Consider the following 72,089-nt stretch of genomic DNA (forward strand, 5'->3'; position numbering starts at 1 on the left):
ATACTTTAGTTTTATCCACGGTGGTGACCAGATAAAACCCACAGCTGGCCCCTGAGCTCGGCTGCATACGTCAGTGGGGTGCTGAGACATCTCCCAGAATGGATGAAGGCCAGGGGCTGTGAGATGGAGCAGACCTCTTCTCTGCCTGCCTAGGAGTGAGGAAGGGTGAGACCGCAGCGACCGCATCCACTGCTGCTGTGGAACAGCCCCCACAGCCAGGTACCCAACTTGGTGATGGCCAGTACAAACTCCTAGCACTGAATCAGTGACCTGCAGACAGGTCATTTCCAAGCTTCTCACCCACTGGAGGCACCTTGCCGTGTTTTTTTTTACAGAAACCTGTCTCACCAAATACTATTAAAATACTGAACTAATTACTAGTTGCATACTTTGATACTGGTGCAGTTTTCATTATTGTGACAAGTGCCAAAGATCTTGCTTCCAAAGACCATAAAAGCAGCAGCTTTTTCCTGCCCATCTAGAGTAGCAGGAGGATTTCTCCTTCAATTTATTCAACATTAGCTCAATTTGAGAAGGGTCAGCAGCCTAGGGAGAGGACACCTTAATACAGCATTCCTGCACGTTTTGAAACCGATAAAGCCCGTAGCCCAGTTTCTCCCTGTGTTAAGGCGCAGCAGAACTGAAAAATCAGTTTTGAATAAAAGAGACAGGCAGGTAACAAGGGAGTAGGAGGGAATAGGAGTTTAATTCAGTAATTTCCTAAGATGGAAGGCAGTTACAAAATTATTTGTTCCACGAAAAACATGCTGGACCAGACTGACACTGTTGTCCTTGGGTCCCCATGGGTGCAAGTGTGCACTTTTGGCAAGGTAGTCACCTGAAGATGGAAAAGGTAACGTTCCCTTAGATCATTATCCAGATCTAAGTGACTATTGCCTCTCGACTCTAGATAATTATTGCAAGTGGCAGTTTGGGGGACCCAACAAAGCAGGATTTGGGACTTAATTTCCCTACAGTTAGCATTTTGAAAACCTGAAATTCCATTTTCTAGAGAAAGGCAATAGGGATTGGTCTTCTAGGTCTCAGTTACACTTGAAAATAGGCTTTTGCTTCCTAAGCAACATAAGAACTTGAGGTGCTTCCACATTCCTGATTCTGTGAATCTCGCATTACTTTTCTTTTTTAATTTTTTCTCAGACAAAGAGCTGTGACTGTGGTTTAGAACCATTCTTCCAGCCACAGGCTAAATACCTACAGAGACATTGCAGGACTTCCTAATGGCTCTTCAAGTGTGAGAAACTGTCCGATGGGATGAAGTCAGACTGTTGTAAATAGATGCTGAGTGCTGTAATGTGACAGATCAGGTCAAACATTTTTATTCTGTCAGTTTGGATGATATTACAGACCCGAAGGCTTCCAACTGGTTGAGTTTTAATCACTGGGGTAATTTTCTGTGCATGTTTCTTTGCAATGCTGCATTGGAAATTCCACAGCACTGAGCATGGGCTGTTACTGATTCAATTTATAAGAAAATCCTCTGCCTAATTTAAGAGCATAGTGGTTTACTGGAGACATAAGTTGTAAGTTTGACTTCTCTCTCACGCTGTGTACTGAAATCACTGACCCTTGAGAATTAGACAAAATCAATGGGTTTTAAGGACCCTGTTTGTGACTGACACTTGAAGGGACTGTATGAGCAGAGCTCTACTTTGTGTGGAATTTCTTCTTTAGCAAGGAGTATTGTGAAAGTTTCCTTGCTAAGAGGATGTGGGGTGGCCAGTAACTGCACTAATGTACTAGTCATCTCACATTAGGAAATGTGTAGGAGGAGTAATAGGAGCACAGCAACCATGAAAATACAAGCTGAAGTACCTAAGTACACTCCTGAGTCCAAAGCATGCACTACTTTGTGGCCCATGGCAGGATCAATCTTCTAATGATCACAGAAAAATAGCTTTAAATGAGTAGTAATATTCTTCAGAAAGGTCTTATTTTCAGATGGCTAAAACATACTGGTTTGTGTGGTCTTAATAGCTGGTTAGAAACAGTTCAGTTGCTATATTAATTTTATGACTCAGAACATTACCTCAGACATTGACATTATAGAAATAAGAGGAGGAAGTACCTTGACACATGGTATGGAATTGCAGTAAGATGCACAAGAGATCAATGGACTCAGAAGACTTGGGCTTTCTTGCTTGTTTTAAAATCCTTGTGAGATCTGAAGAGGAAAAATGCTTTGGTTATTATTCTTTATTTACACTCTTATCTATTTTGCTTTGAAAAAGGGTCTTAGGAGAAGAGTTGTGTAACTTCTGACTATGTTTGCAACCTCTCATCCTTTTGCCAGACAGGGTAGGCTATGTTACAAAATGGCTAATGGTCAAGCAGGTTGAGAGCCAGAGTCAAATAACCTAAGGTTCACTAAAGTCTCTACGCTGTCCTGTCAGCAAAGATTTTTGGGAAGGTGTGTCTGTGTCTCAGTGCACAGATGTAGGTCAAGTGACCACAGAAACACAAATCTGTGGTTTAAAGCTAGATCTCATGACTCATTACCAAATTCTACTCAGCATCATCCCACAAACTCAAGTGGATTGGACAGCTATTGATTTTTTCTTTCAAGCCTTCAGATGTCATGGTAAAATTAAAGCTTATATAATTTTGATGGGTGATAAGTGGTCCATGAAATGTCGGTGAATTGCAGGCCACCATGAACTGCTTTTACCAGTTATTTTCATTCTAATTTGCATCAATTGCTGTGAGCAGTGAGACTGCTATTACCAGGCTAATACAAGACCAGTGTTCTCAAACTTTGACAGGTCAAGTTCTACCTTAAAAGCACTCAGCATTTTTTCTTCTGTTTGTCCTTTTCTGCCAAAAAGGGATTTTAACTCCCCATGTGGACACTAGAATTTCTCAGAGATCTTTATTCTAAACTTCTAACCTCAATGCAAGAATAAGCTAAAATAACAGAAAATAATCTTAATGGTTTACAGACCCTGAAAGTCTCTGTGAGTGGACAGCTTGCTCACATTTCCAATGACTCCAAGATATGTAGCTTCAGTTAGAATATTGGATCATTTTTTAACATCAGAGTAATGCTTTCCCTTTTCTAATTGCAAGGTGTATAAATGCTGCTTACCATTTGCTGTCATTCAACAGTAGGTAAACAGTTTAAACCATGCAGCCAGCTCACAAGCTTATAGAGCACCTTTTCTTCTTTGGCAATCTGGACCAAGCCTATAGGGCTGCCAGCTGGCTGCATGGCTGTAGGACTGAAGGGGACTCACAAGAAGCTGTGGGAGCTGTGACATGCAACTTCGGTGAATCTGTGCCTTGACAATAAAAAAAAAAATTAAAAAAAAAAAAAAAAAGGGGAAAATATCATAACACAAAAAAATCCATCATGTGGGACATGTTCCAACACTGGAAAGATAGACACAAATCAAAGCGGTGGAAAAGACACAATAGTGGTGAGGAAATTGAATGCCTGGCACAAGGCAGCTCAGCCAAAGGAGAGGATTTACAGATGGTTACCCGGAGACTTTCATGCTGAAGTTTTCAAAAGAGATGTTCAACAGAGAACTGGCTGCCCAACTCGCTGCCTTCCCACCTAGGCAAGGTCTGGGCTTCTTTCGTAAGGGAAATTACATGCTCACTGGTAGTGTAGACAATATTTTTCCCCACAACTGGAAATACTAGGTGAAATCCCTGAGTGGCCCTATGAAGTGTTGTCAGAAAGGCCCCTTCTGACCCGCAGATCTGTGTTTACACTATAGTAGATGTCCTGATGAACCTAGATACTTTTTCCCTTTATTCTGTCTCATTCCACTGAATGAATGTTAGAGCCATCTAAACTCTGGCTGTTCTTGAAGGTCATACACAGGAATGTTACTTCAAAGAAGCATTCCCATAGCAGTCAGAGAAGGAATGGGTATAATTTCTGAAGCTCTCTCTGCTTAATCTCCTAAAACATGCCTTTTTTAATAAATGGTGAGATTTTCTCCCTGATTTTCCTAACCTGTTTTTTTGTTGTTTGACATACTTTAGATAACTTTTTTTTCTTTTTCTCCTTCAAGTAAAAATTTTAACAGTTCATTAAAAGAATACAGTAATGCCCACACATCTCTTAAGAATTTGCTGCTTTCTCAAAATAAGTCTTTAGACTTCAGAGAGCTCTGTTTATAAGCAAAATAGTTTTTTTTTAGTTTGGTTTGATTTTATGCCTTTTACACTCAAGTGTGCAGTGCAGTAACTTTATGATGGGTTTCTTCAACCTTTGTAAAGGCTACAAGGAGAAAAATATTGAGGAAAAAAAAACCACAAAAAACACAACCAAAAGTTGGAGGATATTTTCCAGATGACAGCTGACTAATTTTTTCCTTTTCCTTTTGTCAGAAAGAGGACAAAAGAAAAATTGAATATCATTGACAATCCAGACCAAATGTTCAGACACATTCTAAAAAGCCCAGCACAGCTCTTTTATGATGCTTTTACCTCTGTATTTTTCAGTCATTCCAGGTGTGTTCAGGCATCATATAAGCCCTAGGACCCCTTTGTTTCTTGTTCCAGTGTTATTGTATTCTGTCACTGGTATTAATATCATGAAACTGGCAGTGAGCACAGAGACACATTTGATGCTTTAGAAATAATGAAATGTCACTCCCATTACAGAACAATGTGGCATTTAATGATTTAATGGGACTATGCAAAGTTTATTTGCATTATTATTCCACTGTAATGATTTTTTCTGGCAGTCAAAGCTGACAAAAATATCACTGAATGTTAATTCAGATGAACTTTAAAGCCAGCCACACAGGGAGTGACCTGAAATCAAAGCTCTTGGTCCTAGCCTTCAAAGGAGGCTACCCTGGAGGGTGTCATTAGAATCTTCTTTTAACCTCACAGGCTTCAAATCTGAGAAGAGGACATGGCAAAAAAGACCCCACACACTGAACAGGAGCCGTATCACTCTCAGAAGCAAAAATTAGAGTGCCATAATTAGCTGGCAGAGGGAGAAATACCCCTGGATTTAGTTATCATTAACACAGCTAATTAAATATCAGAAAATGTTACATGAAAATATTTGGGGAAAAAACAAAGATCCCAATGATGGTGATTTTAGTAAATTTTACTCATCTTTCAGTGTTAGCTCTACTGAACATTAGCAATTCTAGCTGTGTTGACCCTTTAGTTATTTGAGTGAAAGTTGTCAGAGCACATTACTACTGAGCTCTACAGCTGGAATTGTTTCTCATATAAGAAATATAAATAAGCTTATTGGTATATATATGATGATTGTGACTGAAAGGAATAAACCAGTGACTTTTGAGGTTCCTGTTTCACCTGGCTCACCAAATACATGTACATTCCAGAGGAGGGGTTTAGACCAGGGACTTTTATTTAGTTTACACAATGCCTGCTTTAGAATTCAATGAATTTCCGTGGATTTTTTTCTCAGGTACCAGTTTATGGAATGAAAAATGACATTTCAAATAAAGCAAAGAAAGAATGGGTTCATTTGTGAGAAAGAGTGATTATTTTTGGATGTGGAAATTTTTTTTTCCTGTTATTTTATATACAGTTTGATAATTTTGTTAGGTACGACTATTTTATATTCAAACTCATCTAATGAAATTTTAATAAACATGAAGTTAAAAAAACCCTCCTTAAAAGAAAGATAGTTTAAGTCTTAAGTTTAAGTACTATAAGAAAGGAAAAATGGGAGAAAAGAGAAGAAAAGGAAAATGGTTTATTTTGAAAATTATTGTTTTTCTTTGGAAGAGAATAAACACACAGTTTTGTTCCGCCAACAACCACCAAAAAAATATGCTGCTATAGTTCTGTTCAAGTCCCATTTGTGATCCCTTGGCTCTGTAACACAGATGACACAACACAGTATTTAAATCATGTGTGAGGATGCCAATCAACATCAATCAACCCCAGTGTAACCAACCTTCAACTCTGTGGATTAATTGCCTTCTTTTTTCAATACAACATGTAGACAGAAGGCAAAAACAGATTTGCTAAAAGTTTCTTTTATTCCTTTAACTTAGAAGCCAGTTAGTACCAGACCTACCTAAAAACGAAACAAAATCAAAGCCACCCAGATAAACCAGTCAAACAAAACAAGACAAGGTTTTATATCTCCCTAGCACCTGGAAACTAAACAAGTATTAAGAATCTGAAAATGGCCTGCCAGCATTATTATAGAAACAGGACTAAAAAGAGAGAAGAGTGAAGGTGTGCATAAAAGTGAAAAATTAATGTACCCACTGCTGACAGATGTCCATGTTCTTTCTTTTTTTTTTTTTTTTTTTTTTTAAGCAACCTTTCAGTATCTTGGTTGGAAGGCTAATTAACCTAACAGCAGGACCGGGGCTGAAATCAGCTCTTTACCTACTGTAACCATTAGGATCACAGTTTTCTCAGGGCCTATGGAAAGCAGCCCATGCAACTTAATTCATCTCCCCTGTGCATATGCATAATGACAGAGTCTTTAATTACATGCTCGAACTGTATTTTTCCAATTGGAACCCCGGTGGACAAGTGTCTTTTAGGAGAAGGAATGGAAGAAATTCTTGGCAGCAGGGCCCCTACTTTGCTGGTTGCAATAGGGAAGACACAGCAAATGCATCAGGGGACATCAGCAGAAGCGGATTTTGTGAATGAGGAGCAGGATTCTCTCCTCCTGGCTCATGCTGTAGCAGCAGCTGCCCTCAGCCAATCCACCCCTAGGTGGCTGTAATTCTCTGCATCTTTACAGGCATCCACCTAAAATTATTGTTTGTCCTATGGGATTGTTTTGTCCAAAGCCCTAAAATTAAGGTGCATTTATTTGGTGTGCTGCTTTTGGCTGGGTTAGAGTTAATTTTCTTTATAATAGCTAGTGTGAGGCTGGTTTAGATTTGTGCTGAAAACAGTGTTGATATTTCAAGGATGTTTTCATTACTGCTGAGCAGTGCTTACACAGAGCCAAGGCCTTTTCTGCTCCTCATCCCACCCCTCCAGCGAGCAGGCTGGGGGTGGATGAGAATTTGGGAGGGGACACAGCTGGGACAGCTGCCCCCAACTGACCCAAGGGACATCCCACACCGTATGACGTCATGCTCAGCATATAAAGCTGGGGAAGAAGGAGGAAGGTAGGGGACATTCGGAGTGATGGTGTTTCTCTTCCCAACCAGCTGTTGTGCACGATGGAGCCTGGCTGTCCTGGGGATGGCTGAGCCCCTGCCTGGCCATGGGAAGGGGTGAAGGAATTCCTTGGTTTGCTTTGCTTGCATGCGTGGCTTCTGTTTCACCTATTAAACTGTCTAGCTCAATACACGAGTTTTCTTGCTTTCACTCTTCCGATTCTCTTCTCCATCCCAATCAGAGGGGCATGAGCAAGTGGATGTAGGGTGCTTAGTTGCCAGCTGGGGTTAAACTATGACATTTGGTCTTGCTACTGAAATAAGAAATATAGTATGTGCAGAGCCATGAGTCCCATCTAATCAGCAACTAAGTTCTCACCCCTTCATATGTTCCTGGGGTATCTACAGTCATGCTCTGTACTCATAAATTAGAGGGTTTGCACACAGAATTGAAATCAGAATTTGCAACTAAAAATGGGATTGAAAATATCTTTTAAAAATATGCTTTACAGTGCTGAGGATTTGAAATAGATTACTATTTTTCCATGGTATTTAGCACTGCAATAGATATTAAAGATCTGATTCTTAACCACATCACTCCTATTTTGTGCCTGTGAGACTGCTGTAATTAAAAAAAAAAAAAAAAAAAAGTAATAAATATATAAATAAATACATTTGTAAAAAATTTGTAGTGGTGTCAGTAGAGATCAGACCCAACTCCAATGTGTGCATGTTAGTATGTATAATATATGCAGTTAGCCATCATGCTACAGTAACTTGCCCTTGGATGTAACACTGTTATTATCAAAGCTATGTAATTTAGAGAAGCAATTTTTTGCTTAGAACAATCTGATCTTACTATGGAGACTAAGGTTTACTGGGTACGGAGTTATCAAAAGACATAGCAAGGAGTCAGATGAATTTCCAGACTCAAGACAGTCACTGAAGTCACTTCTCCTAACCTTAGCCATTTAAAAATTAGGTCTTTGTAGTAGGAGTCAAGGCAACTAGGCAATAGCAGGAGATCTGTACTGCCAAAGAGTGATTAATTCCAACTATTTTAGACACTTCTCTTGAGAGGGGATGTATTATGCTCTGTAAATGCACTTTTGTATGTCCTGACTATAGCTGGGCCTGGATGACTAGATTGTATTAATCACCTATGTTTTCATAGCTGAATTTAGATTAAATGGTGCCTAAGTGTGTGTATTCTCAGTGTACTGTAGGGCTCAGGCACTGCAGAGCCTCTAAGAGAATGTCACCTTCAAAAGAATGAGACCCATTTATTTTCCAAAATAGTTAGAACCTGAGTACCTCAAAAAACGTAAAGCAAAACTAACAGGAACTATGGCAAATCCGTAAGTGGTTTTCCAACCTGTGTTTTTGTAATTAACAACTCTTTCCCACAAGGCTGCTTGCAAATGAATATTGTTGTCTTTTATAGTTGGAAACACTGGAAACAATATAATTTTGATTTTGGAAAAAAAAAAAAATAAAAAGAGGAAAAGAAACTGTGAGAAAGTCACAGGTCTATTTAACTAAATGTTGTTATTAATTATTTATGAGGAATTATTACTTTAAATTGAAGAAGAGAGGCTATGAGAAATTGAGCAATCATGAAGAAGCCCTGAGCATTTTAGAAAACAAAAGTCCTCCATATGCAAAAATATTTTGACATGTCATATAAAATTCACTGCTATTTCTACTTCCAGAATATCTCACACTTATATCAAGAGTCTATTGAGATCAGTATTTTTTCCATTAACTGGTAAGAAACAAAACAAAAACAAAAAATGCAGGTTGGTTTACTTGTGTGCTGACATTTCTACCATGAAGACAGCTTTCTTATTCACAGAAACAAGGAAAACCAGACCATAAAGCACAGAAATTGATATCTTCTGTGCCAATGCTTTATGGTCTGTAAAACAAATTTAAAACTAACAAACAAAAATATACTCCAGCTACCGTTGCATTTGTGTCTCAGCTAACAAAGTGCATATCACAGACATCCTCAGCTGCTTTGTTTCTGAACACACTGACAGACAAATGAAAAGGCAGATTATCAGCAAATGGGACTCGGTAGAACTCCACTGAGGTCAGTAGTATATCTTAAATTTAACAGCAGAAAAATTGGCTTAGAGGTAACATCTTTTCTAACCTGCATGCAAAAGCTTTCATGAAATATTATGAATCCTTTTATCAACCTGCTGACTTATATGCTTATTATGCTCTGCAGTGGCATTAACTTCTGAAAGATGCCATAATGCAAACCATAATTAGAATTTGACATATAAAGTGAACTGTAATAGGACTGCTGATGTACTGTTCCCTGATATCTAACTTCCAAGAATTTCAAGAGAATGATCAAGTTCCAAGTTGCCTTGCTCCTCAAGGAACTGAAAACCACAGAGGGTGGTGTTTGCTGACAGTAAAACTCCTTTTTGCGCAGCCAAACACAAGGTTTGCATATGCCACAAGTACCGTGTTTGCCAAATTTTGAAGACTGAAGTGTGCTTAATGTGGCATGGGGGCTTATGCTCACCCCTTGCACAGGAGCAGGCTGCCTGGGTAGGCTCTGACATATTTTCCCCACATTTTTACTTTCACCATAATTTGGCGGGTGTTTTGGCAGTCAAAGCTGAAACATATCAAAGAACAAAGATGACTCTGTATTCTGACACAAAATGTAAATTACAACAGTGCTTCAGTTTTGTGCAGAAACCATTCATACCTATTTGAAATTGTACAAAAATGAGTTTAAAAAGGAAGAACTTACATTTCAAATCATTTAATCGAGCTACTTACTCAGACAGTCACCTTGCACTTACTAGTTTATCCTCAGATCACACGACTGAAAAACTCATAGATTATCACCTTCATTTCACACAAAGAGCCTGATCTATGGGGATAAAGGCTCAGTTCATCTGCTCAAATGTGGCCATTTAGTGCCATCTGAGACGCTGCCTGGTCTCCAGTTACTACTCCAGGCGGGTCTGTAGCCCTCATAGATACATGTTATATCAAACCAGCCTCACAGATATCCTTGCACAGCTCAAATGGAACTTGACACCAATATGCAAACAGCTGAATCAAATTGTCAGTGACTTTATAACAGATCTCTGTGGCAGAAGTGGGAAAAGAACTACGTTTCATGATGGATAAGATCAGTTCTTACAAATGTGCACGTGTTTTTTTCTGTAAGTATTCTAAAATCCTCAATCGCTTTCAAAACTGTTGTGCTGTCTTGCAATTACTGAAGGGTGGGACGGGATTATGCTCCAAACTCAAACCCTTCAAATTAGGTGTGTCTGCAGGCAAATTAGATGTCTACACTCTTCTCAAAGACAATGGGGAGCCAGTGAATACTGTCAGGGGTGTCTAAAGCACATTTCAGCTCACACTAAAACAGATATTTGGTCAGTTGATCGCTCACCTATCTTAGCGCAGCCAAGACTACCACCAACCTTCATATCTCACATCAGTTCTTTCTTCTTTGAGAACACTGGGTCCAGCAAAGACTTCCTTTTCTTTTTTATATCACAGATTGTCCATAACACACTGCAAAGATCTCCTAGTGAACAACCTTGGTCCTCTTGCCCTTCTCTCTACACTGCAGTGCCCGGTAGTAATTCATTATGTGTTAAAGGTTTCCTTGACCAGTATCACTGATGATGAGGGTTCATGGACTGGACAAGCCCTTGGCGTCTTCTCCACGACATCCTGGATCTGGATCCCAGGCAAGCAGCAAACCTTGGGCAGCAGCAGGTCTGGCCAGTGGATGGGTGCCTCTGTCCACTGGCTCTTACTGGTAGATCAGACCAGCCTCCCAAATGCGTCCCCCAACCAAAGCTTGTCCCTCCTCTCCTGTTGCCAGCTCCCACTCTCATTCCAGTACTTCACGTCTGGCGGGAGGACACAAGCTCCCAAACATCTCCCATCATCACGGGACCCCCCACCTGCTGCCCCCAGCTGGGGCTGGTGGAGGGGACCACATCCTGTGGCATGTCCCCGTTATCACGCTGATTCTCACGCTCTCAGGCAGTTTGACACAAGTGCCCCAGGGCTCACAACATGCCCTGCTCCAGGCCAGCAGCAGCATCAGCTCCTTGATTCCCACCTTGCATTCCCTGCTGCCCTGGGCAGGAGGCAGGAGCCTGAGCACAAGCCCGCTCTAACCTCCCCTAAAAGGTTACCTGCCTGGCAAGTAACTGCTTGTGCTATTTTTCTTTTCCCAGCCACGGTGGGCACCGCAGCTGTGCACCCACCCTGCCTGCCATGCATTGCTTCTTCCTGCACTGTGTTCCGAGCACTGAACTGTGCTAACACACAGCCAGGCAAGAAAACCATTCTCCTGAAGCTCACCCTGATGAATAATAAAGGATAAGGATGTGTGCCATGTCCAGGGAGAGTGAATGATGGTTGGGCCACACTTCATTATTTTCTTGGCTTTGGAAAGGTGAGAAATAATCGGTGATTTAATTTTTGTATATGATATTTTTACTTGGTATCCATGGCACCTGGAGTTTTGGTTGAGTGCTTCTTTTCTGTATTGTGCAAAGAAACAAATAAATAAATATTGTTGCCGTCTTTGGCTGAATACTCCATGGGGCTGACAGAGACATGGATACACTTGCTGACAAGAAGACTGCCTGCTCTGTTTAGTCTTGGTGTTTTTGTTGTTGTTTCTTTATTCCCTGAATAGCAACCAGCGAACCTCAGAAGTGAAAGACGATCATATTTATGCCATTTCAGTTACAGCAGAATAAATAACTAGTTATGATGACTGCCTGTTTGCACCACATTAACATGTAAATCATCCTACACCTGAGCTCAGAATTGCCCTGGGGCCCTCAGTCTGGGAGTGGGAAGAGATAAAATGAACATTCATTAAAAGAAAAGAAAAGCCTCTCCCTGTCACAATCCATCACTCTTTCCCGTGCAGCTCAGTGCTGTACTGCTTTAGTATACCTGCCTCCAAAGGGGAAGGGTAACCTTTGGGAAATGTGGTACATGACAGCTTCGTATTTTTAGTATTTCCGTGCAAGGATGTAAAAATTTACAGAGACTTTGTGCATGCCTGCTCTCGGGGCTGTGCTGGGAGATAGCCACTTCATTTCTTCAGTGCAACAATTGTACCAAATGAGCATGATTGCAGTAATCAAGACATTAGCAGGATATAAATGAAGCAAAGTTTGCAGGGGAAGGAAATATCCACTCCCGGAGATGCTCGGGCAATATTTCATAATAAATAACTCACATGAGACTTTTTGACACTTTTTCTTCTTTGTGAATCATCCCTAAATAGATTGAAATGTTATCCAGTGCATTAGTTAACTAAGAGTGCTAATCTTAGCATTGTATCTTTATAATTCCTCTTCTGTACCTGATTCACAATCAGTTGATTATGACTATCTATTATTCTGTATTTCAGTTAGTCAGGTAATTTTGCATTCCTAAAATATTGATGGTCTATTCATGCTCATTATAATTTTAAACTTTACTTTCTACAAATATTCTCCAATATTTGTGTACAAATATATTACTGAATATTTTTGCAAGGAAATTAATTTGGTAAAATATGAATGGAAAATACACCCAGAAAACATACTTTTGCTAAAAATTCTGGGTATTGTCTTTGCTGCATACAGAAAAATATTTTAAAGGAAGATTCAAGTTACAGGGCTTTAAAAGTTTGGAAATGCCAGATGAGTGGCTATCTGAGAATTATACATCCAGTCTTCTACTGCGTCTTTCCCACAGACCCTTTTTGTTCATTCTGATGCGTTGGTATGGTTTGGATTTTTAAATTATTATTATTTTCTTCTGCATTTTCCTTATTTGTGTTTTCCTAGCCCAAGCAATATTCACTACCTTTTAAAAGATTCAGACAGTTGGACAGGTCACATTCTTTTAATCTGCCCATTTCTGATTTATGGCTACCAAACTTTTGCAGCCATCAGGAAAAAAAAAAAAAAAATTACTCAACAACTACTAGTTCTAGAATTATTGTGATGCAGACATCATTAAGAATAGAAATTTTAGTTAAAATTAATAATTTAATTGGTGATGGAAAAATGTAGTGATGAAGCGTAGAGACTCATTTTCCCTAGAAATATTAGTAAAACATGATTTTGAAAGAAGATGAAAAATAAAGGACCATGTAGAAAAAGAAAATTTAATCTAACAAAGTTTTAAAATGAATGGAACTCTTGGCAATTAAGCAGCAATAATTCTTGTACAGAAGGTTTCCAAGAATATTACATACAGGATATTTTTCACCAAATTGTGCAACTATATGTGCAAAAGGTGCATTTCCATATGCAAACTGGATTTGCAGAACAAGTATTAGCTCATAGAAAATTGCAACTTCACGTCTTTATGTGTGCATTGAACGATCTATATTATAACTGTAAACTTTCATCTTCTACATGGAATTGCCTCTGGTTTTTGATGTACTATACAAAAATGTTCATTTTAGATGTCTGTGGGAAAACTCCCTGGGAGTGTTTTGGAAAGGATCAAATTATAGCTTGGTTAACTGCATACTTTTTGCAGTTATCTACATGCGAAAAAAATACAACAGTATAACTTTATATGCCCGTGCATTTAAAACAAGACTGTCAGCTGTTGCCATCAAAGAAGGAAGCAAAAATCATAGAAATATAGAAAAATCAAGAGGAGTAAATGTGTTATGTTGTCATGACAACTGCCATTTCTAGTCTGGAGAGATGAGAGGGAAAACATGCATGCACAGAGGAATAGGAGAGAAAACTTTATAAGATGTCTGGGCCAAAATTAGAATTAAGCCAAACTGTCTCAAATATTTCCAAGGAAAGATGAAAAGAATTTGTTGCATTCATTGATATTGAAAAATGCTAAGAAACATGTAAGTACAAAGGAAAAAACACTGTCCTGAAAGGTTAAATTCCTCTCCTGAAAGGAGAGTTTGAAAGGAAAGAAGACAACAATGTTTTTGAGAAGAAGGAAACCTGAATGCAAGCTTCCATCATTCTAGGTTTCTTGAAAGCCAAAGTATTTCCATGTTATTTAAGCTTAATTAAGTCATGGACACGGTGATGGCATCTTTATCTAATGAGTTGTTTGTTAGGATAAATACCCTTCGTGCATTTCTAGAACGTGATTTTATTACGAGCACGGTTTGTGACATAAACAGTGATTGGTTCAACACCTAGGAAAGGAGCCGGCTTCCATGGCTGGTGTTTATCCTTTGACTAATTTCACTTAATTACACTAATGAGGTGTAACTAAGTGAAATTAGTAACTTTTGACACCACAGTTCTCAAAGTCATATCACTGAGTCAGATTAAACAATACCCTATGGATCACATCTCATGTCATGAAAGAAACTTGAAAAATGGAGGTAAAGTCTGAGATTCAGGGATTTTTTTTCCCTTCAATCATTGAGTGTATTAAAATTACTCATACTTTGTAAGTTTAGATTGTAAAGCCCAAGAAAAAGTAGCAGAGACAAAGCTCAAAAAATGCATATACATCAGACAAGCCTTATGAGGATAATATATACCACAGTCAACATTTTCAGCTTCATGGTTTGGGGTCATTTATCCTTGTAAATGTGCAAAAATAATAAGAAATTATGAAACAAAGATATTCAGAACAAGACAACATACTTTAAAATACTTTAAAAGTGACTTGTGTGTGCTGTCTTACTGCTGAGCCAGATCATTTTGCAAAGAGTAGTAAACTGAATGCATATTACGATAGCCCTTAATTTTCTCTCACTCCCCAAAATTGTACTAGGAAGATATTTATTTTGCTTGTGCAATTCGTATATTTTACATGAAATTCCACATACTTCTTCAAATTGTGCCTCAAACAAAACATTTCCCTGTGCTGAAACTAGCCTTACTGATGTGGAAATGAGAAAGCTAAGGGTATTATTAATTAAGCAGAGGACCTCTGGAAGCAGGAGGGAGCCAGGAAATCACTGAAACTTGGTTTGGGATCCAGAAGACAATTAGGCCTTTGGTAATAATAAAAGATTTATAAGCAGCAAGGTCTATGAAAGGCTTTGCAGATACTTCCAAAGTGAAAGGAAGAAAAAATAAAAACAGATTCACTACTTAATAGAACAGGAAACTAAGTAATGAGTGATGTAAGCTTATGTTCTCAGTGAACTCCCTGATTCAATTTTTACACAAAGACATTCAGATGCAACCAGATGCTTAATGCAATTATATTAACAGTGCACAGGTGTGCAGAACAGAGTAGGAGAAAAGAACAGATAATTTCATTGTATTACAGAATTTATGGTAGGGGGTATTCTAGTGTTCAGGGCCTGATGAAAATCATTGAGAGAACTAGTTAAAACAAACTTTTAACTTAGCATTTTATTATTGTTGCTGTTATTGGAAGAGAAGGAGGGCCCGGGAGACTGGAAAGAGTTTTTTTTTAATTTAAAAAACCCCAACACAATAGAGTGGGATAAAGTCTGAGAATTAAGATGATTCAGATTAACCTAAGTAAACAGGAAATAGACTGAAATGTTTAAAAATTAATAATAATATATAAAGATGTCTGAGAGAGTAAGGAGTAATTAAAAGAGCAAACAGTTTGTTTGAGAAGAAACTTCCCCAAGAAAATCAAATAATCATTTTAGCATGGTTATTAGTGCAAACATAAACATAGATACCGTACTGCCTTAACTTTAGTAAGGCTTCTGATACCCACTCACAGAATTAGGAAATAGAGTCTGGGTAAGGAGATATATTTTGGGAAAAATTGCCATTAAATAGGCACATTGTTGAAAAATTCTGATTAGATCAACTTTAAGGGTTTCTGTCAAAAAGGAAGGCAAATAAAATCACAGTCTCTTCTATGCCCAAGTTCGTGCCATTATTTCCATTAATGATTCAGATGATGAAAAGGATACAGATGACTCCAAGGAAGAACAGACTAAAAACTTTTCAGAAGACAGGATCAGATTCCAAAATAACCTCAGTAAATTGTAGAAATAGTCTCAAATCAAGTAGAAGAAATTAGATAAAGACAATGGTAAAGTCTGTAAGAAGGAAATCCAAAATGCATGATTACAAAAAAAGGAACTCAGGGTTCGTTGGCAGTATTACGGAAAAAAAAAGTATGGCAAATTATAATGAATTGCAAACCAAATATGAATAAACAGCATGAAACAGTTACAAAAACTTCCAAGTCTCATTCCTGGATATCTTACAGATAACACAGTTTACAAGACACAGAAGATAACTTTTTTATTAAATTCAGATGAGGCTTTGCCTAGAATAATATCCTGATTGGAAACACAGTTTTGGGGATCTTTTAGAAAAATTAAAAAGTCAAAAAGAAGAATCCATGGATTAAATAAGAAGTTCAAAGGAGCTATATTTTAAAGATCTAGTTTAAGTCCAGAAAAAGGAAGATAAAGAGCAGTGTCTGTGTTTAACCCATTTCCCAATATGACTACTGAGCAAAGAACAAACTGGCTTAATTTTCAGAAACATTTTAAATCAGCAAGTAGAAAATATATTTGTCTATCAGCACGGTTAGGTCTGGGAAAAGGGAGTTTGGGAGGGGGGCTCTGCATTCTCCTTCTTAAAAATAAGAATAATGACCAGTCAAGACAAGCATGTTGCTATGAGCCTGCCATACATATCAGAGCTGAGAGAAGAAGCTGGCCTGGATGCTTCTCCCCAGGTAGTGAATCCCTGACTCCAGGTTATCCAGGACCCTGCTCTGTTTCACAGTGGTTAACAGGAATAATCCCGTTCTCAGTTGCATGATCAGGGGGCCCCCACCAAAGGGCAGGAAGTATTTGTCATGTCATTGCAGTGGCACTGGGCACAGAATGTCACCTTCTCATTAGTGTAGATATTTTCATAATGGAGACTGCTGAAAAAGGCACAGTAAAAGTTAGTCGGGGGTTCAGACTTACTGACTTATTGGAACGGATTAAAGCTCTGATTCATGAAGATACTTAAGCAGTGTGTGACTTGTACATTTGAATCATCTCTCAAATTGAGTATGTTTTATTATAACTACATGTGTATAATACGATGACTTCCATTAGGGTCTGGTACATCCCAGAATTCGTGGTAGAACTCTCTTGTCTTTTGTATGTAAAATTGGAAGATGCAGGACTTCTGAACACACATTTAGAGAAATTATCATTGTCAGGGAGCTGGGCTAGATTGCCAGAGGTGTCTCTATCCACCTCTGAGACTTTCTCTAGGCCTGTGTGTTGTGTTCACTTTAATCCTACAGCCCATGCCCATCACTGTAATAAGACCATTATCGTGATGCATCTTTCCCTATTCTTGTTTCTACGGGTATGTGTGTGTCTGTACCTATCAACTCCACTTTCCTGCACCCCAGTTATATACATACATTTTTTCCTTCCTACTCAAATTCAAAAAACCTTGTGACTCTACAGTTACAAAAATCCCAATGATTTCTTTGTACAGTATAATGACAAATATTTTTAAAACTCTGGGAAAGAACCAAATTGTTCTCAAGCGTTCCAAGTTAAATACTTCCATTCTTCCCAGCTACTGGGTTTAATTTCTCACTGCTTTAGTCCTTGCTTAATCATTTGCCCCTTTTGCTTTGGTAGGGTTTGATGTCTTCTTTGAACCAGTGTAAAGACAATACCCATGGAGAATATATTCTACAGACAGAAGGCCATGTGAATTGTCTTAAAAATAACACAGGTTTATGATACTGAATGTGGTGCAAGGAACCAAAGCACGAATCTGCTTAAAAAATCAGAACAGTTTGTTTGTATATTTGAACACAAAATGAAATTTTAACTTTGAGTTATATCCTGGAGATCAATAATAATTATGTTTGCTTTGCAAGGATAAACATCTCATCTCATTTAACATGCCTTCCCTTTCAACTTTACTGTGTGGAGTAGATTGAGTATCCCTGAGTAGTGCCCTTTGAGGTACCTGCCAGCAAATAAGAGAGTCAATGCAAATACACACTCTGAAGTATCCTGTGACACATAAGGCTTACTGATGATTATGTGTCATAAAATTCAACCCACTTCCTAAATGAATAAAATCACTAGGTTTTAAAATAAATTACAATTAAAAAAAAAAAAAAAAAAAAAAAAAAGAACATGATTTATTAGTCACGAGAACAAGTAAGGATAACAGTTGTCTGATTCAGTGTGAATGTACATACCTATTAAATAATCCTGATGAATGTAAAAAGCAGCCACATAATTTTCACACAGTTACAAAAATAGAATAAACTGGAGGTTTCTAAAAGGTGAAAGAATAAAATATTCAAATCTATGGCTCATACAGGACATTAACACAAACAATTCTTAAAAATAGTTCTTTTTAGCCGGCCAAATACATCAGCATTCAAAAATAAGTATCTGACACAGAGACATCATATGAATGGAGGGGTTGACTGTACTTTTCCCTGGTCTGATGAATTTTTGATAATTTGAGAGATCAGGAGAATTAGACAGTGGCTTGACAGCTCTCCCAATAGGTTTTAGGACATAAATAGTATGTTGTACATATTTGAGTTGCATAATTACCAAAGTATGGATAAAGTACTGCAGAGCAGATCTGTCCCATGCAGCAAAATGAATGCAGGGATCGACAGCTCCTACTTATGGAGTGTCTTTTGGAACCAGTCAGGAGTTTCAGTGTGGTACAAAAGCTGTGGGAGTGCAGCCACGCTGCTCTGAGAAGCGAGCTTCAGCCCACGTCCCTCGTACTGAGCTGTGAGGGTGGGTGCACTGGCTTAGTGGTGACGGCTCAGGGTAGCTGGAGATACTTAATAGCTCAGATTTGCCTCTTGTACAGTCAAAGAACAAATTCTTGAAGGAAGGAAAGCGGTGGTGCACCGTTCCATCAACTCCCTTTGTTTGCTGTGACTGGAAAAACAATTTCTAGAATGCGAAACTGTGGAAAAAACCCCTATTTTATCTCAAAAATATAGGTGAAACAACATAGAAAATTGTTCCGTTTTCTACACTGGAATATTGTTAGATGCTAAATCAAATTCAAGGGTTTGGTCCTAATCTTCAAAGTTCTCCAGAAGTTTGTTCCAAGGCAATCAACAAACAGATCACACTGCCTGAGTATGACCTCCCATAGTAGCTCCTGTCCTCTCCTATGATGGTACTGTTGAATTTACCAGAAAAAGTTGCAGGTCTAAGACAAGAGAATTAAACTTTTGTGCTTATAGATGTGTAAAGACCCACAGACTTCATGGATGTCTGAACAAACATAAAAAACTTTTCTCCACCTTAGCTCTTGGCAATACAAATTCCTCCAGTTCAAATGGATGAAGAAACATAAGCGTGTATATGGTGATAAAGCCTACAGAATTATGGTGAGTAGACAGAAAGATAAGATGAGAAAACTTTTACTTTATTCAGACAAAAATCAGAAGGTCTGGAAATGTACAATGAGGAACTATTGTAATAAACATTAATTTTCAGAGATCTGTCATCAACAATTCACAATTGGCTTTAGCAACAGCAAACAGCTTTTATCAGGATAATTTTGACTTTAAACACTGCTTATTAAACATGTAGTGAAGGCCCAAAAAGAAATTAACAGTCCCAGAGTAAAAGTAATTACATCAGAGTTCTATAAATTCTCAGTGCGAATGTTCTGTAGGCAGAAAGTACATTTATGACTAAGAGTAGAATAACATCTATTTGGTCCTGTGAAATGTGTTTTTATTTGTTATTGTAGTCTTGTGTGGGAAGTAGGTACGTCAAAAATCTATAGTTTTAACCATATTATGCAGTTGGTACATATAAATTGTGGAGTGTTTCTTGTAGGATTATTTTTGATAATGAATAATTGCATAGTGTGTTCTAGTGAAAACAAAGCCTTTGAAGAGATTTTTTTTCTAATGAATAAGTTTCTATATTGCCTTTTATTTAAGATTACAAATGTTAGGTGCAAGTTAATATTTGGCTGGTGATATTATAAGAACACTGGGAAGAACCATATCTCCAAACTAGAATTAAGCTTGATCAGTGAAAAGATTGATTTTACATGCAGAGTTTTAGTAAATAAAAGGTGACGTTTTTTGGTATCAGAAGGTTTTGAAGAACAAAATACAACACAGTTCTCATTGTTTTTATAACTATATTCTCAACTTTGCATAATTTTTAAAGCCCAGTCTAAAAACCCACCCACTTAATGAACTTTGGATCAATATTCATCAGCACTGTAGAAACTGATGGTCTAGTCAAAGAAGAACTGAAAATATGTTTTAATGCATGGCAAACACAAGATGATCAGCTAAAGCAGTTCACTACCTGAACTGTGTAACTGATTTTAAAAAAAATCTCTGCATAACTTTTTCTCATTAGTTAGAGATTAATGTAGCTGCATTTCAATAACAGAAGTATTTACTCCCTAGCATGATATACACAAAAAAACAAATTTGAAAGAGGGAATTTTGCACTGGATCCTCAGTTACATCAGTGGCATAAGAAGAATTCTTCCAGTACATATTGCATGACAGTGAATTCTCCTTTCATTCTGCCCCAGAGCCAGAAGTCTACTGAAGTCTTTGGAGTTTATATTGATTATGACTAAGAGTTTTGATGCAGAGATTTCTGACTATAAGAATGCATAGTGATCCTGAACATGTTATCATATGCTGGGTGCTTAAATTTAAGCCTTTTTAAGGTACTGAGGGTTAGACATACAAAAGTTGAAGAAGAAAAAGCCAATTTAATCGTGCACTGCATTGTAGTCTGTCCATCAAAAGTTTTGCGTTAAGAGTCATTCTGCCTGTTTCATAAAAAAAAAGAAGGGGCCACGGGAGAAATCTAACAGAATATAAGTATGCTGCCTTTCCATTAAGTTTTTCAGTGCCAGCTTCTTCTCCAAAAGAACGGAGATGTGCGAAATGGGAAAAGGATTCTTCATGTAAGGAAATATTGTATGGTTTGTTTCCATTATTGTTCCAGTTCAGCCAGTCTTCATTAGAGATCAGCCCCATTGATATCTGTGGGAAATTGTATAACTCCTTTGTATGTCTTCTCTTAAATGTTAAAGGTAATTATCCTGTCCCTTCATAAAGCATTCTACCATTATTCAGACAAGATCTCAAGAAGTCATGGCCTTATCATAGAATGAACTATGTTTTGTGAACAGCATTCCTATTATCTGTGAGAAAAAAGGTATAATTTGTCCTTTTGCCTAGGGCTTGCTGGCATATATTGCACAGCACAAATTCTGAGGGAATAACTTCATTTGTACCACCCCATTTTGCCTTTAAAAAAGAGAAAGGGAAAGAAAGGGATAGGGTAAAATCCATCTAACCTACAACTACTCTCTCATTCAGGCATAGAATGCATTCAAACCCCTCGTAAGTATAACATCTTAATTCAAGACAAAAGGGTTTCTTATTATTAATATTTATATTCTGCTTCAATATAATTGTCTCTGTTGAGCTGATCTCAGTAGAGCACTATGCCTGGTCCTCAGGAGTTCTTATTCTTTACTTTCATTTATTTTAAAATTTTGTGATTCTGAAGCTTGGGATTCAGTCTAAATCCCGATTTTCAAAAGGAAAAAGAAGGGGAGGATTATTTTTAAAAATGTTTCCAAATTCTTGCACTAATCCAAAGTATATTAAATTGTTTGTAAGAGTTTGTGTGTATGTGCATGTGGTAAATCTGTGTTTTTCAACTAGAAGCCCCAGGGCACTTACAAATCTGTACACTACTACTCAGTTTTATGGGAAATGGTCACACATCTGCACAAAGAGCAGGTTTACAAAGAATTCAGCCCAGATAAATGATTCACATGCCTAAACTGTCATTCAGTAGTTAGAGAAACCAGTAGATTGCTCAGAACACCATTCCTCAACTTTTCTCAACTGAAAGACCAACTAACGTGTTGAGACAAGTGTGGAGATGGGACCATGAAGATATAGTCCACAACAAGATCCCCGCACTTTGAATGTCCATCAGTACGGGCATCTAAAACTGCCTTCCCGAGCTCTCCTCTGCCTCCCTGTTCCCAGTAGACCTAAGTGCTGAGCAGAACTTCTGTAGGCAGCTGACTGCTCCTCATCCAGCATTGTAAAGGAATGGAGCTTTTAACTGATGGTCAAGACAATGCAGACACTATCTGCCATGGTGGGTAGTGGCTAGGCTCATGCTCCTGTGCTTAGTAGACTACCTTCTGAGGTTTTCCAGACAACTAGTTGAGAAGCATCAGTGTGGATTGACTTCTAGTAATGATCTGATCTTCACTATGCCCCTGTAACATCCTTACTAGCTTTCATAAAAACCTCCTTTTCTCTCACCAGAAGTTTTACAGATAACTCTTTCCCTTGATGAAAATATAATGTAAAGATGCACATGTCCCACTTAAATTTTGAGGCCAAAGTTCTATCAGATTTCATATGACATGGAGGAGCATCAGCAACTGGTATCAAAAGGCAAAAAAATCCACATACAGCACATGAGCTCCAGGCTGAGCTCTGACAGCGTCCCAATGCCCAGTTATCAAAGGCAAAAACAGTTCAAACTATTTCATAAACAACTATAAGAAACATGTTGAATAAAGATGAACCTTCATATCCAGACTCTTTCAAAAAAAAAAAAAAAAAAAAAGAGAAATTTGAAGGAATGTAGACATCAGGAAAAAAATAACAGTTAAGACAGTGACACAGTGGATTAGACTGCCCACGAAGGTTGTGGAGTCTCCGTCCCCAGAGGACTGTCAGACTGGGTAAGCTTACAAGAGTACAGGTGGATATTGTGCAGTTCATGACAGGAGGATGGATTACGCATCTCTTATTCTGTGTGATTTTTTTGGTATGATTTTAACCCATGCAATGCCTACATTTTATAGACCGCTGCTCAGCAAAATGCTCTGAAAGAAGCTGCATACCCACAGGACTACATATCAGATCCTGTCACAGCAAGCACTTTTCATGATTTTACTTAAACTGTTTTTCCCAAGAGAATTGATTCCCAAGAAACATTTATTTTGAACATGTCATAGATGTAAGTTATAAAAAATTTGCTACAGTTTTTCCTAAAAATGTCCATAGACTCGTGTGTGATACCTTCTGTGATCAGTGGTGAAATGTTGCTAAAGAAAAACAGAGCAGTAAAATCTGCATATAGCAAAGATTTTACATGTTAGATTTCCAGCAGAGAAGCCTGATATCAAGAGATTTTGCTTTCTAATCAATAGAAAGATTCCACAGGCACTAGGATACTCATTCTATAACTCATTCTGTTTTCAGTCTGCAGGCAGTGTGCAAAATGGAACAGCACTTGGGTTAGCATAAATGCATAAATCAAGGTATGAAAAGACCATTAGTCTTCTCTTACCTGCTGAAAAAGCAAAAGCTAGTGTTGGCAATTGAAAAAACACATTCTGGTATATTTTGAGGTTATCTGCTTATAAGGAAACACAAATATGTAACTTATGAAAGGGTTCTCTAAAACTCTTTGCCAAAATTTTTGATCCGTATTCATATATGGAAAAGATGGTTCCAGTTCAGGATTCTACAAGAGTGGGGCAGGAGAAGGGACAGTCTGGAATTCAAAGCATGTCAGAGCCTTTATCAAGTACAGGAGAGTCCTGGGGCAGAAAAGCAAACTTCCACTAGTCTCCTTCCTGTCCCCTACCATCTGGCTGTCTCTTTGTCTGGCCATGGGGAATATTAGGAATAATTCTTATCCATGGATCCATTGACATGAGGAGTCTGAGGAGTCTAATAATCATCCACTGTTAATAATGACAGTTAATGTTCACACTTTTTGCACCCCATTAATTCAGATTATGTTCTTTCAACTATTGCTTTTTTTTTTTTTTTTTTTTTTTTTTTTTTTTTTAACCTTGTATATAAGGGCTATGCCGAGCAGTCATAACAATGCACAGCAAGTAATCTGAAGTTCTCTAGTGTATTATCTTTAAGGATAAAACCTTCAATGCGGAAACAGCATGCAAACTAGTTTCACAACAGCAAAAATCCTTCCACTGTAATGGAGGTAATGAGGTTTTGTTAGTGTAAGTAGGATGTTGAGAGAAGTAAGGAACCCATTAACAAAAGTTATCTGCAAAATATGGTAAAACCACTAGGTATAAATTATAAACACTGGATCGACCACAGGTGTATTAGTTAAGCATTAGCAATATTGAATGTGTTTCATTAGCTTATTGTCACTGAAACAGAAGTTCTATGGGATATAATCATTCAGTAAAGTTAGGGTTTTCTCTGAAGTCTTATGTAGAATAAAATAAAAATTTTGTTACCATCTGTAGCCATATTTTTCATCCTCTGTATAATTCTAAGAATACAGATGCTGAATACAAGCAGAAGGGGTAATATGCTCTAGTTTGAAAGCTGGCCAGTGAATAGGAAGGGAGTATCATCAGAGACTTTTACAGTCAATGAAAGATCAGAGGAAAACTAAAAAGCCAATAAGCCTGGAATTCTTCTCTGTAAAGGATGAATAAAGAATTGTGCTGCTGCAAAAGGGTTGAGCTATATGTTTTTCCATCTTTAAGAAAGTCAGGATCATTTTCATCAATTAACCAGATTCTGATTAGTAAATTTTGCTGTCAGTACCCCTATTTCTCCTTACTTCGTAGAGAGGTCTATTTCTTGTTACATGGATTTAGCCACATACCTGATAAATATCTTGTGAAAATGACAGCAACAGAAATGTTTTCTCACATGTTTAGTTCCCCAAGGATTTGAGCCCAGAGCTGTCCCTGTGCTTTCCCACTCCCACTCAGCTGAAGACAGATCAAAGTGACAAACAGAAAAAGAAAGGACTTTTGACGGAGCTGTGAAAGCTATACAATCTATTGAGACGGGGGAAGACACTCACCTACACCATGACATGAAGAGTACTTTTCTTTAATGTAAGGCAAATGTAGCCAAATCAATTTGCTCAGTGCTGCGGGAGGCTAAAGAAAAAGCTTTTTAGCAATTCAATATAATTTAGAAAATATCCAGAGCCTGTTTTAAATGATTTATATTTTTGATGTGGTAACAGAATGTTCCAGAGCTGAAGGATCTTCTATTCACCACTCAGTGGTTTAGCTCCAAAGCCTTCCCTTGGTTACACTCTTATAACCTTACCTCTACTGTGATATCACTGTCATTCAGAGCACTTTAGTCAAAGGCATACAGGGTGGTACCTATCCTTGCTGTGAGAAACACCTTAATGTGTGACATGAGATACAGGCTTCCTTTAGAGGTACAACCAAGTGTTTAATCTAAGTTTAGAGACTCTTCTTTCCTATAGCCCATATGCAGCCTTCCCGTAGATGCACCATTTGTTGATTTGATGTTCTTTCCTCAGGCTACAGAAAGCTGAATTTTTCCCTTCCTGATTCAGCATACCAGTGTAAGTGAAGCAAAGTCAATAACGATGTGACGTTTCAAAAAGGAGATGGTGGCAGGAGGAGCCACTGCTCTGTTTTGTAATCGTGAGAGATAGCCTTTCAGGAAATAAAAATTAACTCCAAACTTCTTTCTCATGCTGGATTTCATCTAGCTTTTCTCAACCATTAACTCTCTTACTCTGTTGCTAAATAATATAGGTAAAATATGTTGTAAATAAGATCAGCAAGTTTTTATAATTTAATAGATAAAATAGCTTCTTGTCTCAAAGAACAAGATGTCAAATTGTGATGGGGAGGCTTGTATTAACATCTCTACTGGCCTTGTCACCACAGTGATATATATGACTTCTTTCAATGACAACTAAAAATAACTGATTAAAAATGCCCTAAGATTTCACATCTATGAAAACAGGCTAAGGAGAGACAGAAGAGGTCAGTCTTATAAAAATATGGTCAGGTGTTTCACAGAACACAATCTGTTATTTTTCATTGCCAGACTGCTTAGAAATCTTTCCCATAACAGGCACAGAAGGAAATCATCAGGAATAGACAAGAAAGATAAGCTGAGGTAAAAACAAGGGTAAAGAACCACTCTACTGTGGCAGGATTTCTGGCAGATTTAGAGTTGTGGTACTGCCAAAACCTTGCAGAAAATGGGTTTCCACTCAAGGCTAATGAAAAACTTCTATCTTACTGAAAATCTGGCCACAGAATAATAATGCTCTGGGTATTTTTATTTTTTATTTTGAAATGAAAGACATTAATACTCAAATTACGACCAACACACTGTACGTGTTTGTCTGTTTCACCGAAATCACTGATTCTGAAATCCAGTTTTCTTCTCTCTCTCTGCTGTAGCTTCCCAGTTTGAAATGAAAGCTGCCTTGTTGCTTGGCTCAGAGGTATGTAATTCCTGAGAAAGGCTGTTTTGTTTGTTTTTCCTCATTCTAATAAGTGATGTGCAATGGGAAGGTGGTGTTAACAATGGATGATCTGTTTTGTGTTTTCCAAAGGATATAATCTAATGAAGGTTTGTAGTAACCCTTCTAACTGTTTATAAATTGGTTGAAGTAACTAGATTTTTTAATTTATTTTTTGTAAATAGTTTTTAGTAGCAGAAATTTTTCTACTGTGTGAAATCAAAGCATACAATGATCCTGATCTATTTTATTTGAATGACTGAACTTCCTGGGCAGATAAAAATTTGCAGTCTTAAATGCTTAAAACTGGAGATGTACCATCAGCTTACAAAGAAAATAACTGGAGGAATTGTAACAGCTTCTAGTGGACAACAGAGTCAATTTTGGAGAACTATTTTAATTGTGATTAACAGCTTGCTGGTGCCAGTTAAATGTTACAGTGCTAATCCTTCTAGTAGTTATAAAGCAATATTCATGTTGCTTAAATTTAGCCATCTAAGTTAGGTCCTTGAACAAGGACTCTAGTTTCCTCAAGCTGCCCTGGAGCAAGGTGCATGAATGTAACTTAAAATGCCCTGGAGAGTAATTCAGAGAGTCTGAAGTTGAGGCATTCCAGGCAGACACTGGAATTAGGTGCCTAAATTAAGCAGAGTGGCTATGCCATCCTTGTGAGTTGCCTGTGAGTAGATGGGGAGCAGCCTGTAGTGCTGTAACTCCTGCTTTCCTCAGAGTGAGTGGTGCAAGACCAGTGGAACCCTCTGCCCTGGCCGTGCCCTGGGCAGCCGCCGCCGCTGATGTTGCTGCTGCTGATGTTGCTGAAGGTGGTGCAGGGATCTGGAGCCTACCATAGGTGACAGGACATTGTAAAACCTGCTCCCAGCTATGCCAAGATTGAAATTACTATGGACTATTTATGCCAGTCTTATTTAAATGCCTGGCAGAAGATAAAAAAAAATGAGAGAGAGAAAATTGCCAGCCCAGTAAAGTGTCTAAAAATTTACTTTAATTAAAAAAAAAAAACAATGAAAAAAGGTAAGCAAATAAGAAGTGCTTCAGAGGGATCCAATCATAAAACAGTATTATCCTGAAAGTCTGGAGATTACATGAATTATAAATTATGAAATGTAACAGTCAAAAGATTTCCAGACGTTTCCCTGCTGATGTATAATCTTTTTTCACTCGTCATCACCTTGTGTTTATATTATCCTCTGCACCACAGAACGGGCTTCAGCCCATAACAGTTAATGCATTAAGTGTTTGTTTTACCTTAAGATTCGGTACTGTTGTAATCAAAATGTAACAGAAAAACTGTGGTGTGAGACGTAGTTTAGTTGTAGTTGATCTCAACACAGCTTTAGCATTTCACCCATTTTATAACAAAAGAATACGTTAAGCAATAGCAAGAAAGTCTAAACTGCCATGGTGATCAGCAAATTTACACCACTTGCAAAATAACTTGACTAACAGAGTTAGCCTGTACACACTTCTGAATTTTCTGATTTAGACCACATCTGGTGTTAAGTAGAATCAGTTCTTTAGCATTGCAAGAATTTATATCATTGAGGGATGTCTTTATATTTCTTTTGTGTCTTCTCTTTCTTTTACCTCAACAGAGTTTTCGGTATAACTTTTTATCCTAATAACAGTCTAACAAATGCCTGTTTGCTCACCGAATGTAAATGCAATTGTTCTTTTGATCTTTCCTACTAACCATTGTATAAGTGACAGAAATGTACAGTGAGGATTTTAAGCCTGAAATTTCCCGTCTCCCTTGAACAACAAATATGGCAAGATGTTGAAGCAATTTAGATCAAACAATCTAAACAATCTTTTAATAACCACCTACTCACTTATAGACAAATGAGTTCCATTTCCTTCTCTTCTTCCCCTCTCCATCTACTTCAAAGCAAAATAAAGTGGTAGTGCAGCCTATTATTTACTGGGTTTGGCTTTCTTTAATGAGTCCTATCTTTATTGATCCTCTTGAAAGCTGGGAACCGTCTAGCTGGGGTACTAGCCTATTTCATGGCCAACCCCATGGTCTGATATTTAATGGGAGTTCATTACAGGGACACAGGCAATTTAAAAATCACAGTTTTATGACTCCAAACTTCAGTTCAACCTTTTTTTGTGACTATTCTCGTACCGGTTTAGTAACCATGATGCTGAAAGCAAGGAGAAAATATGTGAATTCTGCTTCTGGCTCTCCCTCAGCACCTCCAATTCCTGTCAGTTCCTTGCTGTCCTAGCTGGTGAGCATCCTCCAGCAGATGCCACGTGCATGTGTAACATGGTGTAAACTTCAGTTGTAGCCTCCCTTCTGTTATACAGCTGGTCCTATACCTACAGCTACCGCCACTACAACTTTCTTTTTGTTAACAATTGCTTCATATAACAGCTCATATAACATTTCAAAAGAAGTTTGAGGAAAAAGACTTCTGAATATATAGGTTCTTTTCAGTTGGGTTACCATGTGTGTTTGAGGCACCAAAGCTTTCAGCATTTTCATTGGGAGGGAGAGGTCTGGGATGGCCCTTCAGTACAGGATCTAGGCATAAAATGATACATTTAAGAGAGAAACATCACTGTACTACAACTACGACTAAACATTATCTCTGTACCTATGTTTCAAACTATAGGTACAGATGCTTATTCAATCTGCTCGTATTACTCTCCAAATTCACAAAGAGAATATGTGCTTTTTCGGAGGATAGATAAAAATCTTTTAAACAATATAAACGTGTAATCAATCAAAATTGACTCAGCAAGTGACAGAGTAATATTCTGGAGATTTTGTTTGATCAATAATATTCTACTTCTTGTAGCAGCAACTTAGATAATAAGAAAAGGACATTTTTATTTCTTGTAGGCTTTTAGTCTTTGTTTGTCACAGGACAAGATGATGAAGTATACACTTTTTACTTTTCCTTAGGTTAAGGATAACATCTTACCCATTTGATCACTATAGGATCTTGCACTGTTGCATCACTAAGATGAGGAACAGAAGTGGCAAGTTTGTTACACTGGTTCTTTCTAGTCTTAAACACTCCTGTTTCTTGAAATGTGGTAGTATCACGCTGCAAGTTACCATTCCCATCACAACAGCATCGGACTTCTGGAGTGTGGATTTTGGAAAGAGGGAAAATTTGCCTTCAGCCCCTTTTCCTCACTTGCACATCACCACAGACACTCCACAACCACTACAGAGCAAGTCAAAAGTTCATTGTCGGTTATCTACTTTTGTCATGCACACACCTCACAGCTTATTATTTAGCTCATAGGTCCGGAATGAGCAAAACTTGTTATTTGCTTGGCTTAATGTGACCTATGATGGAGTGTGTTGGTTGTGAGTGTCACTCCAGATATTTGTGCTACATCACATTCATGGTTTGTCCTCTATTTTGCACTCTGACAGACTTCAGTGAGCTTTACAACTGTTCAGGTATCCACAACTACCTGTCTGTGCCCATACGGATCAGCATCCCATTGTGAAAAGCTCCCCTGATTTAAGATATTGCTGTTTTTACCGACACTGCCCATAACTACTTTCCAGCATCTGTTATGCTGCAATTTCTTCAGAAAGACCAGAAACCATAGTGCTCACTTTCTGGAACTACAATCAAGAATTTGAATGATAAAGTTTACTGTCTAAACACCAAAGAGTGTTTCCTGAGGCTGTCTGAGCATCCCAGCCTCTTCAGACAGCTCTACTTTGATAATCTAGACTCTGTATTGAGTTTATTTCTTTCTGATATAGATGAAAATTGTAAACATCAGTCACCCATTGTATTAATTAGATAATTTTTAGGGTCTCTTACTCAGGCACTTGAGTTTTGTTTAGCTATCAGTGAGTCATTTACTTATCTACTTCTATATCTGATTTGGTCAAACCACATAGAGACATTCAGAAGAAACCAGAAATATTTTGTTGGCTTAGTTGCACAATCACTTCTACAAAAGAACACTAGGAGTCTTTCCTGCATTGTGCAGCTCCATTTCATGTGCAACAAACATGTTTTGTTAAAGAGTAGGCCAAATAAAAAGGGTATTTCTAATTTCATATCCTACGTCTGTGAGAGTTCTGTTGGTTAGTGGAAAAATGGAGCACAAAGATTTTCTACACCAGAAAGTACTATTGTTTGACCCAGTCTAATAAGTTTTGATCTTTGAATTGACAGAATTTTTTTTACTGAACTGTAATGATATTACAATTTCAATGACTGAGTGAAATCCCTTGGAAGAATGAGATAAAATGTAAAATTCAGAGAAATTACTAATATGCATAATTAAATATAAAATGTGCAAAGAAGAATGAAGAAGAGAATAAATATTACTTCTTCTCTTTCTTTTTTTCCTTCTTTTTTTTTTTTTTTTTTTTTTTTATCAGTCCTTTGTTCATGAAAAAGAGTAAGAAAAAAAGAATCAACAAAGTACTTTACATACCGGAAATGATCTTAAAGTTGTCAAATCATCTGAATTTTTCACAACCCTCAGTGATCTTTACATAGGACCTCAATGTTATGAAAACTGACTCCCCCAATACCATAAGGGTTTTAAGTAGTAAGACTCCAGATAGAAATCCATTTGAAATTACCATCAAACCTGTCATTTAATTCTAGGGCAAATCTGAAACCTGAAATGAGGATGATATCGGCCCACCCCCTCCCCCCCCCCCCCCAAAAAAAAAATAAAGGAATGTTACATGTATTCTTCAGGTGTGTCCATAGCTGACTCTTTTTTCTGGAGTAACATTAAGGTATTCTCTTTAACCAACCGTTTGCACTGTCTCTAAGAATACATTATAATTTCTGCCTAACTAACTTCAGCTGTCACCAATGTCAAGAGAGCACAACTGGTAAACAGCAGAGAGATAATGACAGGCTTTCTGGGCAGTCCTCAGGAGGTCTGGTTTGACTGCTTTCAAGCATCCGGGTGAGCGATTAAACAGAAAGCTAGCTAAAACTGATCAAGGTTATGTCCTTGACAAGTCTCTCATTTTACTTTCCCTCTAAAAAAAATCAAGGAATGGGAGGTGCCAGGGAGCAGTGTGCGGGGATGCCTCAGACAGGGGTGGATCGAGGGCGACCTCCCACCGGGCAGGCTCTCACTGAGGGGTCCATCAACAGCCCCACGCACATCAAAGGGGGGGAGCCATGACCAGGGACCACCCAGGACATGGGGATGGAGACCTCCACCCCATGGCAGAGCTTGGGGAAAGGGGCTGAGGTGGCCACTGAGGCCGATGGTTGGGGGGAGTCGTTGACCCTGGAGTTATGGTCTTTTGATACCTTCAGGGCCCTGATGGGAGGGGGGGAGGTGGGGGGGGTGCTGTGAAAGCATCTCCACAGGATATGTGCCTGTTGTGCCAAAACCTACACTAAATTACAATGTAGAGAATAAAGTGGATGTTAATGTGAATTGTGGGACCTTGCCTAACGTCCTTACAAATAATTCCTACTTCGGTGTGGAATAGGACTGTACGGAGCTTTGGTGTCAAAAACAGCTTCTGGGCAAAAATGTATTATTTCACTGTAAAATAGCATTTAGTCATGTTGACCTGGCTTCCCTGAAAGTCATGTCACTATTGACAGAAAAATCAGTTGTATACAGAGACCGTGTAAAAATCTGTGATGTTGAAGGACATCAAAGCACGAAGTGGTGAGAGAGGTGCAGCATGGGCAGAGAGATCCAGAGCAGCAGGGCAGGGAGAAATGCAGTGTCCATGGGAGCCTGTATCAAGAGGGATAAAAGGGAACGGATGACTATAGGACAGGGTCACCTGGAGCATCAATGGCCTACCATGTGTAGATCTGGGCTGGGTGGCTGTCTTGTGTCTGTCTCCCATGGCATGACCATTCCTCAATACAGCCACAGAGGAGGAGTATCACTATCTCCTCTATCTCCTGCCTAAGGAAGAAAAAGCTACTGCAGCTTCCAGGACATATTCGATTTACCATCCTGTGTGGTAGAAGGATGGATGCGGCCATCCAAGGGCACTGGCCGCTCTGGGGGACAGACAAAAATTATGATGAGGTCATGAAGCTGTGACTGTTCTCCCCGTGTTAATGCTGTGTGCAGGACCAAGAGGACAACACTTGCCCTCAGACTGTGCTGTTTTGCATGCTTGCTGGCCTGGAGTACGTTGTTTGGTTATGCCCAACAAACCAGATGTGACCTATATCCTGACAGATGAAGAAATCCAATGTGGGTTATGGACTTCAGGGGTAGGGATAATGATGCTGCTTTCCAAAGGTATTAAAAATACCTTAAAAAAAAAAAAAAAACAAACCAACCAGAATGAGTCGACTGGGAAGGCTGAAGGATGCACAGGACACATAAGGCAACAGCAGACACACATCCTAAGTGTGACTTCACATAATCCTCGGGGTGGTGGACCCTGGGCAACTGTCTGTATGCCTGATAGGTGGGCATGAACATCCAGTGCTTTTTCTTATGAATAATAGCAAACAGGTCCAGGAGGGATGGGTAGCTCTGTGCATCATCCTCTGAAAAACTGGAGGTGGAAGCATTGTTTAAAAAGTTCCTTCCTAGACCAGATGTAGAAAGACATTCATTTTTAAGAGCAAAATATATAGTAGAATTTCTTTAGATTCTTTTGGAATAAAAGTTTCATCCTTGATAGAATGAACTGACATTTTCACAATAAATGTTTTAAGAGAAAACAAATGTATATGTACATGTACATTTACACACACATTCGGAAATGTTAAAGGTTGCTTAGAGGCGTTAAAAAGAACAGTCATTAATGCACTATATATGTGCACAATATAATGCACATTAATACAGTGAAGTAAGGTTTGTTAACCAAGGCATCATTTCTATTTCAAAAAATTGTTTCAGAAAAAACAAATTAACCCAAAATTCATTTTGTTATTTTAAAATTATTCTCTTCATATAAATTACTACACCTTGTAGTTTTATTTCCTTCAATTTTATTCTAAAATATTTAATATCTTTAAGAACACTCAGATCCAGACAAAACATTTTCCCTGTCCCCAAATAATTTTTTCACCTTGTCTATCAGCAAAAACTTAAACTGTTTTTAATTCCCTTCCCTCCAGAAAATCCTTCAGGATTGGCAGAAACCAAACAAATTAAGCATTGGTAGAACTTAATTCTAGATGGAATTTAACATCATTTTCATCCTACTTCCCTAACAGTTGTTTTGAGGTTTACACTGTCAGATTTTACGTGCATTTTAAAGACAGAAAATTCTGTATAAGTGATATAAATCATTATAATATGATGGTAAACATAGGAGCAAAAAAAAAGGTCACAAATAGTTCTGAGAAAACAAAGTATTAAAAACTAAAAAATTATCTAAAATGTTCTTCAGTTTAAAGGGATCTTGATTTCAGTAAATGATTGTTTTAAGAATTCACTGAGATCGTTCATTTACAGTTACTAATCTCTCCTGTACTTAAAGACCATTAATTCCTTAGCTACCTTAGGTATAATTCCTCACTAAATTTCATAATTAGTTTATGCACACGTTATTCCTTTTCATTTATAATACTTGGAACTAATTAACTTATATGTTTCTGAAAGGCCTTCAGAGGAATGTGCTATATGATAGGATTGGGTATTTTTTACAATGAATCAGGTAAGTTAAAGTGATAACTTAATGAATGTTCTCGTCCGGATTTTTATCTCAATTACATCATGGTAAATAGCAGTACTGAATAACTGAGTGAATAATTGAAATCACGAACTGGTCTTCAACATCAGCGACTCAGTATTTTAAGTAATACTTTCCAGCAGTGTGCATTCACAAATGTTTATCTGTATTGCAAGGACAACCAACTGTGGCAGCTTTAACATGTCAACCAACTCCAAAACCATACTTCTTTGAGGACTAGAAAGAAAATCTCCTTTGTCATAATTTTTATCAGGTGCTTTTATTTTTAAATCTTATCTTGAACTAGTGCTGCCAGAACCATGTAATTTTGCTTTTCCAGATGAATCAGAATCGGAAACGTTGGAGGAATATCTACGATAATGGCTTTTATGGAAGAATTCAGTATTATCTGCTCTTTCCAGTTAACCATAGGCAAAACTGACAAACAGTGAACATTCAGTTCAGTGGTTAAGACATAAGAATATCTTGGACTGAAATTAAGTTTATGATTTAAAAGTTGTAGAGAAATTAGAGAAAAAAAAAAAGTTGGGTCAACCTAGAATAATTTGATCCAACTGAATTGTTTTGACTTATTAATTAAGTGTTTTAATGTGCTTTTCCTTTTTAAATGAAAACTAATATTTCAAGAAGAAAAGTCAGCCTTTGATACATTAGTCAAGAATTTCCAAAACAAAATAAAATATTTTTAAAAGATTGAAAATATTTTAATTAATATTTCAAGCAAATACTTTGATAAGTCTTAAACAAATTAAATTAACTCTTTTTTTTGTCATCTGAAATGCCTTCCAAATTCAGAGGAGTTCTATAATTATCTTCAATTCCTCTAAAAGTTTTACAAGTTCAACTGTTAAAAAGCCCTTTATTTTCATCTTCAGTATCAGACTAAATATCTTTATTTTCTTTAAAATTTATCTGCATTTGATTAAAAAATGAACCTCAGGTTTTGTGCAAAACAGCTAGCTTCTGTTGTTTTAAAATTTGTTTTTATGTCTCCTCACTACAGAGAAAAGCTTGAACACATGAATTATAAAGTGTCCATAAGCAGAATAAAAAGAGAAAAGACTGCATTGTCTCTTCAGCCTTAGATCTAGAAATCACTGCTTGCAACTTTGAGTATTTGACTCCCAATTCGAACATTTGCCAATGACCCTGAGTTGCAGCAAAGTGGAGAGCAGTAATCAAGGGCACTGGACATTCCCTGGCACTCTGCAAGGACAATTATCATATTCTTCTAGAAACTCAGAGAAAAGATTTCTGCTGAGCAGAACTCTTCACAGTTTTTATTTAAAATAGAACACCTAGCCACCTCTCTGACAGCACTTTCACTTTTAATGTGAATTTCTAGGTCAGACTTACAGACAGAAAAGCGATTTTGGACAATTTAGTTTTGTTTCAGATGCATATCCGCATGCCTGAGGGCCTGGTGTTTGAGTATATGAACAATTCCAAGTGCATGCTACACTAGTTAGAAACCGTGTCAATCTTACAGGCTGATTTATTTGAGTAAGACCCTCAGCTGCACCCTGGCCCCATCTGCATGCATAAAAAGGCTAAAGCAGCCTGCGGAGGCCTCCAAAAATCATCATTTATTCAGGACTGTCACCTGTGCAGCACAGGCAGCACAGGAGATAAGCTCACAGGAGTGCCCCTCGAGCAGGTGTTGGACCAGAGCAGGAGGTGTGCAGTGGGGTAAAGGCTTACTTTAGGGTGCTGTCGCCGTTCAAATGGTGGTGTGGTGAGCTGGTGGGTATTGCAGCGAAGCCAGGCAGGCCTGAATGTCTGGGTAAAGAGGGAAAAAAAAAAAAAAAAAAAAAAAAAAAAAGAGATGGAAACTCTCTAGCTAACAGAGCAACTCAGAAGTGGCAGTGCACAGAGGGGACTGAAAATCACCTTCACCTCTCCACCACAGTGCTGGGGATTTTAAAAGATACATCTCAGAATCACACTCATTCTGCTTAAGTATTGAGTTTATATTTTTTTTCGCTGGAGGACATGGACTTTGCTATACATGCAGCTGCTGAAGAGTATACAAGTCTAGAACAGCAGCAGAGCAGCCTGGGGTTGCTTTTACTCCAGTGAGAGTTTTAGTCATTCCTGACTTCTTCATAAAACAAATGTTAGTATGAAAAAAATTATCAATTGTATTTAAAAACCTGAAAAAAAAAAAAAAAAAAAAAAAACAAAAAACAAACCAAAAAAAAACAACCCCACACCTGAAAAAGGTGGCAGAAATGTGTTTGTAATCTCATCTTTCTATCATATATATGCATTCTAATTTCACACTGGGGAGAATTTACAGGTCCCTCCTGTAATCAATTCAGTTTACATCACATACAGTAAATCAAGTTCTCTTTGAAACACATCAGTGGCATAAATGCTTAACGTTTAACTTCCGTCCTAATGTATAGTAGTAACTCCTTATAATGAAAACTGGATTCATTAACGGACTAGTATTTCTTGTGCAAAAATCATCTCTACAACCTCTGCATATCTTCCAAGATTTAATTACTGTACGTTTTTCTTGGAAAAAGACAGGGTTTAAAGGAAGTTCCTGCTCTTTTCAGGAAACAAAATGTACCTGAGTTATAACTGCTTCATTCTGAATTGTTCAGTTAGCTTAAAATGCAGTACAAAATGTTAAGGGCGAACCTTTCTGTTAGTTATGATTAGATACTTTTTTGCTTATCTTCTAATTTCAGCAGATTTAAATGGATAGCGCCTCCTACATAAATATTCCGCTTATCCATTTAGCGTAATTTCAGCTTTGTTAGATAGCATCACTACATAAAGAAGAATCATTCTCTGCACAACTATCCTGCTAGAAGCCCATTTCTCATGGGAATCCATCAACAGGGGCCTCTGGTTTTGACCAAGGCAAGCGTCACCCAGAAAGAAGAGTTTAACAGGCACTTGCGGGTGTGAATATTGCCTGACCATGCAGAGCTGCTCCCGGGAACGGACGGGTTCACTCGTGTCACAGCAGCAGCTCAGCTCGGCTGACGATGTTAAGCACTTGGGCAAGACAGGAGGGAGCTGGAACGGGAGTTTCACGGGGGGGGAGCTGCCTTCCCTCCCCAGCTGTGGGGACTTCACCAGCTTCCACGGCAGCTGCCCAGCAGCTACCCGGGACATTTACAGAGACAGAGGATGGATGCATCAGTGCGGACTCTGAAAAACATAATTTGAAGTGAAACCTTGATGGTAAAAGTCATAAAGCTCGGTACTCCATGGCCACTTTTACTATTTTACTAGATAGAAGCTAATAAAAAACCCATTGTTCAGAAGTGACTTTTTTTTTTTTTTGTGAAATTTAACGTGAAAATGGAGATTCGTTTTGAACTTAATATTGTGATGCTAACTTTGTGATATCAGAGTGAAAATAAGAATTCCAGCTTTTCCCTATTGTATCTTACAAAACGATGCAGGATTTCTGGAAGAGTGATGCTGTCTTTAGGAAGACATGAAGTTGTCTGGGAATTATTGGTGGTGTTTCATTTGCATTTGGGATTAATTTAATAGTCTCGAAGGGGCATGGGGTGAGAGAGGAAGGGTTGGGCAGGTAGCACTCACCAGGGTTCAGAAGGGGTTTTTTAAGCTTTTCTCCACCACCTGATGGACTATAAATCTGTTTCATGTTTTGAAATAAACACTTATTCTTGCATAGGCCTTTCAGTTGGGATACTGTGCCTTTATGCAAAACATGAAATGTTGAAGAATTATTTTAAAATCTGATTTGACAACAGCGGCATTATCATGAGATTAGGAAATGGTTTAGTTGTGTTTTGGTAAGTCTTTGCAACATGACCAGTGGCACAAATGTTCATATGCTATTACTGACTCCAGCTGAAGGAAAACAGAAAAACAGACACGAATAAAACGCAGTGACAGAAACAGCAACACTTGGACCCAACAGCGATTTGTGACCCACTGGGAACACTATTTTTTCCTAGTGGCTTAGTCATCTCTTGCCAGTGACAAAATTACTTACTGACCTCACAGTAATACCATGAAAAATACTCTATGCTTTCTTAAGTCAGGGAAGCTTCTGGAGCTCTGTATGAATGCTGTCAAACTGTATCTAAATAATTTACTGATGAGAAGGCAAAGAAATAAGGGGACGGTCCCTTCTTTGGCCCAGTATGAGGGATAATAAGGTGGAGAGAGATGTAGGATTTCTACATTGCCCCATGGAAAAAGAATTAGCTCAGGAATCTTTCTTACTTCCCAGATACCTGAATCGCCTGATATCTGTCACAGAGCAAATGTGACAAGATTGTGAATTACATGGATACCGTGCGGTTTAACCATTTTTAATTTCCTTCCTCAGACTTTCAGTGATGGAGAAAAGCAAACAGTTATTACAGCTGGAATAATCACCAAGAGTCTCAGGGTCTGACCTAGCCTAGATTTTACGTAATGGCAGTGGCTCATTAGGTGAAGGACGAAGTTTATGTATTCTTCTCTGGTTTTAAAATGTCACGGATGGAGTGACACACTTCACTCATAAGAGAGAAGTAGTAATATATATTTTGATATAAAACAATGTTTTAACAAAGTTTGCTAGTAAATGCAACAGTGGTTTAACAAGATTCAATGACAAGGTTCACTTGATATTTACGGCGTAGAGGGCAGGGTCAGAAAAAACTGTCAGGGAGACCCTCCAGTTGAGGCATAAGGTTCAGAATGGACCCACTTGCTTTCTAAACTCCTTCTCAGAGAGGAGTTTAGGTGCAGCTGCATCCACTCCTATTCCCATACTCGGTCAATGGTTTATATCTAAAGGATTAGATGTGCACAATCCTTTATATCACTGAGTTAGAATTTCAAAGTTTATCATGCTATTATATCACTTACTAAGAATCTGTTGCAGCAAGGAATCTTTCAACCTCGAGGAGTAACCTTGAGAGGTGTCTCTACTCAAGGTGAAATCCTGGCACGCAGCCCACTGCCATGCAGGAGAGGTCAGCAGGCCCTAGGCTGTCCACTATTTATGGACTAAGATAATTGATTTATAGTCCAACTACAAAAGTTATTTTCTTCCAAATTTGGCTTTTGTCCAAATTTCGGACATAGACCAGCACCCTGATTAGGTGGGTGCATTATTCAAATTAGCCCTCAGCTATTATACTTTTATCTGTCTCCCCTGAAACTACTTTGAGTCAGGTGCAGCCATCAGGACCAGATGCATCCATTATGCTCATCACTTGCATAGGGTTACAGGTAATACAGGTTGGGCTAGGGGGGTAAGGAGCATACCATCACAAAAAATCCCCAGTTCTGTGAAGCTTCAGACGAGCTACATTTCAATTTACATAGAAGAAGCTACTATGGTAACCCTCTTTGTGTTGCTAAGGCAACCATTTAATAATAATTAGTTCCTTTAAAACTAATTCACCTTTAATAGAGCATTAATGACTACACACAACACTTCCAAAAGGTGTGAACTTTCTGTGGGAAAGCATTATGCTACCATTTATAACACATCAGAAAGGCAACTTTTTTTTTTAAAAAAACAAGGAAACATAATTACTCCTCTTGACATATCCACAAATATTTGTGACTTGTGTCTACTGTACAGTCTCCACAATTTTATACTTTTGCTTGGAAAGCATGTGCTCAATATTATAAAACTTCAACAGGACTACAGCAATTCAGATCTCTCAAATTAATGAGTATCTTCATGATCTTATGGCATTCTGCTCTAGCAGGAAACTGTGTGCAGGAAAACTGTTTTTCCACCATCCTCAGAAAGAAGCAATGAGGTTTATCATTGTCAGGGGACATCTGTTACACTGCACCATGTACTGGAGGCACCCTTGGTCAGACGTGGCCATGAGATGGTTGGGTAGGACTGTGTGTCGAGGGATGTCTTGGGGGGGTGGCCCATGGCTAGGCAGGGCAGTGCTGTGGGAAACTGGGTACCAGCCCGGCTGTGGCATCAGCCAATAGTTCCAGGAGCTGAAATGGTGTCACGGGCCACGGGCAGGGTGGTAGAAGACCTCAGGTCCATGACTGAACCCAGCATTTAAAACAGCTTTCAAAGTCGGGAAAATCTGAATTCAGGTCTAAGACGCACACCTCAGATGCGAACTTCATAACGTGGGAAATTTCACTCTATGTATATTCAGCTAAATGACAGTTCAACAGTTGTGAAACTTGAGTCTGAATCCATGCTTGCTCCCTAATTTACCCACCAGGAATACAGCTTTTATAGAAAATATTCTCTACTCGCCTTACTGCTCAGCAGGGGTTGGAAATTAAGGGTGAGAAAACCCTTCCACTGATGACATTTTACTCCTGATCACCTCAGTTTAGTGGTTAATATTCAACTAATACACCTATAACCCTGAACTTTCCCCTTGGTGTTCTGAAGCATCAACACCTCCCTTTAAAAGGCTTAACCTGAGATGCCATGGAGAGTCTCTCTTGCAATAAGCAGAGTACCTCACCACAAAGCCAAACAGCAGTTTGCACTGCCCTTCTCTTAACTTCTTGAAGATTTTGTGTGCAAGGTGATTAACATTGCTTGCTTTCAGGAGTGAAACTCAATCCCCACACAGGTGCTTTGGTACCTGCAGAGAGTCACAGATTTCACAGTGGCCTGACATTTAGTTTCAGATAATCCCAAGTCCTATGCAGACTTTCAGATTTAAATTTCATTTGCTTTGTGATTTGAGGTTCTGTTTGTCTGGTGCAAACTCAGATAATACTCTGGACTGCATGAGAGTGCTCAGAAACAACGTTTCTCTCTCCTGACCCCTCCTCATCCACACTCAGACCACAGACAAGGAGAGGAGAGTCTGTTTATCTCTCACTCTCCCCTGCAGCCACCTGAGGAGGGAGATGATGAGAAATGGGAAACCCTCTGAAACCACTCCCCCTGTGGTTCAGAGGAGCTGGGGGAGTGCAAATAAAATAAATTACAACAGTGCAGAGGAAATGAGACTGAAAGGAGAGGCACAGCTGAGTCACAGTTATTTCTCTGATGTGTTTGGACACTGCTGAGCCCTTCCCAGCACAGTGACACCACACAGGTAAGCAGACTCCCAACCCTCACAAGCTAAAATTGCTAAAAAATGTACAAATCTGTCCTTGTTGTAACATGAGGCTGACACAATTAGCCTGACAGTCTGCTTTTTGATGCCTGTAGCTATTATTGAAGACATTCCTTTGAAATGTAACCAGAATAATAGTAAGAATGCAATAATTTTTCTCATTGCTATCAATTTATCTGGCTTTTCATCTATCATAAAATATTGGGTACCATCTGGTAAAGAACCCTTTTTCCCCACCCCCTTCTGCACTTCTTTTAAAGCAGCACTGATGAATCTATCTGACTAGGGGCTGTAAAAGGAAAGCAGATGGCACACTTATCACCCAAAACCCAGTCCCACAACTTTGTCCTTTACAAGTGTCTCTAGTGAGGAGGCAACTTGCTAATGATAGCAATTAACATCATGGAAATACCAGGAAGGCCAGAACCTGCAGACAGCATTTCTGATAAGCTCAGGGATTGATGCTTTTGAAGCCATCCAGACAGGTAGAAACCATTAGTGTCTAATGTTAATTCATCACAACTAATCAGGTCCTATGGGGTTTTACTTTGGTATAACAGTAGCTTGCTAGTAAATGCTAAATCAAGGTGAAAAAAAAATAGAGCTTTGTCTTTTGTCACAGTACAGGAGTCTCACGTTTTTGTTTATTACTCTCATGCTGTGTGGATGTTCAACATCAAGCTGTCCTGTGTACATTGTGGTTTGGTGAAAGTCACTCTTCCTCCTTTAAAGTAACTTTTCCCACTAAAGCAGAGGAGAAACTGTTTACAACAATTTAGTTGAATGAACCTTGTGCACAACAACTAATTTCAACATTGCTTTAGCCTGGAATTTTATTCTGTAATTGCAGGACTCCTTCATGAGAGGATGCAATGATAGGACCAGGGGTGCCTGGTAAGAGGACAGGGCTTTGAAGGAACAGCAGTTTGCAGAAGACTAATTGGTGAGTGTCCTTGCAGCAACCTACCAAAACTGAGCACTTTTCCTCATCTTGGTGTATTAAGATTATTGATCAAGAAAATTAATTTAGAAAATGCCAAATTTGCAACAAAGTTTCATTATAAACTCAATTCTGGCTTGCTGTCTACAACTCAAAGACATTTTGATCACAACACTGGTAAACTGACAACTGACTTTCTTCTGAAATTGAGGAATTCTACCATTCCCTAATGAAACACCTCTCTCTTTCAGTACCTTTCTCAGCCTAAGTGACTTACCCCTTTGTAGATGACATGGAAAGAAATGAGATTAAGTCTTGCTTTGACAAATGACCCTGGGTTTTGCCCTGGTAACTCTCAGTGGGAAAAATCCAGAAAACCATAATTCTAAAGATTGTCTCAAATTCTTAGCTGTTTCAATGATGAAGGGCCCTAACAGGCTTCAAGGAGAATGCCAACTTATTGCTGAGAACTCATCTTCCATTTAAAACTGAATAAAAGTTGATTTCTATGCAGCTTTATTACACAGGTGAAACACAAACTCTACAGCACTCATTAGGGAAAATATTTGTCCAATAACATTTAAACAAATCAGGGAAATCCACTGCGAATTCAACCATGCTTACTCTCCAAATGTTCATAGTAGCATTTTAATCAACAAGTTACTTCTATGTTAATTTAGAGTCTCCACAAATTAATTTTAACCTCAAAATGTAGTGGTTATTTTGTTAAGGTGGATATTTTGTAGTTGCATCTTTCCTCACTTTTAAAAGTAGGGCTAAGGGAAAATGAATGCCTAGACATTAAATAATTAGCAGGTATATGCACACATACAAATATATGCATATATTTTCCATTTCTGTTGAGTGGTTCAGGTCTTGGGGCAGGTCAGCAACCTGTGGTGAAATTAAAGTATTGTCTCATTCATGTTCCTGATAAATTCATCAGCACCCACGGTGGCTCCAGGATTACCGAGTGCCTGGGCAGATAAATCAGGGACTGCAACTGAACAACTGTTTGATCCCTTGTAGTCCTCCCTCTGGTCAGAAAAGTGGTGCATTAGTGAGACAGCATCTGGAATTTCACACTGTCACATTTGTTCAGAAGATCAATAGAAGACCTCTGTTCACAAGCCAGTCAATCTGTTACCTTTTATAAGCAGTAAATTCTCCTAGCAAAGCATGAAGAACAGGAATACAGTAGAAATTCATTTACTTTGATCACAGACAGATCTTGACATGTAGTTTCCACTGTAAGGACAATAGTTCTGAATGTTTTGAAGTTTTTCCCCTCCTGAGCTATAACACTAAAAAGTCAGTGTTAGTAAGTGTATGAATAAAAATCATTCTAACTTGAAAAATATGAAAATATAGCCATGTTTCCAGGCTTCTTAAGCCAGTTTTAATGCAGCTTTGGTCTTGTTCACTGTTTGGTTGGATGACCTCTTTAAAATGCTGTTGTCTACCAACAATCTAATCAATAAATTATTCACCTTTATAAACATTACCATAGCCTATAACTTGTCAGTAAAACTCCTTGAAGTTCTCATATTGTTATTTACATTCAGTAAGTAAACTAATAGTTTGCAAATCAAGACTACTGCAGTTATGAACAGTAGAATATATTTCATTGAGTTGCTCACTGTTTTACCACAAAGTGACATAAAACGAGATAGTCCATGCCAAAAAGGAAAAAATTCTGGATGTTTGTCTTTACCTCCTCCTCTTGACAGACCACCTCACAATTTAAACATCATTCCACTGATTCCTGAGGTGTCATTGCCATTTAACTTTGACACAGCTGAAACAAGCCAGCTACATCTACTGATCTTGCTTCACAAATGTCTGCCTTCTAAGCAGATGGTTCTAGCTTAGTATGATCTTACAGTTCTGATACAGTAAGAGATATTTATTGTTTTCCTTTATTATCTTGAGTATCATTCTTGTACCTTAAATACAAAACATTCAAAAGAAGAATATTCTTTCTAGAAACCTTATTTTTTAGTAATGAGTACTCCTTCAGAATATGATGCAATTATTTCCTCATGCTCTGTGGAATGTTTTTGGTGGGGTTTTTTTGTTTGTTTGTTTTGTTTTGTTATTTGGTTTTGTTTTTTTTTTTTTATTTTTTTATTTATTTGCCTCTCTCCTATAAGAAAGACCACATGAACTACAAATAATGTTAATGTAATACTAAAACCCTTAATTTGTCTTGGGCTTTTGTTTTACTAGGATTTTCCATTTAGCAACCTCACACACTTTTACTGTTAGTTGGAATGATACCAGTTGGAACCTAATAAGTAAGCATCACTCAAGGATCTTTTGCATTCACTATTTGAGATTGCTTGCAGTTCTCAATGAACACGCTCTCAACAGGAAAATGCCTCTCCCAGAGCTATATCTGAGAATTTAAAAGAGTATCTAGCAGTACGAAGTATTAAAAACTTTCCCAAAGATTATTTCACTTACCTTTCCAGATTTAAGGGCATTCTAGATGGTCTAGTCCATTTTCCATTTGCAGTTGCTTACTGCCGTACTCTATAATTCCCCACAGTTCCAGTTTAGATTAGGTCATGAGATTTCTTCTGGTTTAATTTACTCTAAAGCCAGACTCTTGCAATCCCTTCGTGTCCCTCTCCCTCCCTGTGCAGACAGCCCTCTCAGACTCCCCATGGTCAACCTCCCCCTCACTTTTCTCTGTTTTGTATTCTCAAAATCTCACATGACAAGGACCATACATGCTTCCTTTCCTTCTTCCTCAGCTTTCTATGTACTGTTTACTATCTCAAACTTTTATTTCCTTTCTCTCAGGTACTTAGTCTCATTTCTCTCCCCCACTGCCCAGTCTTTCCACTGTGTACAGGCTATATACATTTTATTTCTTCTTGCCAGGATTTGCAGCCCTTGACCTAAAGTACCCTTCTAACAGGCTACTCACTGGGAACTTTTCAACTGAAAAAAACAGATTATCAATTGACCCTATTTATGCTGAAGTCTTTAGCTTAGCTGTAGCTGTTTAATTAAGTGTCTGGCAGCTGAGAAACTGAGTATTAACCCCTTTGTGGCTGGCAAATACTAATGAACACCACTGACCTGAATAGCAATGACTATAACTGGCTCATAGATGACCCTACATCTACAGTTTGGTTCTCTCTCTACAGATTAAATGCTTGTGTGTGTTTTCTATTTCTTCATACTGAGGACAGGCTGAAAGAGCTGGGGTTGTTCAGTTTAGAGAAGAGAAGGCTCCAGGGAGATCTTATAGCAGCTTTCCAGTGTTTAAAGGGGGCTACAGGAAAGATGGGGAAGGACTCTTGACCAGGGAGTGTAGTGATAGGGCAAGGGGTAGCAGTTTCAAAGCGGGAGAGGGTAGATTTAGATGTAAGGAAGAATTTAGATGTGTGGGTGGTGAGGCGCTGGCCCAGGGTGCCCAGAGCAGCTGTGGGTGCCCCCTCCCTGGAAGGGTTCAAGGCCAGGTTGGACGGGGCTGGGAGCCCCCTGGGCTGGGGGAAGGGGGCCCTGCCCGGGGCAGGGGGGGTGGAATTTACAAGTTTAATAAGCAACTGCATTTATTGCATAGCAAACACCTTAGGGAAATTATGTTTGAGCCACATGATTCATAAGTGGTATGAGTCCGCCAATTCTGGGTGTGTCTATACTAATAGCTTATAAATCTAAGCTTTCATTCAAGCTAAAGATCATGTTTTGGGCACAATAGATGTCAGCTTGGATTTGGCTTTAGTCTAGAGCAAGCCAAAGGGCTGTCCTAGTAGGAATATTTGTGCTTATGGAGAGGCTGGCTCATGCAGAAATTTTGCCTCCTACAAGCTGTATTGAAGATGTGTCGTGAACAGGCTGGTGTCAGCCTGAGCCCGTGTCTGAGCACAGGTGCCAAAGTCACACAGAAGGTATGTGTGCACAGGGTGTTGGACGAACGGTTCTTTGAATTGAAGGCACTGTAGAGAAGCAACCAGAAAGATGGGCATTTCTGACAGGACATAGTGACTATGCTCTTAATTCCTAAAAGCCTAAAGGAATTGTTTACTTCTGCTTAGTCCTGCTGAGTCAGCACACCCCCAGGGGAGTGAGCTGTACTTGACCAGGGCTACAACAGCAGCAGCAACATGAAGTGAGTTTGAATGACAGTCTTTTCTGCTGAGAGTGACCATGCCTGTCTTGGCAAGAGCTCACTTGCCTTTCCCATCCTAGATCAGGTTTACAGGGCTGGCAGTTAGAAATGCTATTCTTTAAAGAGAGGTTAAGTTATCACAAGCTTTTTATGGAACTGTGTGAAAAAAATGTAAAGAAAGAAGGTATAATTTCATAAACTGCCTAAAAATAAAATCAACATTGTCTCTTGGACATGTACAGTTTTGATTACATGTTGTTTGAGAATTGCAGGTAATTATTAAACCTGAAAGAAGCCTAATATAATTCACAGAATATCAAATTTGTTTAGCCTGGTGAGATATTCCTATCACCCTTTCTTCTCATTCATCTTTTGACAAATCTCCAGTTTACTGATTTAAATGTTAAGACAAATATGCACCGGGAGATTCATAGACTTGCATTGGAAATTGTCAGAAGAAAATATGGATGAAAACAACTGATTTAAGGACTATAGTAAAAATGGATGGGAAAAAGAGTTGGTAAGCCATTGAACTATAAAAAGGGAGAAAAAAAATATCAGGTTTGCAGGTAGAATAAAGTGTTCAAGTCTGAGATGAATGATGCTAACAGTTTCTTTTTCCACCTCTGTGTACTATACTGGTACACTAGAGATGGCAGATACTAAAACAACCTAGTTTCTAGATGTGTTGATCTGCCTTATTTCAAGATCAAGTCCTGAAGTCAGAAGTGAATGAGACCAACTAAGGGAAACAGCAGATATTGACAGAAAACATTTTGTCTTGTCCCCTGTAGTTCCAGTTAGAGACATATGGAATTATAACCCCAAGACTACTTCATCTATGTTTCCTGGTAAATCTTATTGCTCTGTTTGACTGGAAGAAAGGAATACTGAGTGAAATAGGTAGCAGAAAGAGATCAGTGAGAAAAAGAAGTTTTCCAGGCATAAGAAAATAAAAAGCTGGTAAGAGAGCAATAGAATAAATTAAAATAACATTTCATAAACATGGAAATAAATGGGTTTTATCTTGTGAAGGAGTATGCAATAATATATGACATTGCACATAATGAATTCCAAGCAGAATGCAAAACACTTTAGAATGGATGAGGACTAATTTTCTAAGTGACTTACTTGTCTCCAATGTTCTATTTTATTCAGTTTATTGTTACAGCAGAGGTTCTGTTGCCGCATTGAAATATAGATCAGTTATAGTCAAATGGCATTGTTTTGTATGAGAAAGGATTCACTTCCTTTTATTTTTGCCTTCTTTTTGTTCTTCTGTTATGAAAATGAGCTTTGCTACTTCATGTATTTTCCAATTTGGTTACTGCATTGCTGAAATACTGTTGCTAGTTTGTTTGGTTCCTTTCTCTTCTCCGCCTTCACCGTCTTGCTTATTTTATGTTAAAAAAAAAAAAAAAAAAAAAAAAGTCCAAATCCTATTCTTCCCATTGTTCAGAACCTTCATTTTCCTGTTTGCAGTAGCATTTCCATGATACAAATTCCTGATATTGCTAAATGAAAAGAACAAGATATCTTTATCACAACAAATTGTCTAATAGCAAGAACAGTATTTAGCAATCTTTTGCTCTCAGAGTCTTTGGGGATGAAATAATACTGTGGCCTCCTATTCCACCAGATCCCTCCTCCTGGTGTTGTCCAGCTCCTGGCAATTCTCTCTCACCACGGTCCTCCCTGCTGCGTTCGCCTAGATACTGGGGAGATGGCTCTTTCCTGAAACTGGATGAGGTGAAAAATAGGGAGAGTTTTTGCCTCAGTTAGTGGTCCTTGTCAGGTTTTAAGACGTGCAGAAGAAGAGCCTAGCAGAGTTGGAGGAACTTCTCTGCTTGTGAGAGAAGAGAGTTGAGAGAAGATGATGATGGCAGGGCACCCTTCGTCCAGGGCATCCAGTAGTTGTCATGTTTCAGAAACTGCCTTTCTGTCTCTTCCTGCTATTGAAATGTGTCAAGTCACTTGATTTTTTTTATAGTCCCCACAAATGCAAACCATCTGTTCCCTCTATGAAAAATAAATCCTACCAGAAATAGCCAGCAGGGTTTAAGACATTGAGGAAAGTATTGGAAGGGGCTTACGCATGACTTGTTCTCTTAAAATAGAGTAGATGTCAATGTATGTAATAATTCCTCTGCCCCCTCTCAAAAAAAAACAAAAAAAAAAAACCCAAAAAAAACAAAAAAAAAACACCAAAAAAAAAAAAACAAACAAAAAAAACCCCAAAACAAAAACAAACAAACAAAAAAAAAAAAAACCAAAACAAAAAAAACCTTACTGCCATAAGTAATGAACATTCTAGTGTTTTTTTCCACAGAAAGGGCTTCCAAGTATGGGGCTTGTACAAATGACATCACAGCAGCCACTATAATGACTACCAAGTGTCAAGACATTATTTCTCCTGACTGGTATACTTTCTTCAGGTATATTTAGGCATTTTTACAGAAACCAGTTACACTTTGGAGACTATTTTAAACAACTGGAATTGAATTTGTAATTCCTGTGCAGTACAGTTTTGTCACAGAAATGAGATATTAATACAGATCTATCCATTGGTAGGGAAAAAGGGAATTTCCTGAAATGAATTCCCACCTAATTATCAAGTGAGAACAAAGCATGGGTTGTAAAATAGGGGAAAAAAAACCAAAAGTCTTAAAAACAAATTGAAAATTACTAAATGAATATAGAAAAATTATATTAAGTTCTGATAACATTATAATATGGTTTTACAGTCTAACAACAGTAGCCATTTTAAGCTTATCTTCATAGGTTATTGGTTCTCATATAAACGCTGACAGTACCTTATTTTTTGTTAGAACTGAGGTCAAGTCTGTGATGAGGGACTTGATAAATACTTCAGTAATACAGATTTGATTTCAACATGTATGTAACATAGCCTTAGTGAAATCAATTTATTTAAAGCTGTACACACTACCTATGGACTAGGTGTTATTAATTCAATTAATTTTCATCTAAATGAAAGGCTGATGGAGAAAAGTAGGCTGGGAGCCACTCTCAAACAGTATTTCAAAAGTACCTTCTGCAGGTTCACCTCTTGTCCTCCTTCACAGCACACATTATATTCCCATGTGGAGAGATTTTTCTTTTTTGTCTTTCCAAGAAAAAGTAGTGAAAGAATTAATAAGACAATGTCAGCAAAGCCTTTTTAAAGTCTGAAAGCATTGTATTAACTATTCTTTTGACTCTGAGGCCGAGAATTTTCCATTTCAACCTTCATTTCAAAAAATTCATACTAGAGCAATAACAGCCACAAAAATTATTTCATTCCCTAACTCTCTGCTGAGGACAACCTCTTGATAAAATTACCTAGAAGAAGATTTTTAACAAGGTAAATTGGCATTCCACACTTTGAATGCGGTTTTACAAATTTATTCACAGGGGTTGATAATGGGTGTCTATGTCCCTTTTTCAAAGGATCTCATAGCATGTCTGAAAGAATGACTAGACTAGTTCTCTTTTTTGACTATTAGAAACATGCACAGAAGTTATTCCTGTATGTTTGTAGAGACTAACTTTGTTAGTATAGCTGCAATATATCTGCTGTCCTTTATGACAGCCTCTGAAAAACTGTTCCTGGGTCTTTCTCCTATGTAAATGCATTACAGTGTGCCAGTAATTTCAGTTGTAAAGATATCAAGGTTGAAAAAAAAAAAAAAAAAAAAAAAAAAGTTACACTACAGCTGGAATACATTTTCCCCCCTTTCTGCTTTACCTTCTGTTATTGCTAAAAGGTTCCTGTAAAAAGAAAGGTCTTGATCCAAACTCTGAGCGTAGCTGCGGTTTTGATTCATTCTGATACCTTTGGCAAGGACAGTCCCACATCCAGGCACCTTCTGTTGTTGTAGGATGCCAGGTTAAAAAAAAAAAATAGAAAAAAAAAAAGGTGGGCAATTATTTTAATAAGATTTTTTTACCCTTTTTGTGACAAGGGTGAGGAACCATCAGTGGAAGATGAGATCAAGATGTCACATAGCTCAGTAACTCTGCTCAGCCTAGTGAGGGCTTAATTCCCTCCAACTGCTTACTTGACGTGGCTAAGCAGACAAAAACTGCTGAATCACATGTAAAGCACTGAAAACAGCCTGGCACAAGCCAGTGTTTCACACACTCACCCAGACGTTGCATCTGATCTTTTTTGGCCAGGTTTAATATCGATGGGACTCTGTCATTTTGACAGCTTGAAGCTCCTGCCCAGTCGATTGCATCTGGAACTGTTTCATAAGTAAATAATTTTACGGTCACTGCACACCGCTGTTAGTGTGTCATCAGCTGCACCTACAGATGACATTTCATAGTTGACTAACAGTATATCCAATACATTTTAGTGATATTGGTTGTGTTAAAGCCATCTGCCTGGTATAGCATAGTGTAATATGACAGGGCTGAGGAAAAAAAAGTCAGGGTTCTTGCTAGATAGAGGGTGCATGCAAGTATTGAAGATTATTCTAGCAAAAATCATTGCCGCACAACTAGTTCAAATGCTGAAAAGGTCACTGGCAAATGAAATGTTCTTTAAAGGATTATGTAATTCCTCATATGGGTTTTAATACCAATTTAGTGAGCACTGCCTCCAGGTTCACAGAGCTTTAGATCAGATTTTCAAGTTAGTAATGGATAGAGATCTATGTCACTTCTGCAGCCAGAAACTGCTTGAAGTAGAAAGCGGGAAAGCAACCTGAAATGAATAAAGTGGGTATTTATCTTCACAGAACCAGTGCTTTCAGCATAGCACATCAGAAAGCATTACATGCAGATTGTCCCCATCATACAACATAATCAATATGGAATTGGCCTTTTGCATTCCTTGGATAGTTGTAGTGTTCTAAGGCATTGAAATAAATAAATAGGTGCTCTCAAAAGATGGTAAGTGGCTGCCCTCTGTCTCTTCTGTGGGTAAAATAGAACTTTCCTGTTAACACTTTGTCTCCTATCACTCTGTAAAGGTTAGAAAAGTAAAGATAGCCCATCTTACTCAATTAAGAGTCCAATCTACCAGCCAAATAGCTTGCTCGATGCAGGAGTGTAGAATTCAACCTTTGGTTTAGGTTTCATGTAATACATGGAATATTATACCTTGTCTCAAATTAGAACAACTGGCTGCATTTTAAGACAATTTCTGTTAAAAAAAAAAAAAGAAAAAAAGTTTTGCTGTTAGGTTTTAAATTAAAAGTATAGTATTTAACAGGTCATTTACAGAACTTCTTGCAGAGGCTATAAATGAAACTTCAGAATTTAAATGAGAAGCTTTTTCTTCCCTGCTGTATATAAGAATATCCTTACTGTCTATAAATCTGCTATTTTCAAGTTGTGGCTTGAACCTCAAACTCTTTATCTATGCAGGTCAATCATCTGGTAGATACTCAGGAAGATCTTTACTTCATTCTAAATTAAATTAATGCTAAGTAGCAAAAGATTACCTGGCATCCAAAAAACCCTCTATTTATAATCTTTCTTTTAAAACACCTTATTATTCCTCAAACTGATTCTCCTGTGTACTAAATATCAGTTTTACATATATAATAGAGTTTTGGTACCCTACTGTGCTTTCTCCATTGTCTCCCAGCTGTTTTTTTCCTAGTTAATGTCACGGATTTGTGTCCTCCAGTCTCAAATTTCAGAAGACTTTTACAATATACCTAATATTTTCCCATCTTCTCTGCTACTTTCTATTATTTATATGTTTCAAGATGTTTGGATTCACTTGATTTTCATTTTTCTTAAAAGAATAGAAAGTCTTGTCTGTTTTTTGTCGCATCTGTTTCTCACCCTTTCCTTGGAAATGTGAGTCTAGACATTTAACATTTCAGCAATGTCTCTTTCAGTCAGTAAATTCCCCCCGACACTGGACAGAGGCCCTACACTCTTTCTCCTTGGCCTATTTCTACTTAAGTGCTTGAAAAGTATCCAGTTAGGTATTTAAGATGTATTAATATCTTCTTTTAGTTCTTTAGAGTCTGCTTCCCCCAAACTTCCTTCCTCCTACCCTCTTTTTGCAGTTATCCCCTAGTCACGTCTCCGCTTTCCCTCCTCCCCGGGATTTGTGGCCCCAGCTCGCGGGACTGCGCGGTTTGGCCCAGCCGCTCTGTCGTTTCAGTCACGACAGACCGCGTGTGTTTCTTTCGCACGGAGCATTTCGCCTGGCTGTGTCTCCACGCAACACGCGTTGCAACCCGCAGCTTTAATTTTGACCTTGGAAACTGTATTCAAGCGTCGACCTGGCTTACAAAGTTTCTGAATGCCCACTGATCCCGTGGGCTTCAAAGTCACCCCCAGGGCAGCTGAGAACTTGATACGGGGACAGTGGGTGTCCGGATGGCAAATACCCAAATCTTGCTTTTGCAGGCACGCACCTCAGCAGCAGCAGCTGGGTCCTGAGTGCCTGGGAAAGTTAAGGAGGCATGTGACTACGGACTTCAAAAACCTAACTTTGCATTCCCAGTTTTTAAACTCTAGGACTGCAGGCAAAACTTGCACGGTGCTGGGGGACTGTTCTTATTCTATGCTTTTGGTCTTGTGATTGCTAAATGTAGTACACATTGGTATTCCTTTCTCCTGTTCGTTGTAGTGCTTCTTATTTGTTTGGTTAAGAGGAAAGGAGTCACTGAAGAGAGCAGTACTGAGTGGTCGTATAATGCTTCTAATGCTGCTTTAAAGGTCGCTTCAGACACAACTCTGAGCCTTGATTCACTTGTTATCAGTCACTACTAGACAGTAAATTGAGAGAGGTTTTCATACTATTTGTATGTAAAGCAAAACTGCAGTTAAAGTTCACAAATCTGGGAGAACACGGCTTTTATTATAAACTAGTTTTTATTATAAACTAATGATTTCTTAATTAATATTAACTTTGATTTTTCTGGGGCTTGGAGCTTTGAATGGAAAGAAATCCAAATTTCTCTTTTGTCTAGTTATTCCATTTTTTGCACAGCTGTTTGCACTGAAAATATCCCACTACCTAGAAGAAAATGTGTTTGTTTTTGTGTAGTCCTTATGATTTTAGAACACAAGTGGCTCATAAATACTCATTAATTTCTTCATACAGTAACTTTCATGGCTGAAAACTATTATTCCATATATTTTTATGGTAAGAAATGAGAGACCAAATTACTTCCTACAGAACTGACAGAAAGGCCAAACCTTTTGTGAGAACTTTTGTGCTTATATAGTGACTTTTAATCAGACCCCATAATTTAAAACAAAAATTTAAGAAGACTGCAACACTAAAATTACATATATATATTTTTTAATTATTATTTGTTTAATCAGGATACTTCTAAAATGTTGTTAATAGTAATTGCATGCTTTCATAAAATGCTTCCAACTATTACAATAAAAAATAAAAACAAAACCTATCTCTTTGTGGTGTATTGCTCTCATTGTGTCTACAGATTACAGAAGCCCTAGAACAAATTTTTTTGTATTCTTTTATCAAGCTAAACGTGCAAGAATATGTTAATATTCTGGAAGTCCCTGGGTACAATTTCAGTGCCACAGCAGAGGGTGGAAGATACCTTTCTATTTCCAGAAATTATGGAAGGAGTCTAGAAAACAAGTTTAAAGACTGAATATTTAACTGTGAATGGCTAAAATTATGGAAGAGAGATACTTCCTAGGTGAAAGACTGAAGTGTGGCTGCAGAATTGCTATGGGTATTGAGAATGAGATTTTTCAAGTAATACCAGCTGAGATAAACAGATGCCACTGGAGTTTTAACCAAATGGCTGAGAAATTATTTCAGAAATAAGCATCAGCCTCTCCCAGTCATCATCTTTGGAAATACCCAGAAATTAGTGATGTAGGAATTATGACTGCTGTCTAAAGAATCTTGTAAGAAAATGTCTATTTGTGAAGTTTTTCCATCTGGACTGAGATCTTTTAACCCTATTTCCATATCTGTTTTCCTCTCACTTGCAGTATTTATGAGCTCTGCACAAATTCCATGTGATGCTTCAGGAAATGATGTGAAATATGTTATGCAGGACTAGAAAAGAGGAAATGATACGAACAATAACGTTGGGTGACCCTGAATGCAGAAAAGTACCAGTGGAAAACATATTAGAATTTGAAATAACCATGGACATCTCTTTCTTCTGAAAACATCCAGGCAGTGAAGGATAGTGGCCATATCTGGGGGGTTTGAGAAGATGTAGAGCTCACTTCTGAAAAGACTGATTGCCACCTCATCCTGCATACGACAGGTGACTGTCTGTCATTACACATGGAGAGACACATTCTCACCCCAAAGAATTGGAGCACCGCTGTTTTCCATCCCTGTCTTCTGTCTTTTGAGTCACTTTTCTACCTACCTCAGATGCCATTAATTCACTCTGAGTCACATTCCAAATATAAACCCTTGAGAAATGAATGTGAGATCCAGAAATATTAAGATGACAAACACTTGCTCGTGCAGCCTAGATTAGTCTTGGTTATTTAATCTTAAAATATTCCTTTCCTATGTGTTATATGTGGACTGCAATAGTACAGAACAGAATTACATTCTTCTAAAGTATCTTTTATTCCATTCCCCAATGCATGTTTCTCTTAATAGTGGCCTCCTGATGAATTTTTCATTGTTTTTCTCAACTTAACTTTTGACCTTTGCAGTAGTTCTGGACTCATGGCTTTCATACCATACTGAGTCCCTCTTTTGTCCTGTAGGCAAAAATGTACTATGTGGTATTAGCCTACTGTCCTGTCAGAAAGTCTTGTTCATAAGGACTCTAGTTTAGAAGGTGTCTATCTTCTGTTCAGTGACCCCTTGACATTTGTTACTGGCAATCACTAAGTATATTTCTTTTCTTAGGTACTTTTTACTTAAAATCTTCAATAAGTAGCTCATCTAAGGTCATGTAGGTACCTACTGGTCTCCTGCCATCATCCATCTTTCCTCCCATTCTTTACAGTTTAGCCTTGTACAGGTTCACTCTTCTTCCTGATTTTCCTTCTATTCTCCTTCCTCTTTTAATATATTTGTCAGGATTTTGTTTTCTTTCATACTTAAATATTTTATTTTCTGCCCCATTGCAGTCTGTGCTAGAATTAAACCCTGGTTCACCCCCATTGCCTTTTCTTCTGGGTTCTTCTGCACTCAGAGAATTTATGGAAGAAATGCCACAAAATATTTAGTATATCTTTTCTGTTTTTGTTCCCCAGCTAACAATTCTTCTCCCATTTAGTGGATTTTCTCACCCCAACCACCCCAATCACCTTGTCACTGTCTTCAAGACTTACCCCACTGCAGCAAGCATTTCACTTGTTCCACAAATAGTCCTCTCAGCCTCTCAAGAGGAGCCTGACCAGAGTGCCTTTGCATTGCTTTTGTCTTCCTCTTCTTAAATTTATCTTTTAAAAACAGATGTTTCTTGCCTGCCTTTTCCTGAACTCCTTTACTTGTTCCAATGACCTCACTGTATAGCCTGTCTCCCTCATGCTCTTTTTATTTTCCCTTTTTACTGGTTTCACTACAAAGAATTGCTTTCTGGCATGTTTTCCCTCACAAATGCATCTTTGTCTTCTACCTCCGAGACATCCTTTTTCTGCATCATTGCAGATACAAGTGATCTATCTTTTAGATCTGTAATCTAGGTTTAATCTTTAATTTAGAGTCCTTTTTAACATTGACATGGAAAACCTATTTTTAAATGTGAGAGATTGTTTTTCAGTGGTGGTGGGACCGTGCAGAGCACTGCAAAGATAGGTTTATTGTCCATTTAAATTCTTAAAGCTTTCCCATCTTACAATTCAGTTGCTGTGGCATCATGTTGTCTGTTCCTGTCAAGGCATTTTTGCTCTGCGAGTGTCCATGTAGAAGGCTGTTGCTAAGGTCATTTTCCTAGTCCATCACTTTGACTTTCACACTCTGCAATTGCTTTCCCCTTCTGTGTTGCATCAAAGAAAGTTCTTTTTTAACTTTCCAAGCTCTTCAGGTCTTATTGCAGTATCACTTTGTCATTTCCCTCCTCCAGGCGGTCTTTGAGGCCAACTTCCATCACGCCCATGTTAAATTCTGAACCGCATACATTCAGGCATCGAGTGACACCTCCACCTATTTTTTATTCCCTACAATTTTCCATAGAACTCTGTGCCATTCCCTTTCAAACGACTTCTTAAATCACCATTCTTCTTTGATGTGGGGGTCACAAAACTGGGCTTTGTTGGGCTTTTTGTGTACGAAGATCAGAAGCCAAACACACCCACAAATGTTGCCTCATTGTTTTTCTTTACTCCTCTCATCTGTCTCTGTCCATCTGTTTTGTCACATAGTAGTCTAGTGTCTCAGAGCAGAAAACAGGTATATATGTCCACAGCACCACCATCTACAGCACTTGACACACTGGGATCCTGAACTATGGCTAAAATTCAAAGATGAAGGCCACAGGTTAGTGCAAACAAATAAAAGAAAAGTAGATGTAATTATTAGAAGAATTTTATTAATATTTTACTGAGGTTTGGGGTTTTTTAATTTTCCTAACAATGACAATGTTCAGGGTTTTATAAAAAAAATCTTCAATTTTTCCTAGTAGTTTAGAAATGTTAGTGTTGGGGTTTTTGTCAAAACAAACTAATCAACATTAATTAGTGTGTATGAATTCTGGCAGAATTTTTCCATCAAATGTTCATGAATATTTTCTCTGAAACAGTCTATAATGTAGTGACACAACAAGTGTTAAAAGGGCACATTAGCATTCCTGCCAATAATGACAAGAGGGAGTTAATCCATATGTTGATATGTTGTCAGTCAAAAGCAAGCTAAAAAATAAATTTGTCTTTAGGCAAAAAATAAAAGGGACATTCCTTGATTTTTTTTTTTTTTTTTTTTTTTTTTTTTTGACTGTTGTCCTCCCCCATGACTTTGTGTGGCTACTGTGCATAAAAATAAATACCATTCCTCATGGTAGACATGTTGTGGTCTACATGTTAGGAAAGTAAATTAAATTTGTGTCTTTTTTTAAACTTTCTTATTGCATAGTCTAGTCTTAGGAAGCAGAAAGGATAATAGGTAGCTTGGTGTCCTTCCTTCTGCCATTTTGGCATCTCAGTGGAGAACCGTATGCCTACTATGCCATTTCTGCACACAGTTACTTTCCTGTCCATAGAATGTAAAACCAGCAGAGCAGCACGCTTTTAAGGATCAAACTTTCCTACTGGCTATACAAAACACATTGGTGCTTTAAGTAACTGGGCTTTATAAATCAGCATTTTATTTTATTTTATTCTGATGTGGAATATCAAGGTTTGAATTTCTAGTGTTTCCAACATTTGTACCTCTCTAGATGGGTCCTGTGTTCTCCTAAAATGCCTTACTGGACATCAAGGGACATAATCGTGTCTTTAAAAGATTTTCTGTATTGAGAATGTAGCTATATTCATGAAGAGTTATGATAATCTTTCATGTGTGCGCCCTGGTTAATAAGGTATTTTGATAGAATTTTCTCCTGATACATAGCGTCAGAGCCCCTCATGTCCTTAACCTCTGAAACAATTTCTAGTCCAGATAATGAAAGTCAGTGTCTGTGTGCCATTTGTGTCTTTGAACATGTCCCCTGAAGCCCAGCAATACAGTGGAGTACTGTTTTGATACTGACTGCTCAGAAGAACAGTCAGTAAATGGTTTGACATTTTCTAATCTGGATGCATGAGATAAGTCAGTTAACAAAGCCCAGTAAGCTCACTATAGTAAGAAATATCAAATAATTTTGTCTTTTTGATATAACCAGGTGTTATACAGAGTTGGATTTGGTACAGCATTACTCAAGTAACTTTGAAAAGTACTATCTGCTTCACCTTAGTTTGTATATGTATATATGAAGCTTTGAACTAATGACCATTTCTTGCTATCTCCACTGGGCAAAAAGTTTCTCTCTGTCAGACAGTGATAATTCAATCACAGTGTTTAAGCATATGTACTTCGTAATGATCAGAAAACACATTACAGCCATTGCCATAAAAAAACCTGATGGAATTATTTAGCCAGGCAGACCACTTCTGGTTTGGATAAAAAAAAAATCTAATTTATAAAAAATATCTATCTTTGGACCTAAGAGTTCCTAAGCAGAAAGCATGATTTGCTCTCGATAGCAAGTATGAACTGTTGCAATCCCCTTCCTTCCTCCCTCTCCTCGTTCAAACTATGCCTCTGTCTGACACTGACAGTAGCACAGATGTTATCAGAGAAAGTCGTAATAAATCCTAAATTGGGAAGTTACAGATAGATATGGTTAGGTGTAAAGTTTCATCTTAACCTCCTCAGTTAGTGGTAGGAGTTTTCCCTGTTGACTTAATGCTTTAGGATAGAAGCAAGAGAAATCCTGAACCCAGTTCAGTGGCATATTTTCTCCCTGACTTCAGTGAGGACAGATTTTCTCTCTGAGACCTCCCTCTCAGATTTCACTGTAAAAGTCAGCTCTGTTTCCCCTTGAGAAAGTAGGCCAGTCATCTCTTGAGTCATCAGTAGTAGCAGAAATAACCTCTGAGGTTAACCAAGGAATTTTATGGAACACTTACTGCTTTACCTCTTTCTATTGTAATCCTGATATTGATAGTGAACAAGATATGTACCACTTACTGGGTGAAAGGCAAGACACTTGGATGTGTTATGGTTATGTTCTTACAGGTAGCTTTTGACAGATACAAACAAGTATACAATACGCAACAGATGAAAAAGTAGCAATACAGCCCTCTAATGGTAAGAGTGAATGCTAACATTTCAAACAATAAATAATAATTGCGTGAGAGAAATATTTTTATAAACCATATAAAATGTAGTGCCCATAAGCCTTTCTCTGGTACAACTGATACTGCCTGGATTAAAGTAAAGAAAATGTTAAATCCAAATAGTGAATGATGATAAATACCAAATCACAGCAAAAACATGTAGGCCTGATCTTAAAGGCCAGCAGAACTGAAAGAGGCAGGAGAAACAAGAAGGATGCAACGCCTTCTCTGTGATTGCTCTCCATTGCGGCATAGCTCCGGAACTTGCACTGTGCTTTGGGGGCTCCTTTGTCTGGTGTCAATAAAATCGTTGATCCATTGGACACATTCTTCTTTCCTAAGCTATGCTGGGATCTGACTTTGATCTGAATTCTACTTTCGAGTGTGGTGGTTGAGCCTAAAGCTGATTTTGTGGTTGACTGTACTTATGGTAATGCCCTACAGTTTCCAAGGCAGTGATCCCATGGGTGCTATAAAAGCAGCAACTGAAACTAAGGGATTTTATTCCTTTCAGGAATGTTAGAAAACACAGTTGTGTTTAATTAATTAAAACAGGAGGTAGCTGATTGCAGAAAGTGCACTGGGAGAGATTTCCGACTGTTCTTCATCCAGATCTCTGATGTGTTTTCTTGTCATTCATGCTCACTTTGTGCCTTGTAGAACAGTCTGAGAGTGGGCAGAAGCTATGTGAGAAACTGGTTGAAGATACGTACTAATAAAATTGTTTATGTAGAATTCCTTCTGTTGTTATCTGGGTATAAAAGCTCAGCTTTAGGGATATACTCCCTGCAGAGTCTTCTGCTGGTTTCTTTCTCATGCCCCTTGCATGGGTCTGTCGCTAAGTGAAGGGCTACGATCAGTAACGAAGTCCTGGCTGTCTAACAATCAAAGCTAAGAGCCTCATCGCTATCCCAATAACTACATTCTGCTCTCATGCCCCTACAGCAGCCTCAGCAAGCCCGACAGGCTGACATGGAAACACAGGCTATTTCCCCTCTTAGCTCACATTTATGAATGGGGAGTTTAATGTCATTTCTGTCTTTAAATCCAGATCTCCTTCTACCAGAAAGCTTACAGTTGTGTCATAGCTGGCTAACAGACACAGCCAGTGTATCATATAAAGATAATATATGAACAACATAACATAAATCTCCATCATTACCACTTTTCTCTCTTCCTAGATGCTATGGCATCCATATATTACACCACATAAATGCATTGTGCAGCAAAAGGCCTTCCTTTCTCTTGTGTCTGTAGAACAGAGCGCTGACCCTTCACTGATATGACTGGGTGCTACTACTGTGCAGCTAAATGCAGGAATAAAGGGTTAAACTCTCCTCCTGCTCACAGCAATCAGTAAATGGAGCTGTTCCAAATTTGGACAATATTTTACTACATTCATATTTTCAGCTGGAGGTGTAATTTGCTTTCTATACAATATAATCTGTTTCAGGGCTGATGTAGCCTTCAGGATATTTACTCAGGCTACTCTTTGAATCCACACATTTGTGTGAACCCTGACTCTTTGGGGGGCTGTAACAATTAGATCCACACATAGAATCTCATAAGCGTTACTTCAGCTCTTTAGTTAAACGATGGCTTAATAAGACATACAAGTTTGCATAGGACACAATAGTTTTGGACGAGTTTGTGCTTTTTCTAGAATGGGAAGAGACAGAAAATAAGAATATCAGTCTAATTAGAAGCAACTCCAGAAATAACTCCATTAGAATCGCATTAGTGGCATTTCAGCGCATTTTTCAGCTACTCTGAGCTTGAAATACAAGACAGGCAAGCTTCTGCAAATCAGCTACTATTAGCATTTTCTGACTTTATAATTCAAAAGAAATTCAGGCCAAAGATATCATATTTACATATGTGAATGATATTAATAGTGACACTGAAGACATAGAATTTGTCATACTTTCCCACCATATGTCCCATACTATACTAAAGAGTGTTTCTTTTTCATCTCTTATATTTCTAATATCAAGGATTGCATTTTCATTCAGAATCATTTAACGCAGCTATGGATGTATCATCTGTGAGTAATTGTTATTAAGAAAGTAATTTTTTTTTTTTTCTTTCATGCATTCCAAAGCAGTTTAGCAGTTGCAAAGAAGACAAGACCACGTACATATCATATGGCTCGTATCTGGAGAACTAGTGATTTGTGTATTTAAAACAGTTGATCTATAGGCAGAAGGGCCTTGCCAAGACAACTTATGTTTTTATCCTCTCAAGAAATTCTACTCCATTCATTTCAATTGTGACTGGCGGTTTTCCATGGATACTTAAGTTTTCACTACTGATTGTGTGTCATTACATCAAATACATTGCAGTCCTTTCCAGACTGGGGACTTATACAGAGCTGTACTTTACAGTTTATCTTCGTAATGGTTGATATACAGCAGACCATATTTTATGACAGAGGTGACAAATGTCTTATGTTGTATACAGAATCCCATAGATTGCTTCCATTATATCAACTCATTTGTGTGAGAGGCAAAGTCTATCAATTTCCTACAGTTTTACTCTTACAAGTGTAATTATAATTAGGCCAAATTTCTCTGCCTCAGTTGCATTTACCTGAGAAACTTATGTTGGGAACTTAGAAATGCTAAGTTCTCTGAACAGTAATAAAGCCAACTTTAAATAGTTGGCATCCAGGCCTGATGCACTCTCTGGAAATGTCTCTATCATTCCACCGATTTTACAGGGAACATAGAGAACTTAAGCTCTAAATTTAGACACTTCAAGTAAGTGCCTTAAATGGGGTGAATCCAGGCTTAAATTCCTGAATTTTTGTTAAGGATGTTCTCCATTGTCATCTTTGTTTCTTTGAAGGTCTTCCTTAGTGAAAAAGAATAGGTTTGACACCATGAACCGTATGATTTACAAAATATAACTTAAAAATGGTTGTAATATAACTTAAGTTAAATTTGATTTTAGGATTCAGGACACCTGGGATGCCAAACAGACCTTTTCTTCTTTGTTTATAAACAAAGAAAATCTTTATAGGCAAGTTGTAATAGCTGAAAAAAATAAAAGAACTCCCCTGCAAAAACAAGCAATGTTTTTATTATTAAAGCACAGAGGCAGTATTTCTGGCTGCTAAGAGTCTTCATGAATGTGCCGTTGTTTCCAAAAAACTTCCTGTTCCAGTTGATGAAGTAGCAGCCTTTTCAGGAGGAACAGCACATAGGAATGGGTTTTTCTGTCTCCTCATATCATAACGCATCACTTTGCAGGGGTCAATTTGCCTCATTTGTCTGGTTGTACACTGTCATTACAGGATCCACTCTGTAGTTCAGGAGGAATATGTAGGTGGAGACATCATTTATTTCTCATCATGAAGACACATAATTGTGTCTAATTTTTTGCATGAGTGCCTTTTTCAAGAGGAATGACAGACTACTGTTTTGACTAGGACTTTTCACATACAGACCTGGTTTGTGAGAGGTCCTCCTTTATGTTGCCTGGCCTCTCTAAGTCACAGGAATCAATCTGGTCAAATATAATTTGTAGTTTGGATTTTTCACTGCAGAAAAGTATAATTTGAGCTGTAAAAATGCCAGACAGATAACACTTTTCTTTCCCTTCTTTACAATGGTGAATCAAACAGGCACAGAGCATCCTATCACTTCATGGTCTCAAAATAAAAGTGAAACATCAATGTATTTTCAATAACCTGCACCTTTGCTCATGTGTTCCCATTTCATCTGATACCTCTTAAAGAATAGCACTAATCAGCTGGAAGCTATATAAACACTGACCACAGTGAAAGCCATATCCCATGCTTATGGCATCTGAAAGACTATTTTCAGGAACCCATCTGCACAGCTAGGCTGGAATGCAAACACAGGAGATCTTCTTCCCCATCACACAACAGTGACATCCAGAGAATGAGACCCTGTATAAAGAGAAAGAAAGGGGACATTGCATTGGGATAACTTCTTGATAAACCTCAGGTTTCTCTGTAGCAGTTTACTCCTTGCCCACAGAGACGAAAAGAATTTGTCCACTCACTAAATACTGGGGTCAAGCAGAAATTCTGCCCAATGGAGATTCTGGGAGGACTCAAACCAGTTAGTGGTGCCACACTGGGAGATCAGCCTGCCCACAGCAGAAAGGGAGGACTCCATGGCCACCACCTGATGGAATAACCTCTGTATATGGACAGAAAGAAGCAGTAGCTGCTACTCTGTCAGGTTCAGCAAGTATTGGGGCAGCACAACCAGCTGTGGCTAGATCAGCAGCAATTTCCATGGAAACAGCCTGAGAACCAAAAACTGCTACGCTCCAGGTGAGCATTAAATATTCTTCAGACTAATTACAAGAGAAATTCTGCTTCTGAAAGAGCAGTCGGGACTAGTTGGGTGAAGACTGTCAGATATGACGTAGAAGGGCACGTAACAAAAGCCTGGTTTTAGAAGGTCTGAAAGATGATCCGAAGTAACACTTTTAGACCCATATGAAGACATCTTGCATTGCTGCTGGTTCCTTTGCTGCAGAGCAAGTTGCTAGAAAGTAGGAGGGTTTACATGAAATGGAAATAATCTTTGAATCCCTAACTGAATGAATATTTAGCCTGTGAACTGCCAGATGGGATGTGACAAAACAAAATATTTAAGGTACTCCTAAAGCAATAGGAAGATTAAACCTCTTCTTACTAAGGTAAGAGATTTAAATAATATGTTCAGGTCCTACCATTGACAGTACAAGTGAACTCCTTTCTGAGATTAGTAGGATAAAACTGCTTGTTAGCCCTAATTGAGTTTCCAGCAGACACAGTCTCCTTAATTGATCTCTTGTGTAACAAGATATTTCACAGAATGAAATTATCACCTGTGTATGCAAACATGTTTAATAGGACCAACTGTGTTCACTGAAATGCCTAATGCTTTTAAACTTGAAGGGTACCATGGAATTAAATTTGTATAAAGACACCTATCGAAATTTAATGCAGTCCTCTTATGAGCATGTGAGAAAGGGTGGATCAGATCTTACTCTAACTGAACCAAAGATTTCTCATATCCAGCAAAATAATGTATGCAATTGTAGAAAAAAATGCCACAGTTAAGGAAGTCAGCTGAGACCTTAAAATAGTACCTGCAATAAGGTTCACTCAAATTATTACAGACAAGCAGAGGCCAAATCCCAAACCAGCCCTTTGCTATCTATCACTTTAGCCCTCTCTGTCATCAGGATGTCACAGATCCACTGCTATGAACACAGGTCCACATGAATGAACATTTTTCTCACCATAGATTATAGGTCTGTTGAATGAAGAGTGAGTCTGATTCAACTCTAAGGGGGTGGGAAGGAAAAAGAAAGGTGTGTAATAGAGTCTGAGGCATTTATCCTCATTCTGAGAGAGGAAAACATACAAGAGGAAAAGCAAGAAGGACAATGTGGGGAACTACAGGCTGGTGAATCTAACCTCAGTTTTTGGGAAGACATTGGAATAAATCCTTGTGGAAACCATTTGCAGGCACATGAAGGACAAGAAGGTAAGTGGGAACAGTCAGGATGGATTTAGCAACAGAAAGGGGAACTGATCAACTTGATTTGTTTTCCATGAGGAGATGACTTGATCTATGGACAAAGAGACAGAGCAGCAGATGTTGTTTACTTTGACTACAGCAAGATTCTCAGCATGGTATTCTATGTTGCTAAGTGGAAGAGATACGTTTTGGATAGACGGAATATAAGGTGAATGGAAAATTGCTGTATTGTTGGCCTGAAGGGCTAATGGTCAGGGATTCAAAGTCCAGGTGACAGCTGGGTACCACTAGCACTACTTGGTGGTTGTTACCAATACTGTTTAAATTCTTTATTTCTCATTAATTACTGGAAACATCAAATACCCACCCAACAAGCTGGAAAACAAAAGCAAATTGAGGGTATGGTTGATATGCTGCAGAGTAGGGCTGCCATTCTGAGAGGCCTTCACAGTCTGGAGACATGGGTCAACAGGAACCTCATGAATTTCAGCAAGGAAAAATCAAAGTCCTGCACCAGTCCTGTAATAACCCCATACAACACATTAAACTGAGGACTGGCTAGCTAAATAGAAGCTATGGAGGAAAAAGTTTGGGAGTCCTGGTGGACAACGAGCTAAACAGTAATCAGCAGTGGGCTCCTGTGGTGCAGGAATCTGCAAAATGGATTTTATTAACAGGATTATAGACAACAGGTGGAGGGAGGGATTATTCCCTTCTCTTTGTGTAGCCCACTTTTTATTCAACACCTTATACCGGTTAAAAGCTGTGGAAGTATTAATAAAAATGTGACCTAGATTAATGACAGAAATTCCTTTCCAATCTTATTATATTTACTTTCAACACTCTTCTTTGTTTATGAGATTCTATTGGTAGGTATTCACGTTTTACAGAGAGATGACTGGTTAGGAGATATTCTAACAAATAAGGAGAAAGGAGGATTTTGTCACAGAACCTCAGAAAATAGGTCATAAGACTTGTGTATTCACATAGAAATTCAGGAAATTTGCAAACTTTTTGCTGCATCTGCCATTTTGACCAGTGTCTGGGCAAGGAAATGGAAACCTCCTCTGATGGGAGAACCTCTCAGCATGGACATGAAAAGAAACATGAAAGCTGTCAAAATCAACCTCAGCTATACATACTTCATATCTTTCAATTCTATAAGGAAATGACTCCTTCCAAAGTTTGCATCTCCCCAAGGAATGCAGTTGATCTACCACCTGTGACATGATCAGCTCCTGGGTCTCTGGATTGCATGTGATTTTTAGTCCAGTTAGTGGCAAGGTTCATCAATACTCCTACCATGGCCAGAGTCCCTGCTACAGTGAGCACCAACTTTTCCAATACTGTCTTCCCAATGTAGTAGCTCAATGATGAATGAATTTCAGATATATAGCCTAGCACAACGTTGGATTCTTTCTCTCTTATCCTACTATATATATCTTATACTCCTTCCTTTCATGAGATGTTGGTTATATTCTCCTTCATTAATTTATCTCTGAACACTATATAAACTGGGGTCATAGCCATGGCAGGGTAGAGTACAAAGAAACAATTGAAGTAGTCAGAAAACAGGATGAGATTCAGATAGAAGGACTTTCTAGAAACACCAGTGAGCAGCTTGGTGTAGAAATCATCTGCACTGATCTTGGTAAATGCTATCTGTATCTAGTAAATACCAACAGATGTTTAATAGTGTATGTTAATATGCTTAATGTTATTCAGCATCAAAAGAAAGGGGAGAGTAGAAACAAATCATTTCCATACACGGTAGCTGACACCTATCCATAATAAATGTTTAGTGGAGATTACCTGCAAAAGGCAACAGCAACTGCAATTCTGTCCTATGGCAAAGATGTCACTGTTTTTTCATCTCCATCCAGTTTTTGGATTCAGTATCTTCTAGCAGTGCACAGCTGAAGGTTGAACATGAGTCTACAGCTTTTATGAACGCTATCACTGGCATAAGAAGAAGGAATTCATATGGTCTTTTCCTCCCCTCTTCCACGGGCCAGCTCAAGGCTTGTTACAGTGATCCAAACTGAAAACCTGAGCGAGGTTAATACCTCCTCTTTATTGTTCTGTTTCTTGTTCAGGGGAGGGGACAGCATGTGGGTGAAAAAATTTAAAGGTATTTGTAAAATAAAAGTTTTAGACACAAGCTGAAGATCCAGCCCCTCTATTTCACATGAAATCTGGAAGGGAAAAAATAAGGACAATTTTCAGCATATTTCACTTCTCTCTACTTATCAAGCTATAACAGAAAATTGCTGGATGCCCAGAGTCCATTTGTAGGAGAAAAATTTGATGGAGCAGGCAGATATACCTAATATTTTTAGAGAAACAAATGCTGTAAAGGCATAAAGTTACTGCAGCTGATACATTTAGAGACCTCACACTTCCAGTGTAGTTCTTGGTATGCTCTTGGGAGTAAAAAACATTAAAAAGCACCAGCTATACAAGGACATAAAAAAGCTATAGGATGTTTTAACCATAGCTTCCTTAGAAATTAGTTAGAGATTAGCATTTCTATATGAATTTTGCAATATTTAACAGTTCTTCTCTAGCTGTTCACCAGGTCCATGAGTAGAGGCAGTCATTAGTACTTCCCAGCATCACAATGTGACTATTTATATGTACCTCATGGTTTTTATCCTGACATTTCACATGAAACATTTCTCCTCCCATACAAATTTTGCAGCTCTCTCTCCTCTGCCTGATTTTTTACTCACCGACTGGACTTCCATTTCTACATAGGGTGTTTGATGAAACAGATTTTGATTTTTCTACTGTAATGTGGACCTTCAGTCCTAAGAAAAAAATTGTTACTCTGCCAACTCTTTCTGCTATGTCTGTGGTTCACTGGCCACAAAAATTTTGGTGAAACTAAGCTCACCTCTCCTTACCCAACTTCAAGTCATCTTGAAACTAGAAAATTTGTTTGTATTAGACAACCTATATTACCCAGAAAGGCTTGGTTTAGCCTCGTGTAATTTTAGATTCTGCCCAGTAAAAGTTAGTTCCCTTCATAGCTGTGCAGAGCTTTAGGGCCCTGGTGGACTGAATCAGTGTTTTGCAGGTACCTCTCTCTCTTTGCATCGACTATAAAGGAGGAACTTAAAGTCACATAGCTGATGAATTCCATACTTAAATTCAACCAGAAGGAATTTGGGATAAAGTATAGTGTCTGAAAATTATCTTATTTTAAATATACGCCCTTGGTATAGAATTTTATTTTAATAATTTCTTTTGCATAACATTTATTCTAAAATAGCTCACTGAACAAATACAACAAATAAATTTGTCTTTGGAGAGGTGCAGATACTGGCAGCATGGTGAAAAGAAGAGGTTTATGAACTAAAGAGTGATCTCAGATGAACTTATCAGCATTTTAAAGGCTGAACTGTTGTCATCCTCCAGCTCCTAAATGGTATAAGCCAAATGAAATTGAGCCATACTTGGAACAACAATAATGGTGTCATGGTAGATTTCCAACCTCAGGAAATACTAAGTAGCAAGAATTCTTAAATCCCATAGAGGAAGATAAGGTTTATCCTCAACACAAATTAATATTCACATTTACTTATTCTTTTCTTGTTAAAAAAAAAAAATAAATAAAGAAGGAGGAAAGAAAGAAAGAAAGAAAGAAAGAAGGCTGGACAGAAATTATATTTATTGAGTCAGTAGACTCAAAAGAGTTCCATGTATTATTCCTGCTCCTGGTGTGCTATTGAGATTATTTTTCTGAAATAAAAATCATTGAAATTGACATTAGAAAAATCAGCAGCACAGAATAATAACCAGCAGCTAAGCTACTGGGTTATGAATAAGGATTTCTAATTCTCCATAAGCTCTTCTCAAATTCCCCTTAATATGGCCAAAGACATTCACAAATTGGAAAAGCTTCAGCCAATAGAATATGGCTTATGGGTTTAGTGTGAGAAAGAGTCAGCAAAGCTTCCCAAAGCTCCCTTAAGGTGCTCTCAGGAGAGTCTGAAGTGACCAAAGACAGTGGCTTCTCAGACGCTCTTGTCTTTAATAAGTAAATCCAATATTAGTTCATCATCCTTCTAAGAGTGTTTGTGAATCCTCTGGCAGCTGTATTGCCCAAGAAGCCCCAGGTTTTTGGAGCAAAGTGGATTTCTAGTAGAACCACATATAAGAAAAGCTGCAACAATTTGAAAGAGAAAAATGAATTTGTCACATACACAAATAATAAACAATTAATTCTACAGACCAGTGGGTTTGTGAGCACAGGATATGTTGCATTTTGGAGGACTCTAAATGTCCTTGCAGAGGCTAGTTTCAGTTTAACAGCTGTGTAGTTCTATTGTCAAGGGAACTATTGTGCTGCTACTGTTGTACAATTTAATGTTTCAGTCCAGATAAGGTATTATCTAGTAATGAACCCTGTTACACAGATAGAGTCATTTATATTATAAATGGTGATAATAATTTCTGTCTGTGAGGCACTTGTATATCATGCAAGGTATTGCACTCTCACCAGATTAAGCATGCTCTCTGTTCCAAATCGCTGACCAACATAACTTATGACATGGGGCTCCTTTTTACTCTATTCAGCATCTTCAAACCCCCTTTATCTGTTTATGAGACACTGGCATGTTTTCTTCTGTATACTGCTCTTTCCTCCTAGTTTTTCTAATTGTGTTTGTCTTTTAATTCACATCAATAATTTCGATATAATTAACAAGAGATGAAGAAAACCAACTGGTGTGAAGAAAAAAATTCTAATGATTTCCACAGAACAAAGTAACTGTGGTTCATCATCTTTTTTCCGTGGAAATGTTCTGGCATCAGATACCATCCTGAACCACCACCTACTGTCTGGTGGGTTTGTGCTTTGTTTGAAAGCATTCATTGTGGCAATCATAGTTTTTCATGCAAGGCCTTGATCCTGCTGAGAGTCGTCTTGACAATGAGTTATCCAAAATTCCCTGTAGGGCAGGAAGATAAACCCCTGAGCCAACAAAAGGAAAATGAGGATGTGCATCCAGTTATCACATGAACTCCCACTGTTTCAAAGGAAAACTCATGTGCTCCAAAAGGTACAGGCAAAATTGAATCAAATAAGGAAGCAGGACTCAAGCTGGTCGGTAATTTGAACTACATATAAAAAAAATGTAATATCTTCTTTTGTCTACAGGTGCCTTGAAACAATAGCTCAGAGCGGGTTCAATCACTATGCGCATCTCTGATTAAATGTATATAAACACAGACAATACAAAGATATTATTAACTGTATTCCTCTGCCAAGGGATGCAGCACTCTGTGGCCCAAGGCTTAGCTCCAATGCAGCCCGGCTACAAAACCTGGGGATAAATGTCAGAGCAAATGGCATTATTATGAGAAAGAGATGTGAGGGAACGCATAGAGTCATGAAAGATAAAGAAGCTAAAACTGCAAACTCATAGCAGCTTGAGGGTCTAAGACGAAAAGCACCGACATGGAAACTTGGTGCATAAAACCCTAAAATCAAACCCGGGGAGTCGTAAGACAGCAAAATAGCAATATCAAGGGTCGGCCTCTTTCACAGAGCAGTGGAGGCTGACCCTTTGCCCCCTCCTTCATCACTGCCTGGCCTGCAAACACTCACAGGGCTTCTTATTAGGGGTTGTGAGCGTATGAGGCCTAGGGTAATAGCTTGGTAAGTGTAGTTTTTTGTTGTGTGTATTGGCTAATAAATTACTTCTTTGGTCTTTTAAGCTATGTGTGAAACACTTGAGGACGTGGTACAAGCTGACTGAGCAAAATGGCCCAGAGAGTTAAAACAATGCTATTGAAAAAAATTTTGTAATTTGCATATTGTTTTCTCTATTTCAAGGGAGTGAGCTTAGCCATTCATGTAACCACAATTCGGAAAATCACTATCAGCTTCTGTTTTCTATGCTAACCTCTGAGTGGTTAGATGAGAATAGAAACCAACAGAGAAAAATAATCAACCCTGTCAATTAAAAGACTTCACTGTAGTCTTTTGTATTATTTCCTACAGTATGACAAAAAAAATAAATTTGGTAACTCTTCTACCATATTTGCAATCTTCTGTATTTCTGACATATTCTTCATTGTTTTTATCTGGGTCTAAAACTCTTAAATCTGATATAGAGTTCATAGATAGGAACAACCATTCTAACATCATAGTGCGTACTCTATGAAGAAATAGAGGAAATAAAAATGCAATGATATCTACAGAGGTGTTCTTCCAGGCAGGGTGGGGGGGGAAATATGTGAATTAATTAGTCTTGCTGGTTATCTTTGAAAAGCCCATGAAATTTAAAAAAAAAAAAAATTATTTTCAGCATAATTTCTATCTTTATGTACTTAAAGGAATCTTGAGAGGAATAAAGCCAAATCTTATTTAACCATCAGAAGCCCTTCAGAGACATGGCAGCTAAACTCTGAGGAACTTATTTAACATTCAGAGTCTTTTAATTATAAAAGCATTTGTTTTATTTATATTTTTGCTCATAAGGAGAAAGATGGCAGAGAGAGATAGAGGTGGGGGACAAAAAAAAAAGTCATCTTGTTTGGCTAAACCTTTGGAAGTTCTTAGGCTGAGTTGTGAAGACATTAGAAAATACTATTTCAGGTATAAAATGTAAAGCACATTGTGCGTCCTTCAGTTTATTGTAGTAGAAAACACGACAGAGAAGATGTGCTTTGGGATAAAACTGTATACTATCTACTTGGAGTGCAGGCAAAATGAATGGACATATTAAAATGTAATAATGCCTCTGCTGAAAAAGTCAGATGAGAGAAAACCTGTCTGCTGCTATCTTGTTCTCAGATCTTTATGTGGTCTGACATTTCTAGCCAGAGTAGCGGGAAGCAGCTGCACAACACTGGGAGCTACACTAACAGAGATTGCTCTCCTGTAGAGCTGAGCCATCAGGACAAGCTTCTGAACATTCCTGTCATGAAACGGAGACCTTTGCTAAGATCCCTCTAAAGCCTAGGCAGAGAAGAAGCTGTCACTGTGCAGGCTTTCTTTGAAATACGCTGTGCTCTCTTGTGTTTGGGCTTTCACATGGTAAATACACTTACATCTTTGATTTTCCCACCTCTGATACCAGAGGCATGGTTGAAACATCCCCACCTCTGATAACAGGCTTCACACCTCACCTCAACACCTCTTGTTTCTCCTTTCATGTCCCCTCCATGCCCAGGAGCCTTTCAAATTCTGCTTCAAACTATCATGTGTTAGAGCTGGCCAGAGGACCAAATGCATCTTTGTGACAAAAAGATACCTAGCAGTTTAACTCTACTGTGATTTCATTCACCTCGCAGGAAAAGCCATGCTATAGGGTCGGTGCTTGAGGTCTGATACGATCACTTTGAACGTGCAGTGGGTAAAATAGAGATTCCAGAAGCAGCCAGAGATTGCGTGGGAGAATCTCCTCGCTCAGAAGCAGCCCACACCGGTATGGAGAGAGCATAGCAGCCCCTGTTTTTCACTCTCACCTGTCTGCGTGTAGGATGTGACAAGATTTAAAGGAGTGTCTTCATATTTGGCTGAGGCCCAGAAGTAATTTCAGTGCATTAGGTCAGTTAGTAGTTAGGGAATCTAAACTCACAGAAAGCATCCCAGTAACAGAAGAGCTTTACATGATCTCTGTGAATTCCCCCCGACCGGTGCAGTGTGCTTTTCAATGAC

General features: G+C 38.2%; 1 long non-coding RNA gene across 1 annotated transcript; it reads left to right on the forward strand.

Annotated features, from left to right (window-relative positions):
* Window positions 1–25,971: 25,971 nt before the first annotated feature.
* LOC116960018 lies at window positions 25,972–42,006 on the forward strand. Its single transcript, XR_004406147.1, has 3 exons — window positions 25,972–26,030; window positions 26,321–26,364; window positions 41,948–42,006. It is a non-coding gene; the product is annotated as an uncharacterized LOC116960018 (long non-coding RNA).
* The last annotated feature ends 30,083 nt before the right edge of the window (window positions 42,007–72,089 follow it).

This window comes from Tyto alba, unplaced genomic scaffold (assembly GCF_018691265.1).
Source record: "Tyto alba isolate M040663 unplaced genomic scaffold, T.alba_DEE_v4.0 Super-Scaffold_21, whole genome shotgun sequence".
NCBI lineage: Eukaryota > Metazoa > Chordata > Aves > Strigiformes > Tytonidae > Tyto > Tyto alba.